General features: G+C 53.7%; 3 protein-coding genes across 4 annotated transcripts; 2 read left to right on the forward strand and 1 right to left on the reverse strand.

Moving 5' to 3' along the window:
- Positions 1 to 5,178: 5,178 nt before the first annotated feature.
- On the forward strand, positions 5,179 to 30,234 carry POLDIP3 (DNA polymerase delta interacting protein 3; the record flags this gene model as incomplete). 2 transcript variants are annotated; one of them, XM_080706397.1, is made up of 9 exons in its annotated part: positions 5,179 to 5,237; positions 16,909 to 17,299; positions 17,869 to 17,955; positions 19,671 to 19,766; positions 22,668 to 22,847; positions 23,326 to 23,403; positions 25,423 to 25,552; positions 29,012 to 29,078; positions 30,057 to 30,234. In XM_080706397.1, 9 exons carry the CDS (start codon positions 5,179 to 5,181, stop codon positions 30,232 to 30,234), a joined length of 1,266 nt encoding a protein of 421 aa, XP_080562523.1. The 2 variants fall into 2 exon arrangements, with proteins under 2 accessions (XP_080562523.1, XP_080562524.1); XM_080706398.1 differs by lacking the exon at positions 17,869 to 17,955.
- Positions 30,235 to 34,471: 4,237 nt separating this feature from the next.
- On the forward strand, positions 34,472 to 38,437 carry RRP7A (ribosomal RNA processing 7 homolog A; the record flags this gene model as incomplete). Its single annotated transcript, XM_080706516.1, has 7 exons — positions 34,472 to 34,544; positions 35,545 to 35,687; positions 36,069 to 36,194; positions 36,785 to 36,902; positions 37,133 to 37,230; positions 37,542 to 37,740; positions 38,352 to 38,437. The coding sequence occupies 7 exons, from the start codon at positions 34,472 to 34,474 to the stop codon at positions 38,435 to 38,437; spliced, it is 843 nt and encodes a 280-aa protein (XP_080562642.1).
- Positions 38,438 to 38,923: 486 nt separating this feature from the next.
- On the reverse strand, positions 38,924 to 54,112 carry SERHL2 (serine hydrolase like 2; the record flags this gene model as incomplete). Its single annotated transcript, XM_080704768.1, has 12 exons — positions 38,924 to 39,043; positions 39,834 to 39,930; positions 40,555 to 40,637; positions 44,594 to 44,628; positions 50,499 to 50,578; positions 51,374 to 51,483; positions 52,346 to 52,420; positions 52,867 to 52,886; positions 53,198 to 53,239; positions 53,595 to 53,708; positions 53,800 to 53,949; positions 54,079 to 54,112. 12 exons carry the CDS (start codon positions 54,110 to 54,112, stop codon positions 38,924 to 38,926), a joined length of 960 nt encoding a protein of 319 aa, XP_080560894.1.
- Between the last annotated feature and the right edge of the window lie 15,478 nt (positions 54,113 to 69,590).

Here is a 69,590-nt window from a genome sequence, read left to right on the forward strand (position 1 = left end):
CACGATTTACTTAGAGACGCTCCTTTTTTTGTGCCAGGAATTGAAGGGGCGTTCTACCTCTGAGCTCCACCCCCAGCCCTATTTTACTTTTATTTTGAAACAAGGTCTTGCTAGGTTTCTGAGAGTCTTAACTACTTGCTAAGGCTGTCCTCGAACCTGCGATCCTCCCGTTTCAGCCTCCCAGGCACTAGGATTACAGGCATGTACCACCAGCCCGGCTTTTATTTTTTGTTTTGAAGCAGGACCTCACTAAATTGCTGGGTGTGGCCTTGAATCTGGGACTCCTGTCTCAGCCTCCCAAGTACCTGGATTACAGGTTTGGGCCCCCTTCCTTGATTTAGTTATTGTTTTGTTTTGTTTTTGTGGGTCTAGGGATGGAACCCAGGGGCATTCAATCTCCGAGCTACACCCCCTGCCCTAAGTTTTATTCTTTATTTTGAAACAGAGTCTCAGTTGCAGAGGGCCTAAGTAGCTGAGGCTGTTCGAGAACCGCGATCCTCCTGTCTCAGCCTCCCAAATGCTGGGATTAAAAGTGTGTGCCACCACGCCCGGCTTAATTATTGTTGAACAGTTAAACTGTTTTTAATTTTCCAATTTTAAGGATTTTTTTTTTGTTGGCTCCCCCCCCCCCCCCAGTACTGGGGATGGAACCCAGGCGCATTCCACCTCTGAGCTCCACCCCCAGCTTTATTTTATATTCTTTATTTTGAAACAGGGTCTCACTGAGTTGTGAAGGGCCTCGCTAAGTAGCTGAGGCTGGCTGTGAACCGTGATCCTCCTGTTTCAGCCTCTCAAATGCTGGGATTACAAACATGTGTCACAATGCTGGCTCTATTTTTTATAATTTATTTTGAAACGAGTTCTCACTAAGTTGCAGAGGACCTCACTAAGTGGTTGAGGCTGGCTGCAAACCTGTGATCCTCCTGTCTCAGCCTCCCAAGTCCTGGGATTACAAATGTGCGCCAGCACAACCAGTTCAATTTTTTCTTTTTTGTGGTCTGGGGATGGAACCCGGAGGCATCTGACCTCCGAACTACACCCCCTGACCTATTTTTATTCTTTATTTTGAGACAGGGCCTCACTAAGTAGCTGAGTTTGTCCACGAACTGTGATCCTCCTGTCTCAGCCTCCCAAGTCCTGGGGTTGCAAGCCTGCGCCCCCATGCCTGGCTGCAGCGTTTCTCTTTGGATGGGCTCTGGATACAGAAGGCCCAGGCCAGGGGTGGGGGCACCAGGGCTCTCAACCTCCTCCCCCCTGCTCCAAACTTGTCCACTCTCCTCTCTGGTCGGAAGGTCCCAGACCTCACTCTGGACTGTGGTGCGACTGTTGCATCCCCCTGGGGAGGCTGGGGGGCATCTTCGTGCACTCCCACCGCAGAAGGCTGTGCTTGGCTCCATCCATGGGAGGGGGTCGCAGGTTCCCTCCCCCTGTTCAGTCTCCCCAGACACCCCGGTCCCCTGGGGCTGCCTCAGGCTCCGCCCCTCCCATTACCGCTGGGGGCAGGTAGAGGGTCACCCAAAGATGAGCTGGCGCAGAGCCCGCCGTAGTTAGTGGCGCACACTTGCAGTCCCAGGACCTGGGCGGCTGAGACGGGAGGATCTCAGGTTCAGGGCCAGCCTCAGCAACTTGGTGGGGCCTTTCACAACTTAGTGAGACCCTGTTTCAAGATAATAAAAAATACAGCCAGGCGTGGTGGTGCATACCTGTAATCCCGGCATTCAGGAGGCTGAGACAGGAGGATCGCGGTTCCCGGACAGCTTCAGCTACTTACTCAGGCCCTTTGCAACTCAGTGAGACCCCACTTCCAAATAAAGAATAAAATATGGGCCTGGGAGTGTAGCTTGGAGGTAGAATGCCCCTGGGTTCCATCCCCAGTACTGTAAAAAATAAATACAAAATAAAAGAACAAAATAGGTGTGGGAGTATAGCCAAAAGGAAGAAGATTGGGGTCCATCCCCAGGACCGCAGAATAAATAAATGCTCAAGTTGAGCCAGGAGCAAAAGCTGCCCTCGGGCCGTCCCCGCCGGCCGGTGTTCAGGGTGGAGCAGCCCCAGTGCCAGGGCCCTGTCTTGGGACCTGCTGGTGAACAGACTTCCAGGAACTGCGCAAGGGCAGCAGGGGAGTGGACAGGGCGGGAGTGGAGGGCGGGCGGCCTGGTGCTGCTGAGGGTAAGACCGGCCAGTGCGGTGCAGAGGCGCTGGGCAGATGCCTGCCGGAGCCCAGCCGCTCCGGGCCGGAGTCCTGGGCCTCCCTGGGGGCCGCGTGCGGGACCAGCAGTCTCATCCTCTTTGGGGTCCTAAGGATGAGAAAACGGCCGGGATCAGGATTTGAATCAGGTCCTGCCTGAGCCCGCAAGAGGAGGCTGGGAAGTTGGGCCTGGCCCCTGCCTCTCCCCGGTCAGCACTTCCCACCCACAGAGTGGGTCGACGGGGCTGTCACCGGGAAGCACAGCGACCATTTTGAAACAGGGTCTCACTAAGTTGTGGAGGGCCTAAGTAGCTGAGGCTGTGGGTGAACTGCGATCCTCCTGTCTCAGCCTCCTGAATGCTGGGTTTTACTTTTTGTTTATTTATTATTTATTTATTATAAATAAATAAAAGGTCTGGGGGTATAGCTCAGAAGTTGGAAGAAGAATGCTCCTGGGTTCAATCCCTAGTGCAAAAAGAAGTTAATAAGCCAGGCGTGGTGCCGCACGCTTGTAATCCCCGTGCTTGGGAGGCGGAGACAGGAGGATCGCGCAGGTTTGAGAGACCCTGTTTCCAAATAAAAATATAAAATAGGTCTGGGAGTGTAACCCGGAGAAGGCCCCTGGGTTCCACCACCAGTACCTCAAAAAAAAAAAGGAAGTTAATAATAGTAATTGAAAGACCCCCGAGTGGTCTTTCCCTTAGGAATGGAGACCCCGGAACCCAGAGATCAGTCCGAGACCACAGGATGCAATAGCATGAGGATTTTATTAAAGAACACAGATACCTGTGGGCGGCAGAGTCTGCACAGAGACTTGCGCGCCCCTGGTCTTTTTCAGGGGGTTTTTATAGGGGCAGCGGAAGGGGGGTTACAGAAGCAGAAAAGCATTGTTAGCCTAGATACAGAGTTGTTATTGGTCCGGGTAACTAGGGAACAAGACGACCTCCATCATGAGGTTGTTTTGGCCTTTACTTAATAGAAAATTGTATAGGACATACGGTAACGGTCTGTTCTGCCAGGAGACTGCAAGCGAGCAGTTATGCTCCCACTCTTCCTGTTTGGCAGGCTTACTGACTTTTGAAACCCTCCACAGCAGCAACTCTATCTTCCGGGTTCAGATTTAGGTTAATCATGGCTTCGCTTTAGCTAAGCTGAGCTAGGGTCTTTCAGTAATAATACCACAACAGGCAAAATTCTAGGCACATTATAAAAAGCATGAAGGAAACAGAATTTATAATTAAAAGACACATAATCCAGCATGTGAGCACCGAATCTAAGTTCCTTAGAAGACAGCATCACGGGGGTGAGGGTTTGCCCAGGTGCCAGGTACTGGAGACAGTCCCAGCCCTGGCGCCGCAGACCTGGGCTCTGTGGTCGTGGAAGTGTCCCCAGCAGGCAGGACTGACCCTCAGCAAGGCATGCAGGACGGCCGGGCGCGGTGGCGGGCGCTCGCCATCCCAGCATGCGGGAGCTGAGACGGGAGGGTTGCGGCTTGCGGACAGCCTCAGCTACTTAGGCCCTTTGCAACTCAGTGAGGCCGTGTTGCAAAAGTAAAGAATAAAATAGGGCTGGGGTGTAGCTTGGAGGTCGAATGCCCCCCGGGTTCCATCCCCAGTACCATAAATAAATAATAAGTAAATAAATAAATAAAATAAAATCCAAAACACTTATCGTGTGTGTGTGTGTGTGAGAGAGAGACTGGATTGAACTCAGGCATTCTACCACTGAACCATGCCCCCCTTTTAATTTTTTTAACTTCTGAAACTGAGAGGCTGGCCTCCACTCTTCCTGAAGTTGCCATCGTCCTCTCAGCCTCCCAAGTACGGGGATTAGGGGCAAGCACCCCACGCCCAGCTCAAGTTATTTTTTTTTTTTTGCAGGTCTGGGGGTGGAACCCAGAGGTATTTTACATCCGAGCTACACCCCCAGCCCTATTTATTATTATTATTATTATTATTTTTTTTTTTTGCGGGTCTGGGGGTGGAACCCAGGGGCATTCGACCTCCGAGCTACACCCCCTGCCCTATTTTTATTCTTTATTTTGAAACCGGGTCTCACTGAGTTGCAGAGGGCCTCACTGAGTAGCTGAGGCTGTCCGCGAACTGCGATCCTCAGGTCTCAGCCTCCCGAATGCTGGGATTACAAGCGTGCGCCACCACGCCCGGCTTCTATTTTTTATTATTTTGAAGCAGGGTCTCACTGAGTAGCTGAGGCTGTCAGGGAACCCGATCCTCCTGTCTCAGCCTCCCGAAGGCTGGGGTCACAGGGGCGCTGGGGCTCCACCAAGAGTACAACCGCAAATACACAGAGATAGGTACTGAGCTGACCACGCAGTGAGCCTCAGCAGAGGCTGCGTGTACTCGGCCCGACGCCCCTCACACGTGTGCACGAGCGTATCACCAGGGCGGGCGGCCCGCAGCCCTCTTAGAGACCTGCTTTTGGAGCAATTTGGGGTCGGGCAGATCGCTGCTCCCAGGCATCCCGCAAAGTAGGCGGGTCACCACAGGGGCGACCTTTACCCGCTCAAAAATTCGTCTCACATTAGCAGTGAGGACTCGGGCGTCACCCCGAATCGTTATTTTCCTTACTCATAAGTTTAAGGCATAAAGAGCGGCTCTTGTTACTACCGGGGTAATTAATTCCGTTCTTATTTCACCCACGGTGACGATCATGGTGACCGTTGAACTCACTCCTCATCTCCCCTCTGAGTTTTATCTTTTGTATTTTTCATTTTTATGTCGTTTCTAATTTTAATTTTTCGGATGAGAACAAGACTCCGCGGTGCTGAGACGCTCCGTATGCAAATAAGAAGCCCGTGCCGCTAAGGCTCACGGGTAGCGCCCCGCCCCTTCCGGGCTGGGCCTGTTTGAGCTCTCGCGAGAGTTGGCGGGCCGGACGCCGGAAGCAGCTCGTCGCGCCGTCGCGGCCGGAGGGGCGGGCTCGTGGGCCGAGGGCGTCTGAGCGGTTCTCCGCTGGCTCGGCGGCCCAAGATGGCGGACATCTCCCTGGACGAGCTCATCCGGAAGCGCGGGGCGGCGACGAAGGGCCGGTAAGCCGCCTTTGTGCCCCGGGGGTCGGCGTCCGCGGCCCGGCGGGGCCGGCGCGGAGGAGGGAGCGCGGCGGGGCCTGCGCGCCGCCCCCTGGCCCGCCGGCCGCCCATTGGCCGCGCCCGCCCCCTGGCCGGGCCGCCGCGGCCGGCGGGGAGCGCCGCCTCTGTGGACACGGCGGAGCGCCCGAGCCCGGCTCGGCCGCGTCCGGCCTCGGCGGCTGCTTTTGCGGCGAGGCTGCCCGCGCCCCGCCGGCGCCCCCGCCGCCCGGCCCGGCCCCCGCCGCAGCCCTGCGTGGCGGCCCCGCTCACCCCGGCGTGCTCGCCCGCGGGGAGCCGGGCGCGTCGGTTCCTGGCGGGGCGGCCCGGCCGCGACCACCGACCGGCTGGCGGGGTTTGCCGCTGCGGCCCCCCAGACCCTCGAATGCCCGCAGTCACTCTGAGCTCTCGGGAGTTCACCTGTAGGGAGAAGTGGGGACTCTCCACACACGTTAAATAAGTTTCCATGCCTTTGCACACAGCCAGCTGGGAAGTGTTACTGTGTGCGCAGACATTCCTTCAACGCCCCCAGGCCTGTGGCGAGAAGATGCTTTCTCTCGACGTCTGAAATATGCTCGCACCCCCAACACACAGCATCCACCACAGCTTCTCCCCTCACCACTACGTGTTTACTTTTTAGACTGAGCTGCAGTCCAGTCCCTTTTTATTCACTATTATTATTATTATTATTTTATTTTATTTTATTTTTTTTGGTGGTACTGGAGGTGGAACCCAGACGCTTTCTACCTCCGGGCTATACTCCCAGACCTATTTTATATTTTATTTGGAAACAGGGTCTCACTAAGTTGCTGAGATCCTCACTAAGTAGCTGAGGCTGGCTTCGAACCCACGTGATCCTCCTGTCTCAGCCTCCCAAGCGCGGGGATTACAAGGGTGCGCCACCACGCCCGACTTTATTCATTATTTTGAAATAGAGTTTCAGTAAGTTACCATGGCTGGCCTTGAACCTGCGATTTTATTTCAGCCTCCCTAGTACTGGTATTACAGGTATCCACCACTTGGCCAGGCACTTTTTTTTTGTATTGGAGATTAAAACCTGGGGTATTTAATCTCTGAGCCACACCCTAGCCCTTTTTTTTTTTTTTTTTTTTTTTGAAATGGGTCTTGCTAAATTGCTGAGGCAGGCCTTGAACCTGGTTTCTGGTTTATAGCACCTGAGCAGTTAATGTATTTATGTATTTATTTATTTATTTATTTACTTACTTATGTACTGGAGATGGAAACCGGGGGCATTCTATCTCTGAGCTACACCCCCAGCCCTATTTTTTATTCTTTATTTTGAAACAGGGTCTCACTGAGTTCCAAGGGGCCTCACTAAGTAGCTGAGGCTGTCAGGGAACCACAAGCCTCCCGTCTCAGCCTCACGAATGCTGGGATTACAATTCCACCACACCTGGCTCTTTTATTTTTTATTTTTTCTTTCTTTTTCTGGGGATGGAACCCAGGGGTATTCTATCCCGAACTACACCCCCAGCCCTATTTTTTATTCTTTATTTTGAAACAGTCTCACTGAGTTGCAAAGGGCCTGAGTGGCTGAGGCTGTCTGCAAACCGTGATCCTCCTGTCTCAGCCTCCGGAATGCTGGGATTACCAGCGTGCCCACCACGCCCTGCTCTGAGCAGTTTCCTCAGCTGGGCCTTCGTCCTTCGGGTGACTGGTGTGGAGTTGGTGCTGTTACTTCTGGATCCAGAGGTTCCTTCAATAATTGCTGAGTGAACCACTTCCCAGGACTTGCTCTCTGGTGTGCTCTCTTGGTTCTGTCGCGTCCATTTGGGCTGTACAGCTCTGGCCTTGATGCCTGCAGTGTTGTGTGGACAGTGGTGGGGACTTGAGGGGGTGGGTCCTCAGGAGGAGTAGGGGTCATACAGCTGGGCTGGCCCCTTCCCAGCATGCACCACTATGGGTTCTGTGCCCTTGACCAGGCAGCTTCTGAGCTGGGCTTGTTCTTACTTGTAACAGTATTCCTGACAGGTGGTTAGAAGGATTAAATGTTAAGAATGTATATTTTTAAAAGTCTGTATATCATTGCAAATGAGGACATGCTTCTGTTCCTTTAAGGAAACAGAGGGGGGGGGTGCTCCAGGGGACAGAATAGATAAGGCGTGGGGGGGCTCCAGCATCAGATTGCCAAAGTTCATCTTCCTGCTTCTCCTTTCCAAATGGTCTTAAGCCAGTTGCTTAACTGTCCTGCCTTTCTTTCGTTATGTGTAAAACTCATCAAGACTGAGTATTAGTCTATGCAGTGAGCGCGGAGGAAACTGGAGAATGGCTGTCTTCTGGAAACTCCCGTTTGTTTCTCCTGGACAGCCAACAAAAAGGAAAACTAGATCCGGACTCTGTCAGGATATGTGAGGTGTCTGGACAAATTCCAGTACGTGAATGTCACTTCGCACAGTACATATGTGTGTTTATGCATCCCTAGGAGTCGCTTTTCTGGACACTTTGGTTTTAATGTTGCTTGGATATCCCAGGAAGAACCTTGTGCTTAGTAACAGGAAAAAGCCATGACCACCCCAGAAGCTACTTTCCTCCTCCTCTTCCCCCTCCTCCTCCTTTTCTTTTTCTTTTCTTTCTCGCTCTCTTTTCTTTTTACAGTACTGTGGGTGGAACTTGGGGGTTCTACCTTTGAGCTACACCCCCAGCCCTATTTTTTCTTTATTTTGAAACAGGGTCTCACTGAGTTGCAGGGGCCTCACTAAGTACCCGAGGCTGTCAGGGAACCTTGATCCTCCTGTCTCAGCCTCCTGAATGCTGGGATTACAAGCGTGCGCCAACACGCCCCTTTCCTCTTCTAAGTGGAAACAGCAAAGGTGGATCCTGCAGCCATGTACTAGCTTGCTGGCCCTGTGGCCCGAGGGCAGCAGGAATAGAATGAGCTGGTTCTCCTGAGCAGCCTTTCTTTTGTGTGTTCCTTTCACCTGGTAAGTCAAGAAGAGGGTCAGTCTTATTACCTGGGCTTCCAGTTAGTCATCAAGAGATTAGTGAAAGTTCTAGACATGGAGAGCTGGTTTGAGTTCACTTCATCCAGGCCTTGATGAGCCCTAGTCCTTGCCCACACATCTCCTGACTTCCCGTGTGAAGGACAGAAGGCTGAGGCTTTCCAGGGCAGCACTGAGCGTCACCTGCAGCATAGACCTGCCCTGCATCTTGACACCTGCCTGGAGACATGAGAGTATCCCTGGGTTAGATGAGGTAGCACCTAGCTTTGGGTTTAGTCTACCTTGGAGGCCGCCCACTGCCTCCAGCTGGTTAAAGGAGCAGTACTGGCCAGGCGTGGGGCGCGCGCTTGTAATCGCAGGAGGATCGCGGTTCAGGGACAGCCTCAGCTACTCAGTGAGGCCCTCCGCAACTCAGTGAGACGCTGTTTCAAAATAAAGAATAGAAAATAGGGCTGGGGGTGTAGCTCAGATGTCCCTGGGCCCCCTAGTACCACAGAAAGAAAGAGAGAAAGAAAAAAGAAATTAGGCTGGGGTATAGCTCAGAAGTAGAATGCTTCTGGGTTCAGGGCCCAGTGCTCTTCCTCCAGAAAAGGTGAAGTGCTCCGGGTGGTGGCGGTGCTGGTGGATGTACTTACTTCTTGATTCCTTGTTGAAATAAGATAAAGATAATAGGAGGGTAAGGAGGAGGAGGAAATGAATTGTTACCCAACTTGGAGAGAAAGAGTTAGCTTGGTTTTTTTTTCCTACTTCCCTTCATCAAGAATTAGGTTTGAAGCCGGGCGTGGTGACGCACACTTGTAATCCCCGCGCTTAGGAGGCAGAGACAGGAGGATCGCAGCCTCGCTGGCTTAAGAGACCCTATTTCCAAATAAAAAAAATATAAAAAAAAATAGGTCTGGGAGTGTAGCCCGGAGATAGAAGGGTTTCCAGGAACCCCAGTACCACCAAAAAAAAAAAAAAAAAAAGTCTGGGAGTATAGCCCGGAGGTAGAAAGCCTCTGGGTTCCACCCCCAGTACAACCAAAAAAAAAAAAGAAGAATTAGGTTTGCCTGGTGGAATAGACTTGTAATCCGTGTTATTGGGAGGCTGAGACAGGAGGATCGAAGATTTGCAGCCAGCTTCAGCTACTTAGTGAGACCATCTGTGACTTAGTGAGACCCTGTTGCAAAATTAAAAAAAATAGGGCTGGAGGTACAGCTCGGAGGTAGAATGCTCCTGGGTCCCATTCCCAGTTTCACACACAAACACAAAAAGGAGAATTAAGTTTAAAGTGGGCATGGTGGTGCATGCTTATGATCCCAGAACTTGGGAGGCTGAGACAGGAGGATCACAGATTGGTGACCAGCCTCAGCTACTTAGTGAGGCCCTCTGCAACTTACTGAGACCCTGTTTCAAAATAAAGAATAAAATAGGTCAGGGGTGTATCTCAGAGGTAGACTGCCTCTGGTTCATTCTCCAGTGCCACACACAAAAAAGAATTAGGTTTGAAAATGAAACATCTGGCCAGATGTGTGATGGTGAATGCCAGTAATCCCAGTACTTGGGAGGCTGAGATAGGAGGATCTTGGTTCGAGGCCAGCCTCAGTTACTACTCAGTGAGGTTCTTTGCAACTCAGACACTGTTTCAAAATAAAGAATAAAGCTGGGGTGTCGCTCAGAGGTAGAATGCCCCAGGTTTCATCCCCAGTACCGCCAAAAAAAAAAAAAAAAAAATAGGAATGGGAGTATAGCCTGGAGGTAGAAAGCCTCTGGGTTCCACCCCCAGTACCACACACACAAAAAAAGGAATTAAGTTTGAAGTGGGCGTGGCAGTGCATGCCTAGCCCAGAACTTGGGAGGCTGAGACAGGAGGATCACAGGTTGGTGACCAGCCTCAGCTACTGGGGTGTATCTCGGAGGTAGACTGCCTCTGGGTTCAATCCCCAGTGCCACACACAAAAAAGAATTAGGTTTGAAAATAAAACATCTGGCCAGATGTGTGATGGTGCATGCTGGTAATCCCAGTACTTGGGAGGCTGAAAGAGAAGGATTGCAGTTTCTAGGCCATCTTCTTTAACTTAGTGAGGTTTCTTAGGAACTTAGCAAAACTCTGTTTCAAAATAAAAAAGTAGGATTGAGGGTGTAGCTTGGAGGCAGAATGCCCCTGAGTTTGCCCAGTAGAAAGAGAATCATCTGCGTGAGACTTGGGTAAAGACAGGTGAATTCAACCCTTCTCTCTCTGTAAGTGACCTGTGCACAGACATACTGTGATCCAGAAACCCCCGTGGATTAAAATCGACTTTCTATAATCCAGGGCCGAGTCTTAGAGACTGGATCTGTCCAGAGCCAGCTGCCTCCCCTCCACAGTTCCTGGAGGCAGCGAATCGGCCGGGGCCCGCTCTTGGCAGGACCCTGTGGAGCCCCAGAGGACGGCGCAGCTGCAGAGCTGCACTGGTGCTGGTGTTCCCAGAGGCAGGGCAGTGAGAAGGCCACTCGGACCGCCTCCCTCCTCCCCTTTCCAGACACAGGGTGTCTCTTAGGAACATAAGTGGTCCTGATGGTGGGAGGTGAGACGGGAGGCCCCCAAGGGGGTTGGCTTTGTTAGGAGCCCTCAGCAGTTCACAGGCAGGAGGGGTAACATAATTGACTCTGTGTTTTAGAGACCTGCCCCTGGCAGGAGTGTTTATTTGAAAAATTCCTGATGACTAATGCCTGCCTTATACCCAGTACTGCTGCCTGCTGGGATGAAGAGCTGTCTTTTCATGCAGGAAGCAGAGCCAGGATTCTAAAAAGCCCTAACGCTGAAGCCCCTAAAGCTGTTGATGAAAGGTGCCGAAACTGAAAGGCCTGGTGTGACCAGTGCATAGAATTCAGAAGTGCGTGCTCACTCCCACCAGGAGTGGCTACCACCTCTGCTGCCAGCACCTCCCTCCCGCAGATGTCTCCTTTCTTGTAGTTCAGATGCAGCCCTGTACTTGTAACTACTGCAGCACAGAGGACAGCCCCTGGATCCCATCACCTGGCGGTTCTGAGCCGCCTACTGTGTGAGTGCAGGAGTTGGCAAGGCACAGCTGGGTCAAAGCACAGCGCAAGCTGGGCATGGTGGCTTACTTGGGAGGCTGAGACAGGAGGATCGCAGGTTCTAGGCCAGCCTCAGCAACTTCGTGAAAGCCTGTTTCAAAATGACATAGGACAGGAGTAGCTCAGAAGTCGAACACCAGGTTCAATCTCCATTGCCATAGGGGAAAATAAATGCCAGCACAAGAGGTCTCAGTGGATGATCCTGCATGGTGCGCTCACCCTCTGCTCGCTGGAAAGCGCTGCATCCCCAGTTATGACTGGCGCCCTGAGGTCTCCTCGGGTGGGGACAGTACTCACCCTTAGCTTTCCTTTTTTTAAAATATGTATTTAATTATTCACTTTGCAGTACTGGGGATGGAACCCAGGGGCATTCTACCTCCGAGCGACACTCCCAGCCCTATTTTTATTGCAGAGGGCCTCACTAAGTAGCTGAGGCTGTCCGCGAACCGCTGTCTTCCTGTCTCAGCCTCCCGAATGCCGGGTTTCAAGTATGCACCACCGCACCTGCCTAGCTTTCTTTTTTCTTTTTTTGTTTTAATTTTAAAGGGGATAGTAATTTACTAGAATGAAAATAGACAATAATAGGGGAGATTATTTTGGTTTGATTCTTTGAGTAATGGAATCTGTTTCCTCATTTATAAAATGTGGGCAGTAACCTTGTTCACCAGGTTGTTGTGAGGTTTAAGGGAGGTGTGTGTTAAAATTTGGCAACCTGTAGCGTGTGCTCAAAAAGTTCCATCACTTTTTTTTGAGCCCTAGCCCCTCAGATTCTGGGGGTTGAAACCAGGAGTGCTCTACCATTGAGCTAGGTCCCTGGCCCTCTCTCTCTCTCTCTCTTTTTTTTTTTTTAATTGCAGTACTGGGGATTGAACCCAAGGGCATTCTACCTCTGAACTAAAGCCCCCAGCCCTGTTTTTATGCTTTGTTTTGAAAAGGGGCTTACTACGAGCCGGGTGTGGTGGCGAGCCGGGTGTGGTGGCGCACGCTTGTAATCCCCGCGCTTGGGAGGCGGAGACAGGAGGATCGCGCAGGTTCGAAGCTAGCCGCGCTGGCGTAAGAGACCCTGTTTCAAAAACATAAAAAATAGGTCTGGGAGTGTAGCCCGGAAGAAGAAGGGCTTCCAAGAACCCCAGTACCACCAAAAATAAAAATAAAAATAAAAATGAAAAGGGGCTTACTAAGTTGCAGAGGGCTTAAGTAGCTGAGGCTGATTGTGAACCTCTGATCCTCCTGTTGCAGCCTCCCAAGTACTGGGATTACAAGCGTGCGTCCCCACGCCCGGCTCGCCATTTGTTCTTAATGTGGTTGCCGGGCGTGGTGGCGCACGCTTGCAATCCCCGTGCTTGCGAGGCTGAGACAGGAGGATCGCACAGGTAGGTTCGAAGCCAGCCTCAGCTACTTAGTGAGGCTCTGTTTCCAAATGAAATATAAAATAGGTCTGGGAGTGTAGCCCGGAGGTAGAAAGCCTCTGGGTTCCACCCCTCAGTACCACCAAAAAAATAAAATAAATTAATGTGGCCGTAGCTGGCATAGCTTATCAACCATAAACTCTTGCAGAGTCTGGAAATTTCCTTAGAATTCTCAATACAACACTTTGAGCAGCCATTGCTGATTGTCGGACAGGGAAACTCTTTAGGAACAAGTTAAAGACTATAGAAGCCTGATTCCCGTGTGTGTGCGTGTGTGTGTGTGCGCACACGCACGGGTGTGTGTGTGTGTGTTTCAGGGGATTGAACCCAGGGACATTTTACTCCTGAGCTACGTCCCTAGCCTTATTTTATTTATTTTGTAAGAGGGTCTTACTAAGCTGTGGAGGGCCTCACTAAATTGCTGAGACTGGCCCTGAATTGGACTCTTCTGTCTCCGCCTTCCAAATACTGGGATTACAAGCTTGTGCCACCATGCTTAGCTCCAGCTCTATCTTATGTGAAGGTTATTTCATACAGAATTGGAGTAAACCAGAAAACTTGAATCCACCCCTTTCTCCATTTTCTATTCAGGGATATAAAATTTATTCTCAAGAATCCCCTGTTAGCAGGCATGGTGGCACACGTTTTAATCCTAGTACTTGGGAGTTTGAGACAGGAGGGTTGCAGGTTCACAGCCAGCCTCAGCTACTTTCTGAGGCCCTTCGCAACTCAGTGAGACCCTGTTTTTTTTTTTTTTTTCTTTGTGGTACTGGGGGGTGGAAAGTCAGGGGCTTTCTAACTCTGGGCTATACTCCCAGACCTCTTCTATATTTTATTTGGAAACAGGGTCTCACTAAGTTGCTGAGAGCCTCACTAAGTACCTGAGGCTGGCTTTGAACCTGTGCCATCCTCCTGTCTCCGTCTCTCAAGCGTGGGGATTACAAGCGTGCACCAACATGCCTGGCCACCCTATTTTAAAATAATAAGAAATAGAACTGGGGGTGTAGCTCGGAGGTAGAATAGCCCTGGGTTCAATCCCCAGTGCCACAAAAAAAAGAAAGAAGAAAACCCATTCTTAGTGGCACCTGGTGCCACAAGCCCGTAATCCCAGTACTTAGGAGGCTGAGATAGGAGGATTATAGGTTTGAGACCAGCCGCAGCAGCTTAGGGAGTTCCCTCAGAAACTTAGACCCTCTTTCAAAATAAAAATCCCTGGGAGTGTAGCTCAGAGGGTATAGCTTGGAGGTAGAAGGCCCCTGCACACGAGGAGAATAAGATGTGAGCCTGAGAGCAGCAGCATGCCAGGATCCCTGCGGGTCCCTGCTGCTCAGAGCCTGGAGCCCTGCTGCAAGGTCTGCACAGGTGGGGGCGCGGGTGTGCCCCTAGAAGTCCTGTGGGAGGTGCTGCTTGGAAACAGATCATCCTGGCGCAGCTCCTCAAACGCCCTAATGGAAGCTGTGGAATGCTCTGAATGCCCCGAGGAGGGCCTCCCCTGGGGACAGGGCAGCGGAGGCTTTGCCAGAGTGATACAGGAGAGAGGGGCCGGGCAAGCTAGCCACCTCCCCAGCTGTCCACTTGACAACGGAGCTGCGAGCTGTGGGCTCCTCTGCAGTTAGCAAGAGAACGCCCTTGACAAACTGCTCTCCTCAGATCCCCGGGGCAGCCCTCGCCTCCCCAGGCACTCTGGGCACTCGGTGGCGTTTGGCGTCCACAGACTTTTCCTCTTCCGCTCTAGAGTCGAGTGGTGCTGATTTGGGTGTCTGCGTGCCACCCCTCCGTTTGCAGGACCTGGAGGCCTTTGGTTATTTGATTGTCTGGCCAGAGCCTGTGCTTCAGAGGCTGCTCAGTAAGGGAAGGCCTGGGTGCTTTCCACTAGCCCTGGCTTCATGTGGGTACTTGTGCAATGAATCCTTCCCCTTTTATGAGTAGGACTTGAGTAGCAGTTCTTGTCTGAACCCTAGCTTGTTTTTGGCTTGATGGGCATCACCAACAGAGGTGAGAGAACTTTAACTTTGTTAACAAGCCAGCTGTTAGCCAGGCATGATGGCGCACGTTTGTAGTCCCAGTACTTGGGAGGCTGAGACAGGAGGATAGCAGGTTTGGGCCAGCCTCAGCTACTTAGTGAGGTCCTGTTTCAAAATTAAGAATAAAAAATAAACCCGGGCATGGTGGTGCCCGCACGCTTTCAATCCTGGCATTCGGGAGGCTGTGACTGGAGGATCGCGGTTTGCGGACAGCCTCAGCTACTTAGTGAGGCCCTCTGCAACTTAGTGAGACCCTGTTTCAAAATAAAGAATAAAAAAATAGGGTTGGGAGTGTAGCTCAGAGGTTATATGACCCTCGGTTCCATCCCCAGACCTGCCCCCCCCCAAAAAAAATGTATGTATGTATGTATGTATGTATGTATTTTTGTATGTATGGCTGGACTCTGCCAGAACCTGGATCTTGGGTTTCTTCTGTGGCAACCAAGGAGAGAAATATCTGTTGTTTAGAACCATCCAGTTTATGGTGTTGTGTTATAGCCCAAATGGACCAAGGCAGGCTGAATGCTGTCAGAGGTAATAATAGCACAAAGGAGGATCATCTGGGAAGAATCAGAGAGGGTTTCCCAAAAAGAAGACAACTGACCCGCCAGGTGTGGGGGCGCATCCTTGTAATCCTGGCATTCTGGAGGCTGAGACGGGAGGATGGGAGGATTGCGGTTTGAGGACAGCCTCAGCTACTTAGGCCCTTCACAACTCAGTGAGACCCTGTTTCAAAATAAAAAGTAAAAAATAGGGCTGGGGTGTAGCTTGGAGGTACAATGCCCCTGGGTTCCATTCTCAGTACTGGAAAAAAAAGACCACGACAACGACATTGACCCAGGAGTCCCCTGGAGAGTGCCTGGAGTGGTTATAGTGGCTGGAGAGCGAGGCCTTGCGGGGAGCTGCCTGAGGCAGAAGAAGCCCCCAGTCCCCTTTATTTACTCTCAAGTTACTGAACGGCAGAAAGAGAATGAGGAGCCAGGCATGGTTGCGCACACTGTAATCTCAGCATTAGTGAGGCCCTCCGCGACTTAGTGAAAACCCTGTCTGAAAGTAAGGAATAGAAAAAAGGGCAGGGGTATAACTCAGAGATCGAATGCCCCTGGGTTTCATCACCAGACCCACAAAAAAGAAAGAGAATGAGGCCTGTTTGATGGAGTTTAGTTCATTTACAATTTTAATGCCTTCTGAAATTTGACGTTTTTGTTATTGCAGAGAAAATTGTATTTTGCTTTTCTACTCTACTGTCTTTATCTTCCTTCTAGTCTTGTGGCTGAGACCACCCGTTGGCTCCTTGGTTCCAGCAGGAAGTGTTTGCCTGCGTTGGAGACACCTTTGTTAGTCGTGTGACTTGGCCACTCCTGCTTCTCCCACTGTAAAACAGGCATAGTGGGTGCCTCCAGCGTACTGCTGGCTGATTGAAAGCGGGCATGTGGAAGAGCTTTGGAAAGAAGTTTTTGTCTGGATGGGGTTATGATATTTGGGGGATTTGTTTATTTTTTGTGATTGGCATTGTTTGGAAGTTACTGTCTCAAAACACCTGGTCTGGGGAGCACAAGAATTGTAATGTTGTGGTGTAGTTTGGCGATAGAAGGCCCCTGGGTTCCATTCTAGTACTGCAAAAAAAAAAAAAAAAAGCAGTTCTTCAGAAGTTTCTTAGGCCGGGCGTGGAGGCACACGTTTGTAATCCCAGCATTTGGGAGGCTGAGACTGGAGGATCGTGGTTCGCGGACAGCCTCAGCTACTTAGTGAGGCCCTCTGCAACTCAGTGAGACCCTGTTACAAAATAAAGAATAAAAAATGGGTCAGGGGTGTGGCTTGGAGGTCAGATGCCCCAGGGTTCCATCCCCAAACCCGCAAAAAAAAAAAAAAAAAAAAAAAAAAGTTTCTTAGGCTCCACCAGGACTTAAACCTCTAATAAGATACTGGCCCCTGAAAAAGGAATGAGCCCTCTTTTCTCCTCCCTGCCTAGCCCAGAAATTTTCAGACCCTCAGTTTTGTTTATGCAAAATTAAAAGCCATGAAGCAGGCAGGAGAGCAGTCTATGTGGGCTTGTTACTTAGGCACAGGCAGGAAGCTTTCGCTTTCTCTAAGACCTGCTCTATTCCCAAGTTCCTAGGCTGTCCTCCACGGTCTCCTGGTAGTGTCCAGATCCGCTCACTATTGGAGTTTGTATTTGCAGGCTTAGCGCCAGACCCGGAGTTGGAGGTGTCCGCTCCCGGGTTGGGATCCAGCAGAGCTTTCTCAGCCAGCCGACACGCACAGCCACCTTCCAGCAGCGATTTGATGCCCGGCAGAAGATAGGCCTCTCAGATGCCCGGCTTAAGCTGGGCGTCAAAGATGCCCGGGAGAAGCTTTTGCAGAAAGACGCGCGGTTTCGTATCAAAGGGAAAGTGCAGGATGCCAGAGAGATGCTGAATTCCCGTAAGCAGCAGAGCACAGTGCCACAGAAGCCCCGCCAGGTGGCTGATGCCCGGGAGAAGATCGGCTTGAAGAGGAGCGCCCCGGCGGCCTTCGCGAGCCCGCCCGTTGGCACAGTGACCCCTGCCCTGAAGCTCACCAAAACCATCCAGGTGGGTTAAGGCTTCAGTCACAAATTCTCAGGAAGCTGGGAAGAAATTTAGGTAGGAAGACTTGGGGTTGGGCAGGAGTGACTGGGCAAAAAGTAGTTCTCTTAGGTGTTGGCACAGCGCTTGCTGCCCACAAAGGCCTTTTGTGCGCGTTAACCGCACGAGGAAGGTGAGGTAGCATCTCTGTAAAGGGAAAGGGAGGCCTAGGGCGGTGAAGCCACTTCCCCAAGTAATAGTGGAGGGAAGAGGGGAGAGGACGAACATTCTGAGCACGAGAGGTTCTGAGCAGTGAGACCCTTGCCCGAGATTACACAGCCAGAAAACAGAAGGACCAGGCCAGCGCCTGCGCCTCCACGGCCCCACCTCCGCGGGCGCGCCTGGTGTCCGCGCAGCCACCGGGCCGAGGTCAGTGTGCAGCCCCATGCTTGCGTCCCTGCGGGGTCTCTGGGATGACGATGTACTGTGTCTGGGCAAGTCACCGCCCCGCCCCCCAGTAAGACACAAGTTCAGTGGCCCTCACTCAGAATCGTGTGGGCCCTGTGGGATGCATTGTGACCACTGGGTGTTTCTAGGTCCCCCAGCAGAAGGCCATGGCGCCACTTCATACCCATCCTGCTGGGATGAGGATCAACGTGGTCAATCACCACCAGGCCAAACAGGTACCTGCACATCGGCATATGCGTGCTCTCGTGAATGGTTTTGTGTGTTGGGGAGAGGTGCTGGGGACTGAACCCAGCTGCCTCTGAGATATCCCTAGCCCTACTATTATAATTTATGTGTTTATTTAGTGGTACTAGAGATTGAAACTAGGGGCGTTCTACCTCTGAGCTACACCTCCACCCTTATTTTATTTTGAAGCAGAATCTCACTAAATTGTGTAGGGCCTCACTAAATTGCTGAGTCTGGCCACAAACTTGTAATCCTCCTGCCTCAGCCTCTCAAGTCCTGGGATTACAGGCTTGGGCTACTACACCTAGTTTTATTTTGAAACAGGATTTCACTAAATTGCTGAGGCTGGCCTTATACCTATAGTCCTCCTATGTCAGCCTCCCAGTTAGTAAAATTATAGCTATCTACCACCACACCTGGCTGCATGCATGCGTTTCGATGAAGCCTACTTAGGTGCATTGGGTAAGGCATGGCCTGAGGCTTCTAGCCTAAAGTGTTGGAGAAGGGAGTTTTTTGGCTTGTAATTTCTGAGTTTTAAGAAAAAACTTCTTATCCAGGTGTGGTGGCACGAAGCCTATAAACTTAGTATTGGGAGGCTGAGACAGGAGAATCACAAATTTGAGGCCAGGTGTAGCAACTTAACAAGACCTTACTTCAGAATAAAAAAGGGGCCAAGGTATAGCTCGGAGGCAGGATGAATGCCAGAATGCCTGCTGGGTTCAATCACCAGTGCCAAAAAAGGAAGGAAGAGATTTCTTAATGGGAGAGGGGAGGCATAAATGATAGATTTTTTTAAACAGGTCTGGGGATGGAACCCAGGGGCATTCAACCTCTGAGCTACACCCCCTGCCCCATTTTTTATTCTTTACTTTGAAACAGGGTCTCATTGAGTTGCGGAGGGCCTCACTAAGTGGCTGAGGCTGCCGGGAACCTGCATCCTCCTCTCTCAGGCTTTTTTTTTTTTTTTTTTTTTTTTTTTTTTTGGTGCTGGTACTGGAGTTCCTGGAAGCCCTTCTATCTCCGGGCTACACTCCCAGACCCTTTTTTTATACTTTTTAAAATTTGGAATCAGAGTCTCTTAAGCCAGCGCGGCTGGCTTCGAATCTGCGCGATCCTCCTGTCTCCGCCTCCCAAGCGCGGGGATTACAAGCGTGCCCACCACGCCCGGCCTGTCTCAGCCTCTTAAGGACTGGGATTACAAGCGTGCGCCATGGTTCCTGGCTGATCAAACTCTGTAGGATTTGGGTTACTGCTGTAGGCCAGATTTCCTGGGGTGGGATTTATTTCTAAGTTAAGATGTCGCGTTACTCTTAGGTCATGTGGTGTTTGATTTGATGATGGACTGCATACACAGCAGCATATATAATGTAGCCTAGTGGTGTGGTTGGAAGTACACCGTGTGGTGTTCACACAACAGGATCGCCTCATAACCAGTTTTGCACCCTGTTGTTGAGTGACACGTGACTATAAACAAGGAGCTCTTTGATGGGGTTATCTACTTACAAAGACGTGCTTAAGATGTGCCTTTTTATTGGGCCTTGAGGATAGAACTCTCCCGTCAAGGCTGGTTTCCCCAGGCGCCTGCACCCCTGCCCGCCTTCTCCCTTGAGCCTTTGCTTCCTCCAGCATCATTTCCCTTTTGTGCTAGATCTGGATGTCTGTTGAGGCCCGCGTGCCACGTTAACTTACATTTCTTCATTCTCAGAACTTATATGACTTGGACGAAGATGATGATGTTATAGCGCCCATTTCTGCTAAACAGATGAAGTTTGCAGCCTCAGGCAACTTCCTCCACCCCACGGTATGGTGTTTTTCTTTTTCTTACATTCACTGTGTTTATCTGATTAGGTGGATGGGAGAAGTTGTGGAGGAGAGGGACTTCAGGTGATTTGGGGTGTACGATTTTCAGAGCTAGAGGTTGTTTAACCCCTTGGTTTTAAAAATGTGGAGACACGTGTCCAGGGATTTTATCAGAGTCCCACAGTGAGTGAGGTACAGCGCTGACTTCCAGGAGCTTTGGTGAGACCACGAGGGAAGGTGTGTGGCTCAGTCTGTTATCTGCTGCTGCAGCAGGACTGCAGGGAGGACAACTGTAAACAGGAGGTGTTGGCTTGGCTCACTGGTCTGCGGGCTGGGAAGTCTATGCCCAAGGGGCCACCGTGGGCACAGGGTCCTCTTGCTGAGTCATGAGGCGGTGGGAGACCAGGCGAGCATGTGCAGGACAGAGGAACCAGGCCAAACTCATCGTTTTCTCAGGTGTCCACTCCCCGATAACTAGCCCATTCCTGCGATAATGGCCATGATCTATTCACGCGGTCAGAATCCTCGCGTCCAAAGCAGCTCTTGAAGGTTCCACCTCTTAATTTGCTTACTATGAAAATGAAATTGCATCGTCAGTTTTGGAGAGGACATTCAGACCAGAGCAGTAGTAATCCCATCGGGGATCTCATTTTCCTTGTGGCAAGACATTGTGCGTGCTCCCTGACCTTCCACGGTCAGCATTTCGGGCCTTGTTGTAGATTCTGGGTCTGTGGGCTTCAGCAGGTGCAGTCTGTGTGCAAGGAAAGCTTGCGGCTGCATGCTGGTCAGACGTGCTCCCAAGGAGTAAAGGCATCGGTGAGCCCCTGGGAGGCAGCGCCCAGGCCAAGCAGAGCGGCGGGGCCTGCCCGGCCAGCTCCTCACTGCCAGCACCTCCTTTGTTTTACCTTCACAGGCCCAAAGACTCAGCTTAGTCACCACCCTAAGTGTGTGGACCACTCTCAGGTGCTGATCAAGTTCTTAGAGGGCAGTATGAAGCCGAATGATGCCAGTCTGTTTCTTTCTAAAGGGACCGGGCTGCTGGGTGTGCTGGTGCACATTTGCGATCCAATTATTTGGGAGGCTGAGACAGGAGGATCACAGGTTCGCTGCCAACTATTAGCTGGCTCAGTTAGTGGCTAACTCTAATAAAAAACAGTGTGTTACTTTATTGAAGATTCCTCCTAGCCCGTAAGGTGCGTGTGTTTATGCTCATTTTGTGGATAAAGAAGCAGGTACATAGATGTTAAGTAAACCTGCTCAGTGTCACCCAGATTATGAGCTCCTGGGGCCACACGTGTAACCATTGAGTTGTCCCGGCCTCTACACAGAAAGCAGCCTGAGTAACGTGGAACTGGCATGGGGAGGAAGCCTGCTGCGCTCACTGCCCACGTTCTGCTCCCTCTGGCTGCTGTGCCCGCCCTCCTCTCCCTGGGACAGTGCCTACCCCTGTCCTAAGTCAGCAAGGGCACCTTGAGTGTTATAAAGAGCTCTAATAAAGTGTTACAATAAAGAGTGTCCGTCTTTCTTTCTTAGACATGTTAATACAGGGGAGTTTGTTTCCGAGGGACTGCCCCCCAGTTGGGGTAGGGACTGTTCTTGGTGGTCTGCACCTGCCAGCTGTGCCTGCAAGTCTCTGAAGTCTGGGAGCTGAGGAGGCCACGGGCTCCTCAGTTTGGGCTGTGTGTGTGTCTGTGTGTTAGTTACTGGGGATTGAACTCAGGGGGCACCCCCCCCCACCCAGGGACATTCTACCTCCGAGCTACACTCCCAGGCCTATTTTTTTTTTTTTTTTTACTGTTTTTATTTATTATTTATTGGTGGTACTGGGGTTCCTGGAAGCCCTTCTATCTCCGGGCTACACTCCCAGACCTATTTTGTACTTTTTATTTGGAAACAGGGTCTCTTAAGCCAGCGTGGCTGGCTTCAAACCTGCGCGATCCTCCTGTCTCCGCCTCCCTAGCGCGGGGATTACAAGCGTGCACCACCATGCCCGGCCACTGTTTTTATTTTTGAAAAATGATCTCACTGAGTTGCAGAGGGCCTCACTAAGTAGCTGAGGCTGTCAGCAAACCGCAATCCTCCAGTCTTGGCCTCCCAAATATTGGGATTACAAGCATGTGTCACCATGCCTGGGTTGGCATTCTATCTTTGAACTACACCCCAGCCCCGTTTTATTTTTTATTTTGAAAGGGTTTTGCTCATTTGTGGAGTGCCTAAGTTGCTACATCTGGCCACAAGTCTGTGATCAGCCTCCCATGTACTGAAATTACAGTCGTGTGACGCTGCACCTGGCTGTTCTGGGCTTTTTTTTTTTTTTTTTTTTTTGTAATGTTGGGAATTAAACCCAGAGGGATTCTACCTCTGAGTTATACCCCCAGCCCTATTTAATTTCTTATTTGGAAACAGGGTCTCGCTAAGTTGCAGAGGGCCTCACCAAATTGGCAAAGCTTCCCTTGAACCTGCAATCCTCCTGTCTTGGCCCCTCAGGTTCTGTGATTACAAGTATGTGCCACCATGCCCGGCTCTGGACCTTCTTATGAGCTGGTGATCATTTCTATTACAATAGAAACTTCTCTAGGAATTAACTTGACTTATCTAAGAACTAACCTCAGGCTTCGGCTAGCCCCAGTTTGTAGGGTTTTTGGGAAGTCGACTTGGTACAGGCTTCTGTTTCCAGGTCCAGGCTGCGGACGCTTCCTGCCCAGCACTTGAGCACAGTGGAAAGTGCCTTCTGCGGTCACACGCCTGGGCTGTGTGCTTTCTCTCCTCCTGCCCTTTCCCTACAGGATGCCCCGGGCAGCCGGCAACCTTTTTGCTTCAGACCCCTGATGGACTCTGTGCCCCGCGGGCTCCTTCACAAGAGTCTGTCTCTGCCGCTCAGACTCCTTTCTGCTTCTCGTAGGCTGGGCTGAGCAGTTCCAAGCTCTCCGTGTCCAAGGCCCGCCCTCTCACCAAAGTGGTTCAGAACGACGCGTACACTGCTCCTGCTCTTCCCCCGTCCATTCGAACAAAAGCCTTGACCAACATGTCTCGGACACTGGTGAACAAGGAGGAGCCCCCCAAAGAGCTGCCCCCTACTGAGGTGAGGTGGAGGCGGAGGCGGCCTCCCCAGTCGAGTAGCCTGTGCGGTGGTCAGTGGGTCCTCACAGCAGCCAGTGGGCAAGGCGAGGCAGGCGTGCCACTGCACTTTGCAGATGAGCAAAGCTGGTCCCAGGGACCCTGTCCTCACCCACCGTGTGGAGGGACACGGTAGAGGGTTCCAGGAGGTGAGCTGCTGTGAGTGTGAGGGGAGAGTGTCTCTGCGTCTCAGAGCCTGGGCGGCTTAACGATCAGGCCGTTTGGGCTCCTGGGTCTGGAATATGGTAGCATTCCAGATACGGGCCTGCGTATTTGGGGAATGAGGGTCTGTTCCAGAGCTCAAGGAGTTAGGGCGTGATGGACATTGGGGTCTGAGGACCCCATTGTGACGGCTCTGCATGGAGCTTCCTCCTGGCCACTTGCTTGTGCCGCGTGAGTGCACGCCTGCCGTTTGACTCTGGTAATTCTCTTGTCTCTGGCAGCTTGTTCTCAGCCCCTTGGAAGGCACCAAGATGACTGTGAATAATCTGCACCCTCGAGTCACTGAGGAGGACATCGTCGTAAGTGCCACCACCGCACGCCACTCTAGCCGGGGATGATGGCGTGTTCTTATAATCCCAGTACTTGGGAGGCTGAGACACAAGGATGCAGGTTTGCGGCCAGCCTCGGGTTCTCAGGCCCTCCGCAGCTTAGTGAGATCCTGTTTCAAAAAGTAGGACTGGGGGTGTAGCTCAGGGTAGAATGCCCCTGGGACCAATCCCCAGTATCACACACAAAAAAAAATACATAGCTCCCTAAGACCAGGCTCCGGTTGATGGTTTGCTAGAGCTTGTAGTACTCAGCATGTGGTCTTTATGCTTGGGCCTAGATTACAGCAGAATACAGAGCACACCCAGCACAGGGAGGGGCAGGCAGGCGCGGTCTTGGGGTAGCCAGCAGAAGCTCCCGGAGCCCCTGGGGGCCAGCAAGTTGTGATGACATGAAACCTGGGACCTCGTGAAAGATGCCGAGCCCGGAAGTTTTGTTGGGGGCCAGCTTCTCAGACGACATTTGCCCGACATCTACTAGATTCCATCCTCTGCAGATGTTAAGCTTAAATGATTCTGTTTGCGCAGTCTGGGCACAGCGGGTTAACCTGTCGAGAGCGTGGCGGGAGCCCTCCTGAAGTCCATGTTCCCAGAGGCCCGCCTTGGACACGCGCTCAGGACGGCAGCCAGCCAGTCCTCTTCACTGGCTCCTGCACAGCTTCTGGGCTAGAGCCTCCACGGCCGAGCCTTAGGGCTAGGGGACAGCTATGCCATGATGGGTTCTAAGTGGGAGCCTCAGGTGCCTCGATGGCGTCCCTCTCTGCCTCCGTTAGGGGTTTTACCTGATTATTCATCTTGTAAGAGCAGTGAAATGGATTGGTTGTGTCAAGGTTGGCCCCTCCAGGTTGCTTTCTTGGTCCACGTCCTGTCCATGGTGGTCATGGGCCAAACCTGAGCCAGGGGCTGACAGCAGCTAGGACCTCCTCCCCACTTAGGCACTCAGAAAAGCCGTTCTGTAGAGACACAGGTGCCCTTGAACAGTCGGGTCATACAACGGATGCCATTGGAGGCTGCACCGGTCCCTGTTGCCGCTCTGAGGCTCTGGAACAGCCGCTCCAGCGTCGTGTTTGTTGGCCCTGATTGTGGAGGGATTAGAACCAGCGGCTGCGGCTGCCTCCTCCTTCAGCAGGCACAGTGCTGCCAGCAGTACACGCAGGAGGGGAGACGAGGCTGCTCCGGGGCACACTGGCTGCCTTACAAAGAAGTAAAATGTTTTTTTTTTTCTGATTGTAAACGTAATACTAGAGCTGGGTGTGATGGTACTTTGGAGCCTAGACAGGGTTGAAAGTTCAAGGTCATTCTCAGCCCTGAGCAACTTCTTTCAAGTTTCTTGCCGTCTTTAAAAAAAGACAAGGACTGTGTAGCCCATGCCCTCGGAGAGGCTGGGGAGGCTCAGCTGAGCATTTCTGGAGCAGTGCTCGCCCCTTGTGTTACTGGCCAGGAGACGGACCCGAGAGAGCACTGTATGCAGTGTGTGGGCTACAGTCCTTGTCTTATTTTCAGAGACGGCAAGAAACTTGGAAGAGGTCACGCAGCTGACAGCAGGCAGTCCCAGGGACCAAGCCCGCCTGTCTGATGTAGAATGCCAGCAGTGTTGGTTTTGCTAGGACTCAGAAGTCTACACCCTGGGGAACCCTCAATCCATTCAGCCTATGGCCAGCAGTCTTGTTGGATAGAATCCAGACTTTGTAGTCTGACAGATTCCCAGGTGACATTGGCTGCTGTCTCTCCTTGGTGTGCCCACACCGCCTTTCTCATGGCAGCTCTCAGAAACTCCAGGCCACGCTGGGGTGGCGGTGCCGGGTGCTGAGTGCTGGTGGGGCCTGGTGAGGCCCGGGCGCGGGAGGCGTGTCAGCGCAGACCCTCCTCACCCACACCGCTTGTCCTCACGGGTCCCGGGCGAGAACGGATCCCTGCCAGCCGGCGCGGCCACAGAGCCCTTGGAGCGTGGCGGCAGACAGGCAGTAGTTCTCACCCGCCTGTCCTCCACAGGAGCTTTTCTGTGTGTGTGGAGCCCTCAAGCGGGCGCGGCTGGTCCACCCTGGCGTGGCGGAGGTGGTCTTTGTGAAGAAGGATGACGCCATCACTGCATACAAGAAGTACAACAATCGGTGTCTGGACGGTGAGTTTGGGAGGACAGCCACCTGACGCTCCCAGCCTGCCTGCGGTCAGGCTTCTGCGGTGGGGAGGCCTCCTGTGCTCCACACAGGCAGGGGTGTGCAGTCTCTGAGCAGTGTGGACCTGTGGTTCAGCCTGAAGTCCAGCGGGAGGGAAGTGCCACCGCCTGCCCTTGCAGGTCGGTGCTGGCCTGCTTGCGGCTAGGGCGGCCATTCCTCAGAAGCCTGGCCCTGCGGGAGGGGAGGGGTCCTTGTGCGGAGACTGCTCAGTCTGCTCGGCATCCTGTCTGCCCCGTTGCGTTCCGGGGTGTTGCTTCAGTGCTTGTTCTGGACCACCCATGGGGAAGGGGACCAGTGCTTGACTGGTGTTTCCCTGATGGCTAGTGATGTCGAGCATCTTTTCCTGTACTTATTGGCTCTTTCTTCCTTCCTTTTTTTTTTTTCTATATTGGAGGTGAAATCCAGGGGGATTCTACCTCTGAGCCCCACCCCCAGCCTATTTTTTATTGTTTATTTATGATTATTAATTTTTTTTCTTTTGGTGGTACTGGGGTTCCTGGAAACCCTTTTACTTCCAGCTAAACTCCCAGACCCATTTTATATATATATTTTTTTAAACAGGGTCTCTTAAGCCAGCGTGGCTGGCTTCAAACCTGCGCAATCCTCCTGTCTCAGCCTCCCAAGTGCTGGAATTACAAGCATGCACCACCATGCCTGGCTTTATTCTTTATTTTGAAACAGGGTGTCACTAAGTAGCTGAGGCTGTCTACAAACCATGGTCCTCCTGTCTCAGCCTCCTGGATGCTGGGATTATAAACGTGCACCACCATGCCTGGCTCTCTTATTTTTTCTTTTTAATTTTTGGTACTAGAGATTGAACCTAGGGGCATTCTACCTCTGAGCTACATTCCCATCTTGTGTGTAACACACACACACACACACACACACACACACACACACACACACACACACACACACACACACGAGACATTCTGCCTCTCAGCTACCAGGCCTGGTTTTGTTTGTTTTGGCGCTATTGGGAATGGAACCCAGGGGTATTCTACCTTCAAGTTACACCCCCAGTTCTATTTTTTCTTTTGAAACGGGATCTCCCCGAGTTGCAAAGGGCCTCACTAAGTAGCTGAGACTGGCCACAATCCTGCCATCCTCCTGTCTCAGCCTCACGGGTACTGGGGTTACAAGCGTGCGCCACCATGCCCAGTTTTGTTTTATTTCTTATTTGGAAATGGCCTAAGTTGCAGAGGGCCTCACAGAAGTTGTTAAGGCTGCCTTTGAACCTGAAAACCTCCTCCTCAGCCTTCCAAACACTGGTATTACAGACATGCGCCACCATGCCCGGCTTTATTTTTTATTTTGAAGCAGGGTCTTGCTAGGTTGCTGAGGCTGGCCTGAAAACCTGTGATCCTCCCGTCTCAGCCTACCAAGTACTGGGATTATAGTTATGATCCACTACACTCAGCTTAATTTTTTGTTTTGAAAACTGAGTCTTGCTAACTTGCTGAGCCCAGCCTTTTTTTTTTTTTTTTTTTTTTTTTGAGTACTGGTGATGGAACCCAGGGGCCTTCTACCTCTGAGCTACACTCACTCCCAGACCTATTTAATATTTTATTTGGAAACAGGGTCTTACTAAGTTGCTGAGAGCCTCACTAAGTAGCTGAGGCTGGCTTCGAACCTGTGTGATCCTCCTGTCTCAGCCTCCCAAGTACTGGGATTACAAGCGTGTGCCACCACGCCCGGCTATGTTTTAATTTTATTTATTTATTTATTTATTTATTTATTTATTTATTTATTTATGGTGGTACTGGGGTTTCTGGAAGCCCTTCTACCTCTGGGCTACATTCCCAGGCCTATTTAATACTTTTTTATTTTTGGAAACAGGGTCTCTTAAGCCAGCGCGGCTGGCTTCTAACCTGTGCGATGCTCCTGTCTCTGCCTCTCAAGCGCGGGGATTACAAGCGTGCCCACCGTGCCCGGCCATGTTTTTCTTTTGAGAGAGTCTTGCTAAGTTTTCCAGTCTGTCCTTGAAGTTGGTGTCTTCCTCCTTAGCATCCTGGTGGCTGGGATTATGGGCTGTGCCAGCCGCCGGGCTTCCTCGGCATTTTCTGGCTTCCCCTTTTATCCCTTCAATGAGCTTGACATTGTGTGTCTTAAGGCTGTCGAAGGGCTACAGTGTGCCTTGTAATTTTTTTTTTCCTTTTCGGTACTGGGAATGGAACCCAGGGCCATTCAGTCTCTGAGCTACACCCCAATTTTTTATTCTTTGCTTGAAACAAGGTCTCACCAAATTGCAAAGGACCTCATTAAGTAGCAGAGGCTGCCCGTGAACTGCAGTCCTTCTGTCTCAGCCTTCCAAGTGTTGGGGTTACACCACACCCGGCTTATACCTTGTAATTAACCAAAACCCATTTCAGATTAACAGTAACTTAATTCTCAGAAGAGAGAGAAATACTACTCCTGAACAGCTTTGTTCTCCCCCTTTCCTGTGTGTGGCTGCCGTTGCTTGTCAAGTCCGTCTGTGTGTGTGGTGCTGAGCCAGGCCTGTTTGCCCACGCACAGCCTGCCCCTCAGTGAAGTGATGGGTTCTGCAGAAGAGGAGGATTTAGTCACAAGCCAGCCAAGTACAGAGGCTGGTTCAAGCTCCCTGAACAGAGGACAGGGTTCAGGGTACTGAGGGAAGGAGGTGGCCTCAGGCGAGGGGGGAAGGCCACTGGAGGTTAGGGAAAGTGAGGTCGCCAGCCGCCCGCGTGTGCGTAATCAGACGACGGCTCTTCGTGAATGCACGTTCAGAAGTGGTCGATCAGAGGGTCGTTTGCCCTGTGATGTCCAAACGCCACTCCGCAAACACCTGTGCAGGCCCTGCTGAAGGCTGCTGGCTCTGGCAGGTTTGATGTACCTCCAGTTTTCTGAAAAGAGCTTAGGCGACGGCTCCATCGCGACCCACAGTCAGGTGTTAACTAGTGAAGGCATGCTGGTTTCTTGCCAGCGGTGTGACCTCGAGATCTGGAGTGGAAGAAGGTAACCAAAAGCAAGTGGGGCAGGCCGGGCAGTGGCGTGCGCTTGCAGCCCAACGCAGGGGAGGTGGGGTCGTCGGCTGGGAGTCGAGGCCAGCCTGGGCAGCCTACCAAGTGCCCGCCTCAAAAGTTTAAAAAAAGGAAGCCAGGAGGTTTGTTCTGGTTTTCCCTCCACTTCATCCTGCGGGGGGCGTGATGGGCAGGGGCACATGCAGAAGTGACCCATGGTGACAAGGGGGCCGGAGAGCACTGACGGTCTCCCAGGGCCTGCCCCGATCTGAGCTGCGCCTCAGGCTGCCCCTGGGTAGGCCTCTGACATCAGAGTGCTGGCTTGCCTGGCACCTGTGAGCCAGAGCTCCCACCACGGGGGCGCCTGGCCCTCGGCGGGGTGACGGGTCTCGTGGCACAGCCTCCTCCTCTTTGGCTTTTCAGGGCAGCCAATGAAGTGCAACCTTCACATGAATGGGAACGTCATCACCTCAGACCAGCCCATCCTGCTGTAAGTCCCAGAACCGGGCAGGGGGCAGGGCTTTCCGCCTGGCCACTGCGTGCTCGCCTCTTCCCGGTGGGTAAATCGTGTAGTCACAGCTTTCTTCCATCCCAGTATTCTGTTTCCTCTTTTCTGATAGTAAATGTTCCAAGTGGTTTGTTACAGTTTCCTAGGGCACATTCACCTCCTCCTCAGCCTTCTGACTTAGCAGCAGCGTTCAGACCCCACGACTGCATCTTCAAGTGAGGAGGATCACGGGGCCACCGCAGGGCCTTTGGAGCCTGACGGGCATCACATGCTGGGGCTGACAGGATGGTTTTTAGGGAGGTCAGACTTGCCCGGTGGGTGGACAGCTCAGGGCAGGCCTGAAACGGATTTTGAGACTTAGCAAGACTGGGATTTGAGCCGGGCGTGGTGGGCATGCTTGTCATCCCAGCACTCGGGAGGCTGAGGCCTGGGGATCGCGGTTCACAGACAGCCTCAGCTACTTAGTGAGGCCCTTTGTAACTCTGAGACCCGGTTTCAAAATAAAGAATAAAAAATAGGCTGGGGTTGTAGCTCGGAGGTAGAATGCCCCTGGGTTCTACCCCCAGTACCAAAAAAAAAAGACTGGATTTGAACCTGGGTAGCGGTGTGAACCATCCAAGGTGCCAACAGCCTTCTGGGATTGTGTTGTACAGTGTCTTCTAGAGTTCTGTTCTGTGAGCTGGTGAGCTCGGGAGTCCTGGTCTGAACAGAGCTAAATCACTTGTTGCTCTTCCAGACTTCTCCTTCTGCTTGAAATGCCAAAGCCTGTTGCCACCCAGGAGGGCATGCAGCGTTTCCTAAATGTAAACTCCACAACATAGCACACAGGCTGCGTCTGTTTTCTGAGAGAAAAACGAGAGGTGGCTCCCAGATGGGATGGGTGAGGGGAGCGAGAGCAGCCTGGGCCCTGCGGCCTCTGACCAGGGCCTGCCTCTGCCCTCTGCCCTCTGCCCTCTGCAGGCGGCTGAGCGACAGCCCCTCGGTGAAGAGGGACAGCGAGCTGCCCCGAAGGCTGGATTCTGCGCCATCCTCCAGCCCTCCTGCCGAAGTGGACCCCGACACCATCCTGAAGGCGCTCTTCAAGTCCTCAGGCGCCTCTGTGACCACACAGCCCACAGAATTCAAAATCAAACTTTGAGGCGAGGGAGGCAGCCAGAAGCGGGCAGAGGCGGCGGCTCTGTCCCCCAAGGCAAAGCTCGTGACCAATGGCCCTCAGACTGAAGCCCCTGCGTGGAGAGCTTCCTCCCGGATGGGACCGCCTGCCATGTCGTGTTCCCCCGTGCTCCTCTGTGCGTTAACACTTCCTGTAGCGTGTGTCTTCTCCCTCACCTCGCGGCACAGTGCCGTGTTCCTCAGTGTGCCTCCCCGTCGGCCCGCAGCTGATTGCCTGGGCGTGGAGCGCTGAATCTCCTGGGCTTTCATGGCCCGCGGGCTGCAGGGCAGAGGCTGAGGGGGCCTTCCCTTTCCTTTTCTCAAGTCCTTCAGACAGCAAAGAGTGGGGACCCTGCTGTGCCAGGCCTGGCTGCTGGTCTACAGAGGCCTGCGCCAGAAACAGTGCCCCAGCCTGGGTTCCAAGCCTGTGTGCTCAGGCAATCCAGAGGGAGCCTGCAGGGCTGTGGCCCTTTTTCCTGGCGCAGTGCCCCACCCCAGCTGTGTCTGCTGGGAGGGATAGTTCGCCCTGGCCTGCTTGGGCCTCTCAGAGGCTGCCTCCCGCGCTGCAGCACCAGGGGTTTGGGGCCCTTTGAGTGGGCGCGCTGGCTTGCTCCTGCCCAGGCGGGGTAGGGCAGGTGTCCAAGCAGGCAGGCTGGTGAGCCGGTCTCCAGAATGCCCGGACACTTGGCAGCACTAGAGCGCAGGCCTGGTCTCCGAGTGCTAGGGCAGTGCTTTCCGCGTGCGGGACTGTACAGGGAGCCTAGCCGGCGGGGCTGGCACGTATGGGGAGCAGGATTCCGGGTGCTCTGTGCAGTCAGTGCGTGCTGTGAGAGCGCTAGCCCAGGAAGCAGAGCCCAAGGCGCCGTGAACTGCTCAGGCCAGCCTGGGGGAGAAAACCTAGAAACTCGCACTCCCCCAGTGAAAGCCCAGGGAACCCAGGAAGGTGCCTGGCAGCTCCACTTTCCAGTTCTTTACAGAGTGCTGCTGCTCTTCTCCCCCGGAATGGGTACATTGTTTTTCTTTAGCAACTGGAAGACATTCCTCCTACACTTTAGCCTTCCTGGCTCCAGCAGGCGCCCAGAAGGTGCTGGGACCTGAGCTCTCTGGTGCTGGGAGCAGTTGCGCAGTTTGGACTTGCTTGGAGTAGAGTAGGTGGTGAGTGCCGCCTGCGTGGTGGTGCCCCTCAGCCCACGCCGCTCACACGGGCGCTGGGTAGCAGTCTCGCCGTCCAGCGGCCCCCTTGCCACACGTGTGTGGAGAGGGAGGGAGCTGTTGTCTCCCTGGCTGTACGGGACCTCGTCCTGGCAAATGGACGAGAAGGGGGAGGGCCAACCCTTGTGTCCCCGTTGCTCATCTGTGTCCTTGTCCAAAAGGCAGGCCAGGAAGAGGCGTTAAGGGATGGGGGCTCTGTATTATCCATTTCTGAATAAACCTTTGTTATTCCTACCTTCGAGATGTGTTGAAGGTTGTGCTGAGTGGTCTCAGTGTGACCTGGTGTGGGGATTCTCCTGCTCCACCAGCCGTGGCTTTTGGGCATTTACTCACGGGACTCAGCTTCAGTCTCGCTGCGCGTGGTGGCGCACGCTTGTAATCCCCGCGCTCGGGAGGCAGAGACAGGAGGATCGCACGGGTTCGAAGCCAGCCTCAGCTACTGAGTGAGACCCTGTTTCCAAATAAAATAGAAAAAAGGTCTGGGAGTATAGCCCGGAGGTGGAAAGCCTCTGGGTTCCACCCCCAGTACCACCAAAAAATAAAAAGAACCTCCGTCTCCACGGCTAAAATGTGGGCGGTGACATCTGTGAAGTGCGGGCACAGGCTCGAGCCTCCCTGGGGTTGAGCTCAGTCTCCACCACAGGGAGCTTCATAAAGAGCCAGAGCAGGCCTGGCCTGGCCTGGCCTTGAATGAGGTACGCTCGTGGGTGGAATTCACCTCTTTCATCAACTATGGCTTTAGAAAAGAAGAAATTATGGTTTTATTAAAAGTGGGTTGGAAGCCAGGTGTGGTGGCCCACACTTGCAATCCCAGCATTTGGGAGGCTGAGACAAGAGGATTGTGTCCTTGGTTCAATCCCAATACCACACACGCACGCATGGTGGGGGGTGGGGGGGCGAGAGTGGATCTGAGAATAAAATAATAGAATCTCCCTAATCTGAACAACAGATTTTTTTTGGGGGGGGTCTGGGGATGGAACCCAGAAGCATTTGACCTCCGAGCTACAATCCCTGCCCAATTTTTTATTCTTTATTTTGAAACCGGTTCTCACTGAGTTGCGAAGGGCCTCACTAAGCAGCTGAGGCTTGTCTGTAAACCCGCGATCCTCCTGTCTCAGCCTCCCCCCCTGGGGAGGATACAAGTGTGCTTGTATTACAAGCTGGGGTTACAAGTGTGTGTCACCACGCCTGGCTAACAGATTTTTAAAAGGCCAGGTGTGGTAATGCATACCAGTAATCCCAGTAATTGAGAGGCTGATACCAGAGGATTACACATTCGAGGCAGCCTCAGTGATTTAGTGAGATCCTGTTTTCAAAATACGGGGAGGGGAGGGGCTGGAGGGTATAACTCAAAGGTAGGCCACCCAGGTAAAAATCTTACGAATTTTAGCCAGGTGTAGTGGTTCACACCTATAATCCTCGTACATGATACACTGAGACAGGAAGATCAGATTGGAGGTTTAAGGCCAGCCTCATCAATTTAGCAAAACTCTTAAAATACATAAAATAGGGCTGGCAGTGTAGCTCAGAGTTACCATGCCCCTGAGTTCAATCCCCAATACCACACACACTTTATTTTGAAATAAGGTCTCATTAAATTAGAGAGATGGTCTTGAACCTATCCTCTTGTCTCAGGCCCCGGATACTGGATTACATATGTACGCTACTATGCCCAGCTGGGGCTGACTTTAAATAAATTAGGAGCCAGGCATGGTGCACATACCCGTAATCCCAGTACTTGGAAAACAGACAGGAGGATCTCAGAATCGAGGACGTCTCAGCAATTTAATCGATGCCTTCATGATTCAGTGAGAATCGATGCCTTCATGATTCAGTGAGACGGTTTCTTGGTTTTTTGTTTGGTGGTACTTGGGATTGACCAGAGACATTCTATGTTTGGGCTACAGCCTTATTGGAAATGGTCTCCATAGGCTGATGAGTCTCACTACTTGCTGAGGCTGACCTCAAACCTATGATCCTCCTGTCTCAGCTTCCCAAGTACTGGGATTATAGGTGTGTACCACTACTTGCGGCTCTCAGTGAGACTTTGTTTGGAAATATAGGACACCAGGAGGGGTGGCTCATTCCCCTAATCTCAGTACTTGGGAGACTGAGACAGGAAGAAACACAGGTTCCAAGCCAGACTCTAATTTAGTTGAGGCTTTCAGAAACTTAGTGAGACCCTGTTTCCAAATAAAAGATCAGGCTGGGTGTGTGCCTTGGAGATAGAATGTTTCTAGGTTCAATCCCCAGTATGTATAAAAGTAAATAAGTCTGGGGATGTAGCTGGAGGTAGAATGCCTCTGGGTTCAACACCCAGTACCATCAAAAATCTCATGTTCAAGGGCAACCTCAGCAATTTACCAAGACTCAGAATTAAGAAAAAGCCGGGGGTGTGACTCATTCTTTAATCCCGGTGCTTGGGAGGCTGAGACAGGAGGATCACGCAGGTTAGAAGCCAGCCTCTGCTACTTGGGCTCTCAGCAATTTAGTGAGACTCTGTTTCCAAATAAAATATAAAAATAGGTTTATGAGTGTAGCCCGGACATAGAAAGCCCCTGTATTTCATACCCAATACCCCCCCAAAAAAAAAATTAGGGCTGAGGGTATAGCTCAGAGGTAGAATGTTCCTAGGTTCAATCCCCAGTACCAACACACACACACACACACACACACACACACACACACACTCACACTCTCTCTCTCTCTCTCTCTCTCTCTCTCTCTCTCTCTCTCTCTCTCTCCCCCCCCAACTCCTACACTCCCCACTCTCACTTATCCAGCACTTTGCAGTAATGCTAAGCGCTGCTGGGGCGGTGCCTGCAGAAGGACGGACCGAGGGCGAGAGGGAGGGAGGTGGGGAAGCTCAGCGGGCCCCCCCCAGACGTTGATAGGCCCCGGGGAGGCGGGCCTGGAGCCCAGAGGGCGGCCCCGCGGCGCTGTCGTCATGGAGACGCGGGGCCCGCGCGGAACTACAACTCCCAGCGGCCCGCGCGTTTCCGGCCGGCAAGATGGTGGCGCGCAGGAGGAAGCGTGGGGCGCGGGACCCGGACCCGGGCGTCGCGAGCCCGCCCGGCTACTCAGGTGAGCGGCTCCCCGGGACCACGGCCCCCGGGAGGCGGTTCGGGGTCGGGTGGGCCCTCGGCGGCCCCGGGCGCGGCAGGCCGGAGGCTCCGGGCCCGGCGCCCACGCGGCGCCCGCCTGGTCCGCGCGGGCTCTCCCCGGCCGGCCGCGCCTGGCATCGGCTCGCGGTCGGGAGGCCCCCCACCCCTGACCCGAATGGGGGGCAGCACTGGGTCCCCGCCGGGAGGGAAACCGGGAAACAGTCCCTAGTCCCTCGCTTTACGAAGACGGGCCTTTATGCAAGGCCAGCGACTAACCAGGAATCCCACCAATTTACACCCGGAGACGAAAGCCCAGACTGGCTCTGCCCGCCTGGCGGCGGGGTGAAGGTCGGCTCTTTGGAGGCGGGAAGTTTGAGCTGAAACATGAATAATGGGTGGGGGGAAGGGCTCGGCGTGCCCCACGGGCAGGGAGAGCAAGGGCCAGGCCGGCCCGGCCGCGGGAACGGAGCGTGGGGTGGCCGAGGATGGGGGCGGAGGCCGCGGTGCCGGCGTGCCCCGCAGCTCCGGGGCCTTCCCCTCCTCTCGTGCTCCCCACCTGTCATACGTGCCCCTCTGCCTGGCCAGCTCCGGAGTCCTCCCTGGGCTGATTTTTTTTTTTTTGTACTGGGCATGGAACCCAGGGGCATTCGACCTCCGAGCTACACTCCCAGCCCTGTTTTGAATCTTTATTCTGAAAGTCTCACACAGTTACAGAGCCTCACTAAGTAGCTGAGGCTGCCCATGATCCTCTTGTCTTAGCCTCCCAAGTTCCAGGATTACAAGCGAGCACCACATGCTCGGGCTTACTTGTCCACTTTCAAAGCCTGTGAGGAGTGCCTGAGGGGAGTGCTCAGTGAAAGACTGCTGGATGGACAGACAGATGGGACTAGGAAAGGACATGGAGAAAAGGAACTGTGTGAATGGCGCGCTGGCCCCACTCAGGGAGGCCCGAACCTGACTCCTGGGCGCATTCCTTGCAGCCATTCCAATCAAGTTCTCCGAAAGGCAGCAGGCTCCTCACTACCTTTACGTAAGAGAGCACAGAGTCCGAGAAGGCACTCAGTCGACCTGGCCTCAGAAACGCACCCTTTTTGTCCTCAACGTGCCCCCATACTGCACGAAGGTGAGCTGCTGGTGGACTCTGGACTAGAGGCTCTCATGGCCCTACCAAGTTCTTCGTGGTCAGATGGAGATGCTGACAGAGCCCCAGGGGGTGTCGGTGTCAAGAAAGCTGCCTCTATCTCTTGTGATGGGGAATTGGCTTTATAAAAAAAATCCTGACTCTGGTAGTTATGTCCAATTAGTTGTTTTATACAATCAGAATAGCAGCAGGAATGCTCCGTCCATCTCATATTATGGGGGTGGGGGTGTCTGCCTCCGAGGAGGGAGCCCAGGCTCTGGGCTGGGCGCATGGGCTCAGCATCCTCCCAGTCTGCCGCCAGGTGGGCGTGGCAGGCTCTGGGAAGCCCTGCCGCGCTCACACCGGCTCCCTCGGCCGAGGCAGGAGTGTCTGTCGCGGCTCCTGTTGCCCTGTGGCCCTGTCCAGTCCGTGGAGTTGCAGGAGAAGCCGGACCTTGCCGAGAGCCCCAAGGAACCCAAGTCCAAGTTTTTTCACCCCACGTCTGTTCCGGTAGGCCTCTGAGTACCAGGTTCTGCTGGAGTGGGGTGCTGCCCTGTATGGAAGGGAGTGGGGGGGCACTGGCCTGGGCAGTAGACTTCCAGAACATTCCCTGCAGCCCGTCTCCACAGCATGCAGGCAAGGCTGGACAGCTCTTATCTTTCCCCAGCTCTAGTCCTGTGTTGAAGGTCAGGGCCATCTCTGCTCGGTGCCCTGCAGGGCCTCCCAGAGCGCACGCCGGCTTCCCCACAGCAGATCGGTCCTCGTCCTCTGACCTGGACTCCAGGAGCCCTGTTCCCTGTTTCTCTGGGCACCTCCAGCCCACTCCTCCTCCCGGCCTTGGACTCTGAGCTGGTGTGCACGCCCGTGCTCTCTCCACTCTGGGCCTGGCCTCCATGAGCTGCCCTGGTACAGGGTGAGCCCGTGTATCCTGAGTGTCAACTGGGAGGAGCCGGGAGTGTGGCTGCCCCTCACCTGAGCTATGGGATGACCTGGCCTGCGGCCCCACAGCAGGCTAGTGAGGGCAGCGCGGGGCCCTGGGGGTGCTGCCCTGCTCCCCGTGTGGGGAGTGTTGCCCACACTGACCGCCGTCCCTCCCTCAGGGCTTCCAGGTCGCCTACGTGGTGTTTAAGAAGCCGGGTGGCATGTTGGCTGCCTTGGCACTGAAGGGCCCTTTGCTGGTGTCGACGGAGAGTCACCCTGTGCAGACCGGCGTCCACAGTCAGTACCGCGCTCTCCTGGGCCTGGGCTGCTGAGGGAGGCTCTCGGGGGCTACGGCTCAGTGCCAGTGTGCCTGGGGCTCGTCGCTAGTGCTGGCCTGTGGCTTGGGTGCCGGGGATGGGGGGGGGGATAGAATCTTTGCGTCTGCACGCTGGGCCCCAACTCAGCCTGAAGGAAGGCCAGGCCTGAGGCAGCTCCCCCACCCCACCCCCGGCCCCCTTGGCCCGTAGAGTGGATCAGCGACTATGCAGACTTGCTGCCCGACCCCGAGGCCCTCAGGGTGGAGGTGGACACCTTCATGGAGGCGTACGACCAGAAGACAGCGAAGGTAGGGGCTCCTGCAGGGACAGCCATGCTACCTGTGTCCCTGAGGTGGGGGTGGCCCCAGGGGCGGCGGTAGCCTGTCCTCGGTCACCATGTGGGGTGCAGGCTCCCTTTTTCCCCTGCTGAGTCCTGGGCCGCCTGGCTGGTGACACAGAGTGTCTGAGTGGTCTGGGGGAGAGGAGACAGCCCCACTCTAGTCCATGGCTGGCCCGGGGCTGCTGTCTGGGTCTGGGAAGAGGCTGTGGAGGTCTCCTGGGGCTGGGTGCAGGCGTACTCACGCAGCCAGCAGCCAGCAGCAGGGTCTGGTCCTTGCAGGAGGAGGCAAAGGCCAAGGAGGAGGAGGGAGTCCCTGATGCAGAGGGCTGGGTGAAGGTGACCCGCCGGGGCCGGCGGCCCGTGCTGCCCCGGACCGAGGCAGCCAACCTCCGGGTGTTGGAGAGGGAGAAACGGAAGCGCGCCCGAAAGGAGCTGCTCAACTTCTATGCCTGGCAGCACCGCGAGACCAAGATGGAGCGTAAGGGCCCCCGGTGGGCGAGGGGCAGCCTTGGGCGCGGGCAAGGAGTCAGGTTGCAGAGCGGGCCGTGTGGGTGGGTGTGCCGGCCCTGGGTGCCCTGCGTGCTGCTCCCACGAGGAGCACTCCCTTCACCTGCGGCTGCCCTGCCGCACCCCAGCCCTCGCTGCTGGCGCAGTCATCCCTTGCCCTAGACCGGTAGCTCCCATCAGCCCTCGTCCTTTGGGCTCCAGATTCCCACCTGCCCTTAGACCTAGGTCCTTTGGTGACCAGAGTCACCCTCTGAATTTGGTGGCCCTGGGGCCGGGTCCCCTTCTGACCCTCCTCACTGCATGGGGAGGGCCGTGCTCCTCTGCTCCCGCTGGCCTTTTTCCCTTGGTACTGGAGCGTGACCCTCCCGTCAGTCTCCCCGCCGCTGGCTCCCCGCCCTCCCCCGGCTCTCCACTTCACCTCTCACTGACGCGGGTTGGTTGGGTTTTGTCTCTGGCGCCAGCACTCTGTCCCCTCCCCTCGGCTTCCTTGCGGGTCCTGAGGGGGGCTGGGGCAGCGAGCTGGCGCCCTCAGGTGGGCAGTGGCACCCCACATGGCCTCTGAGCCTGCCTTGTCCCCTGCAGACCTGGCACAGCTGCGCAAGAAGTTCGAGGAAGACAAGCAGAGGATTGAGCTGATGCGGGCCCAGCGCAAATTCCGACCCTACTGAGCCGGGCCGGCCTGGCCCTGGACGGCGGGGCCAGCAGGGTCTGCTGCCGAACACCATGGGCGCACTCTGGGAGCAGGTGCAGGCCGAGCAGACACTGCGGCCCCACCGCAGGAGTGCAGCGCAGGGTCAGTCCTGGGCCCAGCATAAGCTCTGGCCTTCTCAGAGGCTCATGAGCCTGAGTGGCTATCCATTCCCCTCCCCCTTGATGGAGAAGCCCCCAGGCAACGCACTGGCCACAGCAGCGAGGCAGAGGAAGCAGGGACATTTAATCTTCCATCGAGGCTGGCAGCAGGGATGGGCTCTGGCCCAACTGGGTGTCCATCGAGAGCCCCCACCCCATCGAGAGACTGTCCCTTTGAAGTCGGACGTAACAGCCAGGATCTCGACTCTGCTCTCGCTTTTCTGCTGTCCCTCCTGGCATTGCGGGGGCTCGGCGTCCAGTGGTGGCCAGCACGCCTGGAGCGGGAGGCTCCGCTGCTGTCCTGGCTACAGCCGGGCGGGGAGCCTGCCCTCGCTCTGCAGGAAGGAGCTGATGAAGCCAGCCACGTGCTGGGGCTCGTTCATGTGGATGTAGTGATTGCCAGAAACCTCCACGAACTGGAACCGCTGGGGAGGGCGGGGGGCGGTGAGCCGCTGCAAGGGGTGCCCGCTGAGCCCAGGAGCCCGCGCCGGGGCCTCTCCCCACCCCTGTGGACCAGCCAGCCACCCGTAGCACCATGGGATGCCCAGACCACTTGCCAGGATCGCTGCTGGTTCTAATGACGACGGGGCTGGGTGAACAAGCAGAGGCTGACTCCCGCCTGGGAGAGCAGGCCACGATGATAGGCTGGGCTCTGCCCTGCCTGCCACGGCGGGGCGCCTTTCCTTGGTGCAGGTTTGGTAGAACACAGGCATTCTACCTCCAAGCTACACCCCCAGTCCAATATTCTTTTTCTGTGTGTTACTAGGGATTGAAGCCAGGGTCACTCTACCTCTGAGCTACACCTCCAGCCCTATTTTTAATTCTTTATTTTGAAAGAGGGTTTCACTAGGTTGCTGAGAGCCTCACTAAGTTGCTGAGGCTGGCTTTGAACCTGAGATCCTCCTGTCTCAGGGATTACAAGCATGTGCCTGGCTCAAGGGTTCCCTTTTGTAGTTACCCCAAAAATAGTACAGGGGCCCCAGGCTCAAGTGCTGCTGAGCAGTAGTGACACTGGTGACCCTGGTGTCAGGCATTCCCTGGGACCCAGGCAGGGTCTGAGGTCACAGCCCCGCCCTGCGGCAATCAAGGCCAATAAAAGATCCTGCCAACCAACGGCCTCTGCTTTACCCGTGATTACTCTGATTACATGTGACCCCAGCTTCTAGGGAGCGGGCTCCTGGGACCCCGACATGGCCGCCTGAGCCTCCGCGGTACCTCTTTCAGGACAGATTTCAAAGCGTTGACCATGAAGACCACGGGCTCCTTGTTGGTGTCATTCTCCCGCCTCACGTCGTAGTACCCCTGTGTTGCTCTGGGAAGCGAAGGGGAGGCAGGCTCCAGCTGCACCCAGGTCCCAGGCCAGACGCCACCCGCCAACTTTCCCGAGTCCAGCCACCCAGAGCCGTCTCAGCCCAGCCGCCCGGCAGGTCCAGGCATAACTCCCAGGGTCGGGCCTTATGGGGCAGCCTGGGCCAGGCTGTCTTCACTCTGAGCTGGTCTACCCACCACACTGCCCTTCCATTGGGAAGTGCACTTTCATGGTTCATAGATTTAGGATTTCCGATGGGGTTATGTCCCAGTAACCCCATGGCAAGTTGAAACGGGTCAGAAGTGCCTGGCAGCTGGGTGTATGGTGCGCGCCTGTGATCCCAGCGCCTTTAAGGCTGAAACAGGAGCCGAGGTTCGAAGCCAGCCTCGGCAACTCAGTGAGGTCAGCAAGCCTCACAGATTCCAAATGTAAACTAACAGATAGGGCTGGGGAATAGTAGCTCTGAGGCAGAATGCCCCTGGGTTCCATTCCCGGACCGCTGGGAGCTTCAGGGAGGCCCGGGCGCTGAGCAGTTCCGCCGTGCGCATGCGCAGCACGCTTTCACTCCATCGCAGGCAGCCTGGGTCCCCGCAGCCCGGGCGCCACGCCTAGCCTCCGCGCACTTACTTGATGAGCAGGACCCGGGCCTGCAGCTCTCGGATGAAGTGCACAAACATCTCCTTGCTGACGAAGTCGAAGCTGTGCTGAGGCTGCGGAGAGAGCGTGGGAGCCCTCACCACGGGCACCGCAAGCCGGGGCCCAGGTGAGGCCGCCCTTACCGCGCCGCTGCCTCCGGCAGGCCTCCAGCTTTGCCAGGGACGGGCTCGCCTCCCCCGGGGCTGAGCCACCTGCCCCCACGAGGCTTCCTGAGCAGTTTGCTGGGGCCCGGCGCAGGAGCCCGCCGTGGCCGGCCTCCGCCACCACTGCGGGGCACGTCTAGGTCTGCACTGCCCTGCACCGCCACTCGGCTACTGAGGAGGGGCAGGGTGGAGGCTCTGGGTTTACATGCATGCTGGGTTTGGAAGACAGGAAAAACTGTAACCAACTTGATCACGCCTTCAGATGATAACATCTTGGGTATACTGAGTTAAGTATTACACTTGGGCTGGGTTTGGTGGCAGGGGCCTGGCAGTTGAAACAGGAGGATCAGCAGGTTTGAGGCCAGCCTCAACCATTAGTGAGGCCCTCAGCAACTTAGCTAGACCTTGTTTCAAGAGAAGACTGGAAGTGTAGCTAGGAGGTAGGTACAGTGCCCCCGGGTTCAATCCCAGGTACCAAAAACAAAAAAATACAATTGGTCTGAGGGCATTGCTCGATGGCATAGAGTTTGCGCGGTATGTGCGAGCCCTGTTTTATTTCATCTGTTTGGTTTGGTTTTGTTTTTGTACTAGGGATTGGACCTAGGGGCATATACCTCTGAGCTATACCCCCAGCCCTTTTTATTTTTTAAAGCAGTCTCACAGCTGGGCGTGGTGGCAAACGCTTGTAATCCCAGCATTTGGGAGGCTGAGACAAGAGGATCACAGTTTGCAGACAGCCTCAGCTACGTAGTGAAGCCCTCCTCAACTTAGTGAGACCCTGTTTCAAAATAAAGAATAAAATTTATGCTAGGCGTGGTGGCCCATGCATGTAATCCCAGTGCTTGGGAGGCTGAGACAGGAGGATCGCACGGGTTCAAAGCCAGCCTCAGCTACTTAGTGAGGCTCTCAGTAACTTAGTGAGAGCCTGTTTCAAAGTAAAGTATAAAATAGATCTGGGAGTATAGCCCAGAGGTTGAAAAGCCCCTGGGTTCCACTCCCAGAACCACCCCACCAAAAAAAATTAGGGCAGGGGGTGTAGCTTGAGGGTAGAATGCCCCTGGATTCCATCCCCAGACCCACAAAAAAAAATTTTTTTTAATAAAGTGGTCTTAATAAATTGCTGAGGGTCTTGCTAAATTGTTGAGGCTGGCCTTTAACCTTCAATCCTGCCTCAGCCTCCCAATTAGAGATGGGAGGCGTCTGCCACCACACCCAGCTTGCTTTTACTTGTTAATAAGACTTCTAGAAAATGTTGCGTTATATGAGACTCAGTTTCACCTTGGTGAGACCTATTCTATTTCCATTGGACTAGACTCTAGTCTGAGAACTCTCAGGGCAGCGCTCTCAGAATTAACTGTTCCTACTGACAGAGAAGTGTGTGTTGGATTAGTTCACGAAAGCTCCCACACGAACCGAGTCCAAGTCACAATCAATACTCCTACACCACTGTGATGATTACAAAATTCCTCTGGGTGCTGAGGTTTCACTCAGCATGGCAGTGTTTGTGTAGCATTCACAAAACCCTGGGTTCCATCCCGAGTAACACACACACACACACACACACACACACACACACACACACACACGTGAGCACCATCTGGTCAGAGCCACAAAAGCTTCTGGGCCCCTGTTCTGCCCTAGAGCTCTCCCAGCCACTCCTGCTCCTCAGACTAAAAACTAAAATGTTCCCATCTTTCCCCACAGTGGGGTCCCCACATCACCCCTGGAGCTTGGAATGTGGTCACAGCTGGCAGGAGGTGGCGCCAGGACGCTAGCTGAGGGGGACGCGGGGTCTCGGCCTCTGGGCCTCAGGCCAACACTCCTTTTTGGCCAGGACTGGGCCCCGGGGCTGCAGGGCCCGCCTCTGGCCTAATCTTAGGCTGGTCTGCAGGGCAGGGATAGAGGGAACCAACCATCTCCACCCACTGTGGCCGCACATGTGAAGACCTCGTGGTCGGAGTCAGCCACACACAGGCTCCCGCTCCCTTTCTGAGATTTCCTGTCTCTTTCTCAACTTCTCCTTCTAGTGTCACTGCCTGGCTCTGTGTGTGTGTGTGTGTGTGTGTGTGTGTGTGTGTGTGGCACTGGGGGTTGAATCCAGGGGCATTCTACCTCCTGAGCTGTACCCTGAGACCTTTTGGTTTTGTTTTTCTCAGTACTAGGGATGGAATTCAGGGACATTCTACCTCCGAGCTACATCCCCAGCCCTATTTTTTATCCGTTTGTTTGCTTGTTTGTTTGTTTGTTTGTAGGTCTGGGGATGGAACCCAGAGGCATTTGACCTCCAAGCTATACCCCCTGCCCAATTTTTTATTCTTTATTTTGAAACAGGGTTTCACTAAGTTGTGAAGGCCCTCACTAAGTAGCTGAGGCTGTCCGCAAACCGCAATCCTCCAGTCTCAGCCTCCAAAATGCTGGGATTACAAGCGTGCGCCACCACACCCGGCCTATCCTTTATTTTGAAACAGGGTCTCACTAAGTTGCAGAGGGCCTTATTAAGTAGCTGAGCCTGGCCACAAATCTGCGATCCTCCTGTCTCAGCCTCCCAAGTACTGGGATTACAAGTGTGCGCCACCAAGCACGGCTTTATTTTTTATTTTGAAACAGGCCATCCAGCACGCCCAGCTGGCCTACTTGTTAAAATAATTCAGGTATAACTTCTAGCAGAGTCCACACTGGATTGTCAGCCTCCACTGGGTGTGGCCTGGACCCAGAACAAGAGTTCCACCAGCCCCTCCTGCAGCTGGCTCCCAGCCCTCTTCAAGGACAGTGCTGTTCTCACCCCTGGGAGTGAGCCCAAGGGCATTCCACCTCCAAGCTACATTGTGCCCAGCCCTTGGCAAATCTTTTTCACTAGGCATGGTAGGACATACCTGTAATGCCAGTACTTGAGAGACAGAAACAGGAGGATCACAGGTTCAAAGCCTGGCAACTTAGGCTCTCAGCAGCTTTGTGAGACACTTTTTCCAAACAAAAAATAAAATAGGGCTGGGGGTATACCCTAGAGGTAGAATGTCCCTGGGTTTAACCCTCAGAACCAAAAAAATAAAAAGTTTTATTTTGCCGGGCGTGGTGGCGCACGCTTGTAATCCCCACGCTTGGGAGGCGGAGACAGAAGGATCACGCTGGTTCGGAGCCAGCCTCGCTGGCTTAAGAGACCCTGTTTCCAAATAAAAAGTATAAAATGGGTCTGGGAGTGTATCCCGGAGGTAGAAGGGCTTCCAGGAACCCCAGTACCACCAAAAAAAAAGAAGAAAAAAAGTTTTATTTTCAAGATGTGTTGGTGGCACACACTTATAATCCCAGTACTTAGGAGGCTGAGACAGAAAGATCACAGGTTTGTGGCCAACCTCAGCAACTCTCCAAAATTCAGTGAGACTGTTTAAAAATAAAGGATAAGATAGGACTGGGGTTGTATCTCAGAGGTGGAATGGTCCTGGGCTCAATCCCCAGAACACACACACACACCCCTCTGAAGCGGGGCCTCCCTGCGGATCTCAGCCCAGATCGCAGGTGCACACCACTGTGCCTGGAAATTTTGCCTCTTTTTGAGCTTCACTGAAAAATCTTTTGAGCCAGGCGTGGTGGCGCACGCCTGCGACTCCAGCACTTGGCCGACCGAGACAGGAGGATCCAGGTTTGAGGCCAGACTCAGCAACTTATCAAGGCCCTCGGCAACTCAGACTCTGTCGGAAAATTAAAAAATGAAGTAGGGCTAGGGTGGAGCTCAGAGGTGGAATGGCCCGAGTTCAATCCCCAGTGCCATACACACGTCAGTTTTGCTTTTACTTAACACACACACACATTTAGAAACAACTTTTAAGAAACAAGAGCAGCAGGCAGACCGGGAAGAGGGCAGCACTCACCCAGGTGATCCTCCGGTCCCTGTTCAGCTTCAGACCTACAGAGAGCACAAAGCGGGCGGCCTCAGTGCCCCGGGGTGGGGGCTCCCGGGCCCCCTGGGGACGCGGCCTGCCCAAGCAGAGTCATGGCTCCCACCGGGGCTGGTGAGGCCCCTGCCATCTTCACTGGAGCCGGGCTGGACATGGCCATCTGCTCACAGAGCAGTGACACCCACGGGAGGCTGGCCCCGCAGGAGCCACACGACGGGGTGAGGGCAAGCCCAGCTGCATCATGCAGTTCTTTTCTTCCGTGTTTGTGTGTGTATGTGTGTGTGTGTGTGTGTGTGTGTGTGAGAGAGAGAGAGAGAGAGAGAGAGAGACAGACAGACAGACAGACAGACAGACAGACAGACGCCCTCAGCCCTATTCTATTTATTATTTGGAAACAAGGTCTCACAAAGTTGCTGAGGCCGGCTTCTTCACCCGCGGTCCTCCTGTCTCAGCCTCCTGAGTCCTGGGATTACAGGCACCACACCCAGCTAAGACTCTATTTCAAAGTAAAAATAAGCCAGGCGTGGTGGCGCACGCTTGTAATCCCCACGCTTGGGAGACGGAGCCAGGAGGATCGCGCAGGTTCGAAGCCAGCCGCGCGCGCTTAAGAGACCCTGTTTCCACATAAAGTATAAAATAGGTCTGGGAGTGAAGCCCGGAGGTAGAAGGGCTTTCAGGAACCCCGGTACCACCAAAAACAAAAAATAAAAATAAAAATAAAATAGGGGTCAGAGTATAGAGGAGAGTAAGGTGCAGACCCACATCTGCTTGCTTTACCTGGGCAGAGCCAGGAAGGGCTGCCACGTCGTCAGCTATGCCTACATGCCAGGAGCCCGATCCCAGCTTCACACGTGACCGGCACTGGTGGCTGTCCTAGGTTTCTGCCCTTCTGAATGGACCCGCGCTTGTGCTGAGCGTGGGCTCTCAGCCGCCACGCGCGGCCTTCCCTCGTCTCTTCCTTCTCTCTTTTATTTTCAGTGCTAGAGATGGAACCCAGGGTCTCACCCATGCCAGCCCAGTGCTCCACCTCTGAGCTATACCCTGGCCCTTTTTAATATATATATTTGGGGTACTAGGGATGGAACCCAGGGGCATTCTACCTCTGAGCTACACCCCCAACCCTATTCTCTTATTCTTTATTTTGTAACCGGGTCTCATTGAGTTGCAGAGGGCCTCACTAAGTAGTAGCTGAGGCCGTCTGTGAACTGCAATCTTCCTATCTCAGTCTCCCGAATGCTGGCATTACAAGCGTGCGCCACCACGCCAGGCCCCTTTTTTATTTATTTATTTTTCTGCGGTTCTGGGCATAGAACCCAGTGGTATTCGACCTGAGCTACACCCCCAGCCCTACTTTTTATTCTTTTTAATTTGAAATGGGGTCTCACTAAGTTGCGGAGGGCCTAAGTAGCTAAGGCTGTCAGAGAACTGCGATCCTCCCGTCTCCGCCTCCCAAGTGCGGGGATTACAAGCGTGCACCACCACGCCCGGCTCCCTTTTTATTTTAAAACAGGACCTGGCTGCTAGGTTGCTGAGCTGGCCTTGAGACTGCGATCCTCCTATGTTAGCCTCCAAAGTACTGGGATTACAGGCGTGCACCACAGTACCTGGCCTGGTCCCTAAATAAATCACCTGGTCTCAGGTATTTTGTCATAGCAACAGCAGTGGGCTGAGACAAATGTGCAAAAGCTCAAGACAGAGGCTGACTGGCAGGTGACGAACGAGATGGATGGCGAAGGATGAGCCTGAAGTTCTCTGTTCCCGTGACTCCTAAACCACGCACTTCAGCACCTGCTCTAAACAAGTAATCCTCAGTTTCAACAAAGCAAAACCATGATGAGGCTGGCGTCTCTGCCTATCCCCTTTGGAAACGCCATCAAGCCTGGGGGAATGCTCAGGAGGGGCAGGGGAGGTCAGGCCTCTCTGCTGCAAAACCAATGTTTGAGTAGAGATGTGGCTCTCTGAGAAAGAAACCAATTACAGAAACATTAAGGAAAGCTATTTTCTGTAATTATTAGGTTTTCCCTCTAATTAGAGATTACGGAGCTCTTAGATGATAAATGTGATGTTTAATTGTTGCGAGAGGTTCTAGCCAGGGATTTGTGGCTCAGTGCTCACAAGGACTGTGTAACTGGGAGAGTTTCTGGTTGCTGCGCTCTCAGGCCACCCCAGCCTAATGGCCTAATGAACACGAGGCAGAGGCCCTGGCACCCTGGCGCTCACCACCGCCTCTCTGCACAGATGGCGGCCTCCTGCCCTGCAGGACCAGGCGGGCCCTCTGGGCGCTTCCTTCCTGCCGGCTTGCTCTCCAGCCACTCAGAGGACGTGAGAATACTTTATAAAGGGTTCTATTTTAGCTGGGCATGGAGCACACCTGTAATCCCAGTACATGGGAGGCTAAAGCATGAGGATCACAGGTTCTCTGCCAACCTCAGCTACTTAGCGAGGCCCCCTGCAACTTAGTGAGACCCTGTTTCAAAATAAAATATAGAGCCGGGCGTGGTGGCGCACGCTTGTAATCCCAGCACTTGGGAGGCCGAGACAGAAAGATTGAGGTTCAGGGACAGCCTCAGCTACTTACTGAGGCCCTTTGCAACTCAGTGAGACCCTGTTTCAAAAGAAATAAAAAATAGGGTTGGGGGTATAGCTTGGAGATAGAATGCCCCTGGGTTCCATCCCCAGTACTGAAAAAAAAGAAAAGAAACTAGAAATCTCTACTTTTATATAAAATCTTACCATTTTAAATATGGGCAACCTATCCAAAATTCTTCCTGTGCCCAATGGTTTTGTGTGAACTGAATGAGTCAGAGAAGTCATACTTGGACAGGAGTGGCGCTGGCCTTATGACTGGGTCTGAGCATCCCCGCAGCAGGGCTCCTAGGGCCGGACGCGACTCCGGACTGTCCGGCCCTCTGTCTCTAGTGAACCTGGGCAGAACTAGGTTCCTCCGCTTCCAGCACATCACATCAAGCCAGTATTGAGATGTGAGCTGGGAGGCTTGAACTTGGCTAAGAATGTAGACAAAGCCCAAACCTCGTGGCTCTCCCTCCAGCCAGCACACACACACCTGGCTAACCTGAGCACGAGGTGGCACACACTTGTAATCCAATACTAAGACAGGAGGATTGTGGGTTCTTGGCCAGCCTCTACTACTTAGTGAGGCCCTCTGCAACTTAGTGAGACCCTGTTTCAAAATAAAGAATAAAAAATAGGACAGGGGTGGAGCTTGGAGGTAGAATGCCCCTAGGACCAATCCCCAGTACTGCAAAAACTAAAAACTAAAAATAAAAAGGGACTGGGAGCCAGGCAACGTACACATGTAATCCCAGTACTTGGGAAGCTGAGATAGGAGGATCACAGGTTTGAAGCCAGCCTCAGCTACTTAGTGAGGCTCTCAGCAACTTAATGACACCCTGTTTCCAAATAAAATAGAAAATAGGTCTGGGAGTGTAGCTCGGAGGTAGAAGGCCCCTGGGTTCCATCCCCAGTACCATATACACACACATGCCAAAAAAAAAAAAAAAAAAAAAAAACAGAACAAGGGACCATAAGGGATTGGGGATATAATTCCTTGAAAGAGTACCTGGGTTCAGATCCCCAGCACTGCAAAGGAAGGAGGAAGAGGACCGTTTCAACCTCTTCCTACCTGACTCCCTTCACCAGCCACCGCCATGTCCTCCTCTGCTCTCAGGGGGAGGCAGCCCCTGCCCACACGTGAGTCTTGGATTTCTGGCCCTGGGTTACTGTCGTGAAGTCAGTTTCTGTGGCTGAGCATAGACTCCAGAGGGATGAGCTTGGACCAGAGACGGAGGAGAGCCCAGGCCTCTGCAGGCATCAGAATGAAATGTGGGCTCTGGGGCAAGCGGGAGGATTCGGGAGGAGCCTGCAACACCCCAAAGTCACCCACCCCAGGGAGGGTGAGTGGGTCTGGGTTCAGTCTTCTTAGGTTAATGCTGGGTCCCAAAGGGCACTGGCTGCTGCGGAGGGGCGCGGCCACCTGCACACCTGCGCTCACCCCGTGTCCCTGCAGCACCAGCCAGTGTCTTCCTTGTGACCCAGGCCTAATGGGATTGCCAGGATTGGCTGAGAGCATCTCATTCTGGATTAGCCCAGTTCTGCACCTCTGGCTAGCCTCTGCGCGGGGCACGCCGGGAAGCCTGGGCCCATCCTCCCTCCATGACACGTTTGCAGGGAGGGGAGATAAAGGTGCAGGGGTAGAATGAGATGCCACAGGTCACAAACCCAGGCCCAAACGCTCCACTTACCTATTCTTTTGTTTGTTTGGTGCTGGGGGTTGACTCCAGGGGCTTCTACGTCTGAGCTACACCCTCAGCCCTTTTTATTTTTATTATTAATGTGTGTGTGTATGTATGTATGTACGTATGTATTTTGTTTTATTTTAATATATATATATAAATATATATATATATATATATATTTTTTTTTTTTTTTTTTTTTTGGGTGGTACTGGGGTTCCTGGAAACACTTCTACCTCCGGGCTACACTCCCAGACCTATTTTTTTTATACTTTTTTTTTTTTATTTGGAGACAGGGTCTCTTAAGCCACCATGGCTGGCTTCGAACCTGTGCGATCCTCCTGTCTCCGTCTCCCAAGTGCGGGGATTACAAGCGTGTGCCACCACGCACGGCTGATTTTTTTTTTTTTTTTTTGGTGGTACTGGGGTTCCTAGAAGCCCTTCTACCTCCGGGCTACACTACCACGGGCTACACTCCCAGACCTATTTTTTAACAATTTTATGTGGAAACAGAGTCTCTTAAGCCAGCACGATCTTCCTGTCTCTGCCTCCCAAGCGCGGGGATTACAAGCGTGCGCCACCACGCCCGGCCTATGCACGGCTGTATTTTATTTTTTATTTATTATGGCACTGGGGCTGGAACCCAGGGGCATTCTACCTCGGAGCTATTCCCCCAGCCCTAATTTTTATTCTTTATTTTGAAACAGGCCCTCGAACCAGAATCCTCCTGTCTCCGCCTCCCAAATGCTGAGATTACAAGCATGTGCCACCACTCCCAGCTAGAGAGGTTTTCAAGCCAGGTGTTGTGGCGTACTTAATCCCGGTATAATCCCAGTACTTGGGAGGCTCAAATAGGAGAACTGCTGGCTCCCGGCCAGCCTCCGCAATTTAGGGAAGCCCTCAACAGCTTAGCGACACCCTGTTTCAAAATAAAAAATAAGAGCTGGGCATGGTGGTGCACGCTTGTAGTCCCAGCAGCTGGGAGGCCAAAGCAGGCGAATCACAGGTTCACAGCCAGCCTCAGCAACCTGGCAACTTAGGGTCTCATCAATTTAGCAAGATCCTATTTCCAAATAAAAAATAAAATAGGTCTGGGGTATAGCCCAGAGATCCTGGGTTCCATCCTCAGTAGCACTAAATTAAAAAAAAAAAAAGAATAAAGTAAAGTGATAAAAGCCAGGTGTGAGCCGGGTGTGCTGGCGCACGCTTGTCACCCCAGCATTCGGGAGGCTGAGACAGGAGAATGTTGGTTCGCGGACAGCCTCAGCTACTGAGTGAGGCCCTTTGTGACTCAGACCCTGTTTCAAAATAAAGAATTAAAAATAGGGCTGGGGGTGTAGCTCAGAGGTAGAATGCCTCTGGGTTCCATTCCCAGTACTGCAAAGAGAAAAAAGAAAGAAAAGAAAAAAGGAAACCTCCTTAAATCATTCTCCAAGGGCGTCCTTGGAGCCTCCGGAGGCCCAGCAGGGCCTGGCCGGACAGCAGCCAGCTCACCGGGTCCACCTGCCCACAGGGTGGGCCTCTCCTGCTCTCAGACAAGCCTGAGGCCGGGGTGAGACGAGGTGTGGTGTGTGAGCCACGCCAGACCCCACACTGCCCCCTCGGCCTCGGGCAGGGAGTCCTACCTGCGGCCGTCTGGGTGGCCCCGCGCTGAAGGAGGAGCTCCGCACACTCCTTGCCCACGTGGGTGTTGTTCTTCATGAACCTGGAGAGACAGAAGATGCTGGACGCCTCCCGGGGCTCGGGTGGGAGGACTGGAAGGTGCAAGGGAGCCAGGCAGGCTGCGGCGGCCTGCGCGGGGCGGCTACCTCCAGGCTGCACCCCAGCCCTGTTTTAGTTTTTATTTTGAAACGGTCTGGGTTAGTTCCGGAGGGTCTCTCTACGTTGCTGTGGCTGGCCTTCAACCTGTGCTCCTCCTGCCTCAGCCTCCCAAGCACCCGGCTCGATGGCACATTCACAGGGCGGTGTGCGGGGGCCTGTGCATTCTCACACGTGCGTGCGTGCATACGTTTCACTCTTCCAGGCGTCCAGCACTTGTGCCACTGCCCGAGCGGGACATGCGGGTAGACAAAGGGCTGAGCCCCGCCCAGGTGGTGGACTTGCAGCGGGGTGGGCTTTCGTAGGACAGTGCAGTCACCCCCAGGGCGGAGGGGAGTCAGCCGGGCTTCCAGAGGAAACCAGCCCGCTGGGGGCTCCAAGCAGGGGGGCTGCAGGATCGGAGCAGAGCGCAGACAGGAGGCCAGAGGGAAGAGGAGGAGGAGGAGACAGGTGTCCTGGGGGAGAGGAAGGGAAGCAGGAGGCGGGGGTAGCGTGGTGGAGCCAAGGCCAGGCGCCCGTGAGGAGCGGGAACAGAGGAAGGCAGATGTCCCCGCTGGGCACCCAAGGGCTGCAGGAAGCTGGAGCCCAGGGTGACCACAGGGACGGGGCGGGTGGGCAGGAGGGAGAGTCTCCCGGTCCCTGAGGGTCCGGTGCCCGCCTCCTGGCCCTTCCTAGCACCCACCCCTGCAGCATCTCCTGGGGGCTGGCCACGCGCGGGGGCTTCTGGGAGGCCTCCAGCTCCAGCGTGTTCTCTAGGGCTCGCCGCCGGTACGTCAGCATGTGCTCCATATCCTAGAGATCATCAGTGGCTGGGTGGGCAGGGTGCAGCGAGGGGCGCCCTGCTCCCACACATCCCGTCCTGTGCCCGCCGGCAGAGATGGAGCAGGGAGGGCACCTCCAGGGGCTTTGCAAAGGCATATGAGAGTCTCAAGTCATGAGCCGCTTGAGGGCACTGGTTCCACCTGGGGCTCCGTGTCACCATGCAAAAAAATCTCTCTCTCTCTCGTTCTCTCTCTCTCTTTTATAGTACTGGGGATTGAGCCCAGGGGAGTTCTACCTCCTAGCTATACTTCCTTCTTATTTTTAAAAATTTTTTTGGTGGTACTGGGGAATGGAACCCTTCTGCCTCCGGGCTACACTCCCAGACCTATTTTATATTTTATTTGGAAACAGGGTCTCTTAAGCAAGTGAGGCTGGCTTCGAACCTGCGCGATCCTCCTGTCTCCGTCTCCCGAGCGTGAGGATTACAAGTCTGCGCCACCATGCCCGGCTCCCTTTTTATTTTGAAACAGGGTCTTGCTAGGTTTCTGAGGGTCTTGCTAAATAGCTGAGGCTGGCCTTAAACCTGCAATCCTCTTTTTTTGTGTGTGTGGTACTGGGGGTGGAACCCAGGGGCTTTTCTACCTCCAGACTATACTCCCAGACCTATTTTATACTTTATTTGGAAACAGGGTCTCACTAAGTTGCTGAGAGCCTCACTAAGTAGCTGAGGCTGGCTTTGAACCTGTGCGATCCTCCTGTCTCAGCCTCCCAAACACTGGGATTACAAGTGTGTGCCACCATGCCTGCAAACCTACAAACCTCTTATCTGGGCCTCCCAAGTACTGGGATTACAAGCCTGTGCCACCACACCCAGCAAGAGCCCTCTTCTTACATTAACATCCAGGACAAATGGCGTTGCATCCAGTAAGATAAGTTTGTCCACCATCTCAGGGAAGATACAGGAAAACTAGGATGGGACACAGAGGGAAGAATTAGCGGAAGGGACGAGGCCAGGGCTGGCTCTTCCCAGCCAGGACTTCCTGAGGCGGGTGTCAGGCTGGAGAAAGGGGCCGACCCGGAGGCCAGAGCAGAACACCTCTCCCTGCAGGCCCCTCCCCGGGGCCCGGGCCTGCACCCCGCACCCCGCTCGGGACCCTGGAGACTCCGGGACCCTGTGTGCTGGGGATGGGGAGGCGGGAATGGCGAACTCTACCCGGAATCTCCACCCAAGTCCTCATGGTAATAACTATCACTGCGATCGATCGCAGGGCGCCGGGGGTGTAGACAGCAAGCTGCCACCAGCTAAGGGGACTGGGCTGCTGACATCGGGTGGGAGGCCTTCCCTTCCAGGCCTCCCTGTCTCCTCCATGCCCCCACACCTCCCGGGGCCGCACAGCAACGCCATGGACTCACCATGCCGCCCACGGTGCCACCTGAAGACAAAGAGGAGAGGTCAGAACAGTTGGCAGCCATCCCCTTGCCGCTGGGCCCGGCTCCTCTGCCCAGGGCATGGGGTGGGTTCTGCATCTCAAACCCAGGGTCCCCCGTGGCCCATAGATATGAGCACCCACGAGGCCACTCAGGCCGAGTGTCTCTGAGGCCAGAGGGCAGAGGCCAAGGGTCAATGTGTAAGCCAGGCCAGGGGCTCTGAGAAGTACAGGGCAGGAATCAGTGTGCCAACTCCTCTTCGTCCCTCACAGCCCCATCGAGGATGCCCAGCAGGTCGTGGCCAGGGTACACTCACCAAAGCTGTGGCCCAGGAGGGAAAAACGATTCCATTTCAAGGCTGAAAACACAGGTGGTCAGAAGGTCTGGAGGTGCACGTCTCTGCCTGCCCTCTTTCCCTGCAGGCCCCAGGCTGGAGAAATCCTTCCCCAGCCCCTTAGGTGCCCCAGCCAGTTTAGGGGGCCCCAGCTCCACTGCAGGGGGGACTCCACTGGAGGAAGCAAGCTCTTCTTAGAGCCCTTGCCAACTTCCCCAAACGACCTGAGACTTGTGGACGGACTGGAGCCAGAGCCACGGCCCGTCCCAGGCCCAGGGGGCTCCCCGTACCCCACACCCTGCTCCAGCGACCCAGGGCCCGGGCCAGGTCACGGGCCACACTCACACTCTGCTCACACTCCGCCTCTCCTCTCGCTCACCTGCCGCGACTCTTCGGACCTCACTCACAAAGTTCTGGTGGTAATACGGGAATCCTGGGCTGTAATGCGAGGAGAGCCCGTGGCCCCCGAAGTCCATGACCACGTAATAGAAGTCTGAGCCAGAGAGGGAGGGGCAGCCCGGCGTCAGCCAGCAACTCCCGGCACCCCACAGCCGCCCCTCTGTGGCCCATTTGCCCCAGCCCACCTTGAGGGAGAAGAGGGATGAGTCTGTCAAAGGAGTTGGCGTTGTCCAGCCAGCCGTGCAGGCAGAGAACTGGGGGGCCGTGCAGGGAGCCCCAGGCTTTGGCGGCAATGTGGCCCCAGGGCACGGCCAGCCTCAGCTCTGAGAGGAGTCCTGCAAAACAGAGTCATTGCTCCCTTCTGGACTACTCCAGAAGCCAGCACTTCCTGGGCTCTTCATCTACGCCCCAGTGTGCCTGGGGAGCTGGCACCAGACACCTCTGCCCTGGTGCATACCCAGCACCCCCCCCCCAGAAGACAAGGGTAGCCAGGGCCATGGTGAGGGCTTCCCACGACCTGCGCCATCTGCAGTGGGCGGACCCCAAAGGGGAGAGCTGGCCTGGCCCCCACCGACTGCTGGTCGTGGATTTGGGCCAGTTCCTGAATTGTCTGGAGTGCCAGTTTTCTATGACTCTGGAGTAAAGTCAGGGCCCGGTGGCACATACCTGTAATCCTACCTGGAAGCTACTGGGAGATGGAGACAGGAGGATTACAGGCTCAGGGCCACCCCGGCAGTTTAGTGACACCCTCAGCAACTTAGCAAGACTCTGTTGCAAAATAAAAAAGTAAGCTAGGTGGTGCACGCCTGTAATTCCAGTGTTTGGGAGGCTGAGGCAGGAGGATCACAGGTTCGAGACTGGCCTGAGCAGCGTAGCAGGACTCTCAGCAACCTATCGGGACCCTTTCAAAACAAGAACTTATAGAAGGGCTGAGGGTGTGTAGCTTGGATGTACACTAGGTTCCATCCCTAGTACCAAAAATATAAATAAAAAAATAAAAAGGGTTGGAGTATAGCTTGGTAGAGCATTTGGCTAGCATCTGCGAGGCCGGGCTCAGTCCCCAGTATTGCAAAGCAAAAGACTGCAGTGATGCCGGGCGTGGTGGCGCATACTTTGTGTGTGTGTGTGTGGTACTGGTGTTCATGGAAACCCTTCTACTTCTGGGCTACACTCCCAGACCTGTTTTATATTTTTATTTGGAAACAGTCTCTTAAGTCAGAGAGGGTGGCTTCGAACCTGCGCGATCCTCCTGTCTCTGCCTCCCAAGCGCTGGGATTACAAAGCGTGCGCCACCATGCCGGGCTCTGGCGCACACTCGTAATCCCAGCACTTGGGAGGCAGAGACAGGAGGGTCACGCAGTTTCGAAGCCAGCCTCAGCTACTCAGTGAGGCTCTAGCAACTTACTTAGTGAGACCCTGTTTCCAAATAAAGTATAAAATAGGTCTGGGAGTATAGCCCGGAGGTAGAAAAGCCCCTGGGTTCCACCCCCAGTACCACAACAACCACCTGCGGTACAGTGCAGAAGCCGCCTTTGACTGTGGAGAGATGTGCAAGACCCTGGAGGAAGCCTGAAACCCAGGCAGTATGGAGCCCTAAAAGTGCCTCTAATAAGGTTTAAAAGTTAAGAGATTAACAACAACAGCTAACAATAAGGCAGAACAATTATCATAAATATACTGTAATAAAAGTTATGAGGAAACTGGACATGGTATCTTCTTATGCCTACAACCCCAGCTCTTCAGGAGGCTGAGGCAGAAGGACGGCAATTTCAAGGCCGGCCTGAGCTACAAAGAAAGCAGCGGCGGCGGCCGGGCGTGGCAGCACACCTGTAACCCCAGCACTTGGGCGGGCGTGGCAGCACACCTGTAACCCCAGCACTTGGGAGGCTGAGACAGTGGGATCCCAGGTTCACCGCCGGCCTCAGCTGCGTAAGGAGGCCCTCTGCAGCTCAGTGAGATCCTGTTTCAAAAGAAAGAATAAAAAAAAGGCTGGAAGTGTAGCCACTGGCAGAGCACTGTTAGGGCAAGATCCCTGGGTTCAATCCCAGTAAGGACAAGACCACCACACACACACACACACGCACACACACACACGCACACACACACACGCACACACACACACGCACACACACACGCGCACGGATTCTCCAACTTTGAGAAACAAAGGGAGATTCATGTTCTTGTGGTGGAGTATGACTTTATCTGGTGACTTTATCACACTACTTAGACCCAGGCAATTTATTTTGTTTTTTGGTGTGTGTGTGTGTGTGTGTGTGTGTGTGTGTGTTACTGGAAATGGAACCTAAGGGCATCCTACCTCTGAGCTATACTCCTAGCCCTATTTTTTTTTGAAGATTTAAATAAGTTTATTAGAAAGATAGAAATACAGCTCCATACCAGACTGGCATGGAGGGGTGACTCAAAATGAATACACCCTATTTTATTTGTTTTGAAACAGGGTCTCACTAGGTTGAGGCTGTCCTCGAACTTGCAACCCTCTTGTCTCAGCCTCCCAAGTTAGCCTACAGGCGTGTGTCACCACCACGCCTGGCTAGAACCGGGCAACTTACAGCCCCAATTTCTGGGTCGTGGGCAAGCGGACGGGGTGGGGGGCGAGCCACAGATCCGGGGGCTACCGCAGCCGGCTCCTCTGAGCCCGCCCTGGCGGGGGCTGGCTCCCGCCCTCAGTGCGCAGGACCACTCGCCCTCATTTCTCAGAGGGGAACCGGCCGCTCGCGGTGCCGCCCCGGCCAAGGTCACACGGCGGAGGGAGGACCCGAGGCTGGGCGCCCAGCAGCGCGCTGACCCGGCCTAGTCGGGCCAGGTCCGGCCCCGCGCTGACCTGCCGGCCCTCCTGCGCCCCTCCCGGGGCTCCCGGACCCCGCGGGCCACGTGTGGAGGCGTCCCGGGGCCTGCGGCGCAGGAGCCGCGGCCGGCCGGCCCCTCCCCACCGCGGCCCAGAGGCGGCGGGGCCGGCGCCCGCCTCCCCGCCCCACCCCAGCTCGGGCCCGGCGGGCGCCTTCACCCATCGCTGCGCTCCCGCGACGCGCCGCCACTCGAACGCCGCGAGGGCGCAGGTCGGGGCCGTAGAAAAGCCGCCGGCAGGCCACGCCCACTGGCCACGCCCACCCCGGTCCCGCCCGGCGGCGGCCACGCCCACCGACCACGCCCACCAGGTCCCGCCCGGCGGCGGCCACGCCCACCGGCCACGCCCACCCGGTCCCCCGGCGGCGGCCACGCCCACCGGCTGGCCCCGCCCCTGCCCCGCCCCGCCTCCCTCCCAGACCCCTGTGTTCCCGAGGCGCAGCCAGGCGGGGAGGCCAAGCCGCCCGGCGGCCCGCCCCGGCCCGCAGAGCGGGCTCTGCTCCGCGCTCCCGGGTGGCGGGACCTGGACCCGGGCAGCGCCCCCAGGACCCCCGCGGCCCGCAGGGGCGGGCTCTCCCCGTGGGGCTAAAGGTCGGGTGAGAGTAAAGGCTCTGGAAGCCTGGACGGCGGCGCCTGGCACAAACCAGGCGCAGTATTTGCTGTACAGGTGAGCGAACGGATGTGTGATCGGGGGGCGTGGCGGAGCCCCCAGGCGAGGAAGATCTAAACAATATCATCCGGTCTGCTAAAGATCAAGAACCCCAAGTCATGACGGCGGAGCCTACGAAAACAAGAAAACCACGCCCTTTGAGTTTTCATTTTTCTTTTTCCTTTTTTTTTTTTTTTGGTGGTACTGGGGGTGGAACCCAGAGGCTTTCTCCCTCTGGGCTATACTCCCAGACTTTTTTATATTTTATTTGGAAACGGGGTCTCGCTAAGTTGCTGAGAGCCTCACTCAGTAGCTGAGGCTGGCTTCGAACCCGTGTGATCCTCCTGTCTCAGCCTCCCAAGCGCAGGGATTACAAGCGTGCGGCACCACGCCCGGCTGAGTTTTCATTTTTCTGATTGATTGATTGAACCTGGGGGCGTTCTGCCTCTGAGCTAGATCCCAGCCCTTTAAAAATTTTTTTTTATTTTGAAACAGGGTCAGGCCAAGTTGCTGAAGGTCTTGCTAAATCGCTAAGGCAGTCCTTAGACCGACCATCCTCCTGTCTCAGCCTTCCAAATACTGAGGTTACAGGTGTGGCAAGACTTCGCAGCAGCGTGCCCCAGGGCTGGCCGGGCAGGCAGCGGGTGGTGGCAGGACTTGATCTGGACCCTGCTGAGCGATGGGGCCCCGGGACGGCTGGGAGCTGGGGTTGAGAGAGACCATTTCTATGAGGGGTGCGCACGGCCTGTCCCTTAGCTCAGGAAACGCTGACTTCCCATGGACAGGGGTCTTTAAGGAGTTATGGGGAGCACAGATCCCTGGGTGACAGGTACTGGGGACATGACACTGAGGCAGGCAGACCGCTTTCCTCTTCTGCCCTGAGGACCCCCGGCACCTCCTCTTCACTGATGACGCCAAGTTTGGGCCATCCCAACCATTATTCCATCTCTTCCTGCCGGCCCCCCCCTCCCGTGACCCCAGGAAGACCAGAGCAACCGCTTCCTGCTGCACCATCCACCGCCCCTGACCCCTGCTGCCATGCCAGGAGCTCCTCTCTGACGTGCCTTGGCGCTGAGCTTCCCACTCCTGCTGCAGGGAGGTGGGTTTCCTGAATCCTGGGCGGCCTGCTCTCTGCCTGTTCACACCTCTGGGCTTCTTTCTTCAGAACACCGAGCCTTCTGCTTTTAGCCATTGAAATCTCGCCATTCTCTCAAGGCCTGGTTCACAAGCCTCGTGCTCCAAGCCGGCTGTGGTGGCCCGGGTCCCTCATCCCAGTCCTCGGGAGACAGTCCGGAGGATCGCGGGTTCAAGGACAGCCTCAGCAATAGCGCGACACTCTCTCGGCAACCTAGGGAGAACTTGTTTCAAAACACAACGATAAAAAAGTCTGGGGGTGCCGGGCACGGTGGCGCACGCTTGTCATCCCAGCATTCGGGAGGCTGAGACTGGAGGATCGCGGTTCGCGGACAGCCTCTGCTACTTAGTGAGGCCCTCTGCAACTCAATGAGATCTTGTTTCAAAATAAAGAAGAAAAAATAGGGCAGGGGGTGTAGCTCGGAGGTCGAATGCCCCTGGGTTCCATCCTTAGACCCGCAAAAAAAAAAAAAAAAAAAAAAAAAAAAAAGGTCCGGGGGTGTAGCATGGAGGTAGACTCTCTTGAGATACGCTGCATTCTCCCTTGAATGTGTGTTTCTTACTTTCCTAAATAAATCTCTTATGTCTCTGGCTAGTGCTGAAATGACCACATAAAGCAAAGACGGCGCCAGTCCTCAACCGAGCACACTTGAAGGGGCGCGCCCCCCGCCCCTGTTTAGCCCGGTCCCTGCGCCCTCCTCCACCTGGGCTCGCAGGCTGCTGGGTCTGGTGTGGCTGGCAGGACGGCAGCCCCTTAGGGTGGAAGGGTGCCTGGCGCACAGTAGGGGCTCAAAGCCTGTCTGCTGGGGGAACTGGGTCCAGAGCTCACGCAGGAGGGTCTGCGGGGGCACCCGTGGGAGTCCCCAGCGTTATTCTTTATTTTATTTTATTTTTGTGGAGGTACTAGAGATGGAACCCAGGGGCATTCTACCTCCAAGCTATACCTTCAGCCCTATTTTTATTCTTTATTTTGAAACAGGGTCTCACTGAGTTGCAGAGGTCCTCACTAAGTAGCTGAGGCTGTCCTCGAACTGCGATCCTCCTGTCTCAGCCTCCCAAATGCTGGTATTACAAGCATGTGCCGCCATGCCCGGCTTTTTATTCTTTATTTTGAAACAGAGTCTCACTGAGTTGTAAAGGGCCTCGCTAAGTAGCTGAGGCTATTCATGAAGGACGATCCTCCTGTCTCAGCCTCCCAAACGCTGGGATTACAAGCGTGCGTCACCATGCCTGGTGTGCTTTAAGTTCTTAAAAAATTTCCTTAGCTATGTCCTACATAATTGGATGTGATGTGCTTTTTCTTTTCTTTTTCTTTTGTGGTGCTATGTACAGAACTCAGGGGCATTCTACCTCTTAGCTACATCCTCAGCCCTTTTTATTTTTTATTTTGAAACAGTGTCTTACCAAGTTGCTGAGCTTGGACTCAAACCCGTGATCCTCCTGTCTCAGCTTCCAAGTACTGAATTCCAGGCGTGCACCACCATGCCCAGCCCTGCTTGGTCTTAAGCACAGATGTATAACTAGAGGCAAGCATACTGTTATGAGGGTCGGAGAAACGTCACTCTCATACTCCCTAGATAAAGGGCCTTACAGGTCCTCCTCGTGGCTGCCAACTCAAGCTCTAGTATCAGGGGCCCACTTATCAAAGTTATATTAAATTAAACCTGTCTCAAGGTTTCACAGAACCAGGACTACACCACACACACACACACACACACACACACACACACACACACACACGCGCGCGCGCGCGCGCGGCTGGCTTCTATTCACATAGGCCACTAGAGGATGTGCAAGTCTTGTTTAAAAAATAAAAACAAGCCGGGCGTGGTGGCGCACGCTTGTAATCCCCGCGCTTGGGAGGCTGAGACAGGAGGATCACACGGGTTCGAAGCCAGCCTCAGCTACTTAGTGAGGCTCTCAGCAACTTAGTGAGACCCTGTTTCCAAATAAAATATTAAAAAGGTCTGGGAGTATAGCCCGGAGGTAGAAAGCCTCTGGGTTCTATCCCCAGTACCACCAATAATAATAATAATAATAATAATAATAATAATAATAATAATAATAAATAAAAACAAATAAAAACAAAAAAAATCCGGGTGTATTCATTTTGAGTCACCCCTCCATGCCAGCCTGGTATGGAGCTGTATTTCTATTTTCTGTATTTCTATCTTTCTAATAAACTTCTTTAAATCTTCAGCAACTGTCCAACTATGCATATTTATTCTTAGCTCAGAACAAGAACCCGCGGGGTTTTTTTCTGTTTTTGGTCGTTTTGGGTCTTGTTGTGGTTTGAGGGATGGTGTGTCCCAGACCCTAGCAGGGGTTCCCGGGGAACAGTTTCCCCAAACCACATTCTCTCAAAACTGTAACATTTTTGGCGCCCAATTACGCGGGGCATGTGGTTCTGTATTTTTCACGGGACTTTTTGGCCAGTGGGTTATGGGCAGCAGCAGTTTTAGCTCCGGCTGGTGAGCTGTTGGGCTTTATTTTTTTATTTATTTTATTTATTTATTTATTTTTGATGGTACTGAGGGTAGAACCCAGAGGCTTTCTACCTCCGGGCTGTACTCCCAGACCCATTTTATACTTTATTTGGAAACAGGGCCTCACTAAGTTGCTGAGAGCCTCACTCAGTAGCTGAGGCTGGCTTCGAACCTGCGCGATCCTCCTGCCTCAGCCTCCCAAGCGCGGGGATTACAAGCGTGCCCACCACGCCCGGTAACTGTTGAGCTTTAAAACAGCCATGGAGCAGCCTTTGCATCATGGCATCTCTGAGAGTGACTTCCAGGGCATCTTGTCGGTGGTCCTAGTACCACTGCACCCCAAAAGTTCCCAGAACTTTTCATTGTTCTCTGTAGAAGGCTGGTTCAATAGAAGCCACTTGAGGGTGGGTGTGCTGGCACACACTTGTAATCCCAGCATTTGGGAGGCTGAGACAGGAGGATCACCATTCGTGGACAGCCTCAGCTACTCAATGAGGCCCTTTGCAACTCAGTGAGATCCTGTTTCAAAATAAAGAATAAAAAATAGAGCTGGAGGTGTAGCTCAGAGGTAGAATGCCCCTGGGTTCTATCTACCACACACACACACACACACACAAAGAGAAAAAGAAAAAAAAAGTGGGTTGGGGGTATAGCCCGGAGGTAGAATGCCCCTGGGTTTCACCCCTAGTACAGCCAAAAACAAACAAACAAACAAACAAACAAAAAACATAGGAGCCCCTTGGGCAATAGTGGATATAGAACATCTTGGAAAAATAGAGTACGGAACCAGACATAGTAGCGCACGCCTGTGATCTCAGTACTTGGGAGGCTCACAGAGAAAGGAGAATTACAGGTGTGAGGCCAGCCTCAACAGCTTGATGAGGTTCTCAGCAACTTAGTGAGACCCTTTTAAAAAAAAAAAAAAGTCAAACATGGTGACAACATGCCTGCAGTCCCTGTACTTGGGAGGCTAAGACAGGAGGATCGCAGATTTGAGGACAGCAAGTTAGCAAGGCCCTTAGCAACTTAGTGAGACCCTGTTTCAAATTAAAAAGTAAGCCGGGCGTGGTGGCGCACGCTTGTAATCCCCGCGCTTGGGAGGCAGAGACAGGAGGATTGCGCAGGTTTGAAGCCAGCCACGCGCGCTGGCTTAGGAGACCCTGTTTCCAAATAAAAAATATAAAAATAGGTCTGGGAGTGTAGCCCGGAGGTAGAAGGGCTTCCAGGAACCCCAGTACCACAAAAAAAAAAAAAAAAGTAAAAGTAAAGGCTGGAGGTGTAGCTCAGAGGTAGATAGTGAGGCCCACGGCACCTTAGTGAGGCCCTGTTTCAAAACAGAATAACAAAATAGGACTGGGCATGTAGCTCAGAGGTAGAATGCCCCTGGGTCCTATTCCCAGTACCAAAAAAATAAATAACGTAGGCGGGGAATGAAGCAACATGCCCGTCCTCTTTAATCTAGTTTAATTTGGTTTCCTCCCAATTTAAGATGATGGAGCTTTGCCCAGAGATTAGAGGTAGAGGGAAGTGCTTCTGTTTGATTTGTGCACCTGGGCGTGACCGTGCTCTCTCCAATCTTGGCTGCCTGTCCAGGGTGAGGGCACAGCTCCAGGGAGGCTAGTGATGCCCAGCCTGGCCGCTGCCGACCACGCCCGCCCTCCTGCCCTCCTTCCCTGTCTCCCTCCCTTTCTTTTTTCTCCTCCTCCTCTCCTCCTCCTCCTCCTCCCCTCCTCCTCCTCCTCCTCCTCCTCCTCCTCCTCCTCCTCCTCCTCCTCCTCCTCCTCCTCCTCCTCCTCCTCCTCCTCCTCCTCCTCTTCTTCTTCTTCTTCTTCTTCTTCTTCTTCTTCTTCTTCTTCTTCTTCTTTTTGTGGCACTGGGGATTGAACCCAGGGGCATTCTACCTCTGAGTTACACCCCCAGCCCTGTTTATTTTTTGTTAGGACACGGGCTTGCTAGATAGCTGAAAGCCTCACTATATCGCTGAGGCTATCCTTGAACCTGTGATCCTCCTGTTTCAGCCTTCCAAATATGGGAGTGTGCCACCATGCCTGGAATTTTTTTTTTTTTTTTTGTACAAGGGATTGAACTCAGACTCCAAGCTACTTCTCCACCTTTTTTTATTTTTTATTTTGAAACAGTTTTGTTAAGGTGCTGAGAGTCTTGCTAAATTGCAGAGGCTGTTCTCAAAATTTTAGTTCTCCTGTCTCGGCTTCCCAAGTACTGGGACTATAGGTGTGTGTCACCACATCCGGTTCCTCCATCCGTAAAACGCTGACCATTTCCAGTTTCTCAGCATGGCCCCCTCCCACGGCATCCCTGACCTGGGAGTGGGCGGGCCTGCCAATGGGGATGTGACCTCCTCCTTCCTTTGGCTGGTTTAGCGGCTGAAGCCCCCGGCCCTGGGCTCCACTGGTTTCACTGGGACTTTAGATGCAGCCTCTGTGTTAGTCGGCTCTCCATCACGGTGACAAAACACCCGAGACCATCAACTTAAAAGAGAAAAGGTTTATGCTCATGGCTTCAAGCCACGGTCCCCGGGCCTGTGCGGCACAGCCCTGCATGGCCGGAGCACGTGGCGGAGGAGGCTGCTCAGCTCGGGCAGCCAGGATGCAAAGCCAGGGTCCAAAATCCTCTTCAAGGCCACAGCCCAGTGACCTAACTTTCTTCCACCAGGCCCAGGGCTCCACCCCCATTAACACCTGGGCTTCAGGACTTTTCTTGAGGGGCTTTTCTTCTTTCTTCTTTTTTGTGGTACTGGGGATTGAATCCAGGGGTGTTCTAACTCTGAGCTATACCCCTAACCCATTTATTTATTTATTTATTTATTTATTTAGGAAACAGGGTCTTGCTAGGTTGATGAGAATCTCGCTAAGTTGCCAAGGCTGTCCTCGAACCTGCGATCCTCCTGTGTCACCCTCCCAAGTGCTGGGATTACAAACTGGCGCCAGCATGTTGGGCTTTTGAGGGACATTTAAGATTGAAGCGCTCGCGCTCTCTCTCCCTCTTTCTCTCTCTCTCTCTCTCCCTCCCCCCCCCCAATCCTCTCTTTCTGGATTCCATTCCCCATGTGCCAAAGTTGCAAACTAGCAGCCTAAATAAGGCTTAGGAGCATGTGTTTCTTCGGCTCACGTAGTGTTTTTCAAAAACTCAATTTAGTTGCCAACATTGAGGATTTGAAAGACTTTCCATCAAAATACAGCTTCCCAGCTTCTATTGTCAAATTGGATGATGGTCCAGGGGTTTGGATCGGGAGGGACCGGGCGGAGGCTGCCCCTGTGCTCATCGCCACCAGCCTCCTTTCATGCAATTATGGCATTAGGGCTGGGTCAGACTTGGGCGGGGGTAACAAAGTACACCCTTTAAGGGTGTCATTCTCTTGCCACTCTTTTTCTTGTGGTACTAGGAATTGAACCCAGGGGCCTTCTACTCCGAGCTACACTCTATCATTATTATTATTATTATTATTATTATTAATTTATTTATTTATTTTGTGGTACTGGGGATGGAACCCAGGGGCATTCTACCTCTGAGCTACAGTACCCCAGCCCTATTTTTTTTTTAAGTCTTTTTATTTTTTTGAAACAGGGACTTGCTGAGTTGCGAAGGGCCTTGCTAAGTAGCTAAGTAGCTGAGGCTGTCTGCAAACTGAGATCCTCCAGTCTCAGCCTCCCAAATGCTGGGAATTACAAGCATGCGCCACCACGTCCAGCTCCCCATCCTTATTTTTTATTCTTTATTTTGAGACAAGGTTTCACTGAGTTGCAGAGGGCCTCACTAAGTAGCTGAGGCTGTCTGCAAATTGTGATCCTCCAGTCTCTGCCTCCAGAATGCTGGGATTACAAGCATGCGCCGCCACGCCCAGCTTATTATTTTTATTTTAAAACAGGTCTTACTATGTTGCTGAGGATTTCACTATATTGCTGACACTGGCCTCGAACTTGTAATCCTTCTGTCTCAACCTCCAAGTACTAGGATTACAAGCGTGTGCCACCATGCCTGGCGACTTGATACTTTTGAGGGTGGGGTAAAGGGAATTTTGTGTCAGAAACTCAATGCAAACCTGGGCGTGGTGGTGCACGCTTGTAATCCCCGTGCTTGGGAGGCTGAGACAGGAGGATCACACAGGTTCGAAGCCAGCCTCAGCTACTTAGTGAGGCTCTCAGAACTTAGTGAGACCCTGTTTCTAAACAAAATATAAAAATAGGTCTGGGAGTATAGCCCGGAGGTAGAAAGCCTCTGGGTTCTACCCTCAGTACCCCCCCCCAAAAAAAACCCCAATGCATAAGGGCCCTTCTGAGCCAGGCGTGGTGGTGCATGCTTGTAATCCCAGCATTTGGGAGACTGAGACAGGAGGATCGTGGTTCGAGGACAGCCTCAGCTACTCAGCTACTTAGGCCCTCCGCAACTCAGTAAGACCCTGTTTCAAAATAAAGAATAAATAATAGAGCTGGGGGGGGTGTAGCTCAGAGGTAGAATACACCTGGGTTCCATCCCCAATACCGCAAAAAAAAAAGGGGGGGAGGCCCTTCTGGTACACAAATGTCAAACAGTCTCCAGTGGTCCTGGACTAAATGGGGACCTTGCCACTAAAAGCCAGGGCCACGCCAGCCTTCCGCTCCACAGCAGGGGAGGGAGGCAGGGGTGGCTTCCCTGCTGGCGGGGCTGGAGGGGAGCGCGGCCAGCAAGAGGAGACGGCCGCGCTGACGCCGAGCGAAGGCTCCCGAGCCGCTGTGGTCTGTGTTTTCTGGGTGGGGCATCGAACTGCGGGGCAATGGAGCAGGCGGACGCGGCTCCACCGGCGGCGCCAGGGGCAGGTGCCACTGGAGGAGACGCCAGGACTGCCCGCGCCTCCCTCCCCAGGCACTGGACCTGTCTTTCCATCACCTCTCCCTGGCATCTGCCATTCATTATCACCTGTCCACCTGTCAGCCAAACATCTGCTGTCGTCTCTCCATCATCTATCACCCACCAAACATCTCATCTGCTCCTCTCCTACCTGCTGTCTATCGCGCTGTGGATTTATCATGTATTTTTTTTGGAGGGGTCCTGGGGATGGAACCCAGGGGCATTCTACCTTCAGGGTGCACCCACAGCCCTACTTTCTTTTTTTTTTTTTTGGTGGTACTGGGGGTGGAACCCAGAGGCTTTCTACTTCCGGGCTATACTCCCAGACCTTTTTTTTTAAAATATTTTATTTGGAAACAGGCTCTCACTAAATTCTGAGAGTCTCACTAAGTAGCTGAGGCTGGCTTCGAACCCGTGCGATCCTCCTGTCTCAGCCTCCCAAGCGCGGGGATTACAAGCGTGCGCCACCACACCTGGCCTCACGCAGCCCTACTTTCTAATTCTTTATTTTGAAACCCGGTCTCACTGAGTTGCAGAGGCCTCACTAAGTACCGAGGCTGTCCGCGAACCGCGATCCTCCCGTCTCAGCCTCACGGATGCTGGGATGACACGCGTGCGCCCCACGCCCCACTTAGCATGTACTTACCTGCCGCCTATTGAGCTACTTATCACTCTCAGCTATTGTTTCTCTTTCATCTCTCAGCCATCTATAGGTCTGTCATCTGCCAGTTACTAATTTATCACCTGTGTCTGTCCTCCTCCTCTGTCACCTGTCAATAATCAACATATCCATCTATCTACCTAACTGTATATCCTGCCTACCGTTTTCGATCATATATTGTCTATCCATCATCTATCTACTTACCTATCTACCCCCGTCTATATCACCTGTCCACCCATCATCTGTCTACCTATTTGTTCTCTGTCGTCTGTCTATCTAGCCATCCAGCCACCTGTCTGTCCATCATCCATCTGTCTACTACACACCTCCCCAGGTTGGCTCCCCTGGGCTGTGAGGGACACTCCTGTATCGAAGGGTGGCTGGCACTTTTTTTTTTTTTTTTTTGCAGCACTGGGGATGGAACCCAGGGGCATTTGACCTCCCAGCTACACCCTCAGCCCTATTTTTTATTCTTTATTTTGAAACAGGGTCTCACTGAGTTGCAGAGGGCCTCACTAAGTAGCTGAGGCTGTCCGCGAACCGCGATCCTCCGGTCTCAGCCTCCCGATGCTGGGATCACAAGCGTGCACCCCACGCCCGGCATGGCTGACCTCCTGATGTCCCGTGGCTGGTGGGTGCGTAGCTCTGTACATCTTCATGTGGTGAAAGCAGAGCCCCCTCCTTTCTCTGTGAAATCTGTCTGTGGTGTTTCTTTCTGTCTTGGCACTGCCTTCCCTCTGGTGTGTCCATCTCTGTGTCCACATTTCTGCCTTTAAAAGGACATGGGTGGTACTGAATTAATACCACAGTACTGACCTCGTTTAGACCCCATTACCTGAGTTGAGCCGATTTTCAGATAAGGCCACATTGTCAGGTGCTCCAGGCTGGGACACCCTCATGCCTTTTCTTCTGGAATACAACCCAGAATATGGCTATATGGGGATTTGGTATATTAATCTCTACTCTTGTATGCATTTGAAGTTTTCTATAATAAAATGCTAAATAACAATCCAGGCGTGGTGGCACACGCTTGTAATCCTAGTAGTTGGGAGGCTGAGACAGGAAGATCGCAGGTTTGAGGACAGCCTCCGCTATTTAATGAGGCCCTCCACAACTTAGTGAGACCTGTTTCAAAATAAATAATAAAGCTGGGCATGGTGGCTCACGCTTGTAATCCCAGCATTCAGGAGGCAGAGACCAGAGGATCGCGGTTCGCTGACAGCCTCAGCTACTTAGTGAGGCCCTCTGCAACTCAGTGAGACCCTGTTTCAAAATAAAGAATAAAAAAATAGGGCAGGGGGTGTAGCTCGGAGGTCAAATGCCCCTGGGTTCCATCCCCAGACCTGCAAAAAAAAAAAAATAATAATAATAAATAAATAAGTAAATAATAAGAACCAGGTGTGGTGGCGCACGCTTATAATCCCCGCGCTTGGGAGGCTGAGACAGGAGGATCGCACAGGTTCGAAGCCAGCCTCAGCTACTTAGGCTCTCAGCAACTTAGTGAGACCCTGTTTCCAAATAAAATATGAAATAGGTCTGGGAGTATAGCCCAGAGGTAGAAAGCTCCTGGGTTCTATCCCCAATACCACCAAAAATAACAAGAAAATAAATAAAAAATAGGGCTGGGGGTGTAGCTCAGGACATAGAATGCTTCTCAGGACATAGGAGTACAATCCCTAGTACTGCATACACACACACACACACACGCACGCACACACATACACACACGCACACACGCACACATACACATGCACGCACACACACATGCACACACGCACACATGGGGGTGAGAGCTGGTCTCCCGTGGGCTTCGCAGCTCCCCTCCCTGCGCGGGAGCTCTTTTCCGTCTCTTTATTTTTCCTTGGCTGAAAATAAACACGCAGACGTTGACACCTACCCATCTGTGGCCCACGACTTCATTTGTTGACTTCGCGAGACAAGGACCCCGTAAGAAAAATCTGGTATCACCGCCACCAGAAATAAATAAGCAGATAAAACAGGCTCAGTGGCAGGGCGCTTGCCTGGCGTGCACAAGACCCGGCTCACCCCACGCTCACAGCTCGCCTGCGTTTGTCAGACTTCATGTCTTAAGTGCAGCTCCAAAGCCTAGTACTAGTCTGGGTCCTCAGACAAACAGAATGGACAGGAGGGACAGAGGGACGTAGAAGGAGATCTGGGATGCGGGACGGGCTTGGTAGTGGGGATTGAGCCCAGAGGTGTGCTGCCGTGCCGGCCTCCACCTCCACGCCTCGGGAGGCCTCCCTTCGTGTCTCAGTGGGACCTTCCCTCCCAGGGCTTCGTCTCGCGATCCTGCCTCCAAGGCTCTCCACTGCCGTCCGCCCCTTTCCCCACTGTCACCTTGGGTTATCCTCGTGTATGCGGGGTACTTGGGATGGAACCCTCTACCTCTGAGCTACACCGCCAGCCTTTTAAAAATTTATTATTATTTTTGTTGTTGTTGTTTTTTGGCGGTGTTGGGGGTAGAACCCAGAGGCTTTCTACCTCCGGGCTATACTCCCAGCCCTATTTTATACTTTATTTGGAAACAGGGTCTCACTAAGTTGCTGAGAGCCTCACTCAGTAGCTGAGGCTGGCTTCAAACCTGCGCGATCCTCCTGTCTCAGCCTCCCAGGCGCTGGGATTACAAGTGTGTGCCACCAAACCCGGCTTTAAATTTATTTTTATTTTATTTTATTTTTTGCGGGTCTGGGGATGGAACCTAGGGGTATTCGACCTCCGAGCTACACCCCCTGCCCTATTTGAAACAGGGTCTCACTGAGTTGCAGAGGGCCTCACTAAGTAGCTGAGGCTGTCTGTGAACTGCGATCCTCCGGTCTCAGCCTCCCAAATGCTGGGATTACAGGTGTACGCCACCACGCCCAGCTTTTTAAATTTATTTTGAAATAGGGTCTTTCTATGTTGTTGAGGGTTTCACTACTTGATTAGGCTGTCCTCCCACCTGCGATCCTCCTATCTTAGCCTCCCAAGTTACTGGAGTTACAAGCCACCACGCCTGGGCTATATGCATCGTGTGTGTGTGTGTGTGTGTGTGTGTGTGTGTGTGTGTGTGTGTGAGAGAGAGAGAGAGAGACAGACAGACACTGACACTCAGGCTGGAACCCAGGAGCATTCTACCTCTTAAGCTGCACCTCCAGCCCCATTTTATTCTTTATTTGGAAACAAGGTCTCACTATGTTGCTGAGGCTGTCCTCACACTCACAATCCTCCTGTCTGAGCCTCCCAAATACTGGGGTTACAAGCTACCACACCTGGCTGATCTGCATCTTAAAAACACATGAAGCCACTTTCTTTGACCGCCTCCCTTGTGCTGAGGCG

This window comes from Muscardinus avellanarius, assembly GCF_963383645.1.
Source record: "Muscardinus avellanarius genome assembly, chromosome: 11".
In the NCBI taxonomy this organism is placed as follows: Eukaryota; Metazoa; Chordata; class Mammalia; order Rodentia; family Gliridae; genus Muscardinus; species Muscardinus avellanarius.